At 31.7% G+C, this 61,110-nt stretch overlaps 3 protein-coding genes and 1 long non-coding RNA gene across 4 annotated transcripts in view; 1 reads left to right on the forward strand and 3 right to left on the reverse strand.

Annotated features, from left to right (window-relative positions):
• LOC126748804 (uncharacterized) overlaps positions 1-13,044 on the reverse strand; it is a 15,944-nt gene extending 2,900 nt beyond the window's left edge. The window contains exons 1-3 of the mRNA XM_050458271.1: positions 12,124-13,044; positions 6,354-6,648; positions 1-3,246 (exon numbers count right to left, since the gene is read on the reverse strand). The exon at positions 1-3,246 is cut by the window's left edge and continues 2,900 nt beyond it. Of these exons, the coding sequence (XP_050314228.1) occupies positions 2,953-3,246; positions 6,354-6,648; positions 12,124-12,956 (1,422 nt within the window). The 5' untranslated portion in view covers positions 12,957-13,044 and the 3' untranslated portion in view covers positions 1-2,952. The remainder of the gene's footprint in view (positions 3,247-6,353; positions 6,649-12,123) is intronic.
• Positions 13,045-14,572: 1,528 nt separating this feature from the next.
• On the forward strand, positions 14,573-17,539 carry LOC126749095 (uncharacterized). The gene is made up of 3 exons (XR_007664875.1): positions 14,573-14,687; positions 15,337-15,452; positions 17,093-17,539. It is a non-coding gene; the product is annotated as an uncharacterized LOC126749095 (long non-coding RNA).
• Positions 17,540-30,544: 13,005 nt separating this feature from the next.
• Positions 30,545-35,645, reverse strand: LOC126748427 (protein tipE). Its single transcript, XM_050457671.1, has one exon. The coding sequence runs from the start codon at positions 35,643-35,645 to the stop codon at positions 34,992-34,994; it is 654 nt and encodes a 217-aa protein (XP_050313628.1). The 3' UTR covers positions 30,545-34,991.
• On the reverse strand, positions 35,638-60,570 carry LOC126748425 (uncharacterized). The gene is made up of 2 exons (XM_050457667.1): positions 59,088-60,570; positions 35,638-35,784 (listed from the first exon to the last, which is right to left on the reverse strand). Exon 1 carries the CDS (start codon positions 60,451-60,453, stop codon positions 59,098-59,100), a length of 1,356 nt encoding a protein of 451 aa, XP_050313624.1. The 5' UTR covers positions 60,454-60,570; the 3' UTR covers positions 35,638-35,784; positions 59,088-59,097.
• Positions 60,571-61,110: the final 540 nt, after the last annotated feature.

Here is a 61,110-nt window from a genome sequence, read left to right on the forward strand (position 1 = left end):
AAAGTTGACTTGTGTTATTAAGAAATAAGTTAAACCATTCATGAGGTGTTCCTATGAACCTGTAGTGATGCAACTTATTAATTAAGACATTATAATTTACACAGTCGAAAGCTTTAGCGAAAGCGCAGAAAATGTTTACTGGCGAGTAATCCTTATTTAGATAGAAGTATACTCTAGTAAAAAGAGAAAACATAGAGAGCATCGTTAATGCATTTGCAAGTAAATATCTTATATTTAAACAGAAAGGTAGAAGGCTTTTTTTAACAATCGTTTAAAGTGATCTTGGATAATATGGAAAGGGGTGCATTGGATGATAATTTGAAACCTGATCTCTATCATGTCCTTAATCTAACGGCATAATAATTTCCGTCTTCAGGCAGCTTGGAAAAGCTCCATTTTGGAATGACTTATTAATTAAATCATTTATTGTAATGCAAAGCTCTGCTAATACTATAATAGTAAATGTAAGTGGTAAATGAGCAAGTGGCTTCTTTATAGTTAAGCATACCAAATTCTTTTTTTATTTATATATTATTTGATAGTGTAAACTTTTGCCGACAAAAAAGTTTAAATATAATTAAATATTTAGTTTCTACATAATTCAAAAAACTTAATGAGAGGTTGTTTAAAGCCATTCACATGGCCGTCTACGTCCTACTATGAATAAACGGGTTTTTTCGAGCAATTTAATATATATAATTTAATATTAAACTTTTTTTTCAGATCAACAACCTGCCCTAATACGGAACGATTGCGGTCACATTAGCCTGGCTTATATGGTAACATACAACTGAAAATTACTATTATGAATATTGATAGAAAGTGTAAAAAAAGTTAACCCAGACAGAATTTTGTAAAACCTCAAAGGTATGAGTGACTAATTTGCAGAGATAAATCTTAAATTAAATAAATGAATGCTGATGACCAAAAGGTAAGACGATCAGTGCAGTATCCAACTATAACATACAAAATACTACAATATAAAATGAGCCTAGCACTAGTAAGAAAAATAATAAGCGAATCGGAATGATTGATACCGAGATGTTTTGAATTGATTCGAGCTAATCTAGTTCACAAAAAATTACACAGCAAAAATAATGGTCGAGCGGTAAACTTCTTAGAAAATTGAGCAACAAGCTTTGACAAGCTGTAACTTATGACTTATGGTTCTGTAGTATAGATGTTTTACCGCTCGTCAGTCGTTATTAGGAATGATATTGGGACGTTAATTGTACCTTTAGAGTTGTAACTATTATGGGAGTGTAAGTAACTTAGTATCAATCTTAGTATACCCTTTTATTAAATACTTATCCTATCTATTTCTAGAAAGCCTTTGCTTACATTACTCTAATTCGTTCTCAACTGTCTTGAGACGTATTTGGACCACATTTTGGTTAGTATGTTATATTCCAAAAATATACATTGTTCAATTTACCTCAATACTAAATAAGTCTGGAAATAACTCATATAGATAGATAGTATTTGTAAATCTAATTAAGGCGTGAGCATATACTCAAAACTGCCGAAGCAATAAATAGCGTTTAATGTAGGGTGGACGATTTCCAGTAACGCTAAAGAGGTTCTGGCAGTCTTGGGCTAACCAGTCTCTGTATATTTTTATGTTAAGCCTTTTATAGTAACATTTTTTTAAATTTAACTCAAAATTGTTGTTCTTAGTAATTACTAAGAACAACAATTTTGACTAGATTTCAGAGGTTAAAAAAACTCATTTAATTAATCGTAGTTACTTTTGTCAGTCATAGGCTCAATTATTATGTATTGAAAAAATTATTGATTAAAAAAACAATACGTGAAATGCATAACATGATCACACCTATTGGTGGTAAAGCTCTTTCTATACTTAAAAGGCTTTAATATAATAAAATTAGATGTAGTTCAAAACGGAATTTAAACTGCGTCTCACAAAACCTTAAGCCAGTCACTCACGCTAGGGTAAAATCCTTAAACTTGTCAGTTTCGATGATGATATGAAACCTTAAAATAGTAAAATTCGTCTGGCGATGCTGATTTGCTATTTTCTTATATTACTTTGTAGATCATTTTTTTTACGATGGCATTTTTATCGGGTGTAGGTTTTTGCCTCTCGTTTTCTTCGATCATATTATTCTTTGACCTTAACTCGACGATAAACAGAGCTCAAATTTATAATATTTTATAAACTTGGTACTTATTCTACTTTTTTTCTGTACGTAACGTATTTTATAAAAAAATTATACTTAAAACACGTATTTTCTCTAAGTGGAAAACCACCCCCCCATACCCGGGTCGAAGTATATTTATGAAGAAAATTGACTAAGGTTCGTTTATTCACACAAACGTTGGGGTGTACTTATACACACATGCCTCCATGGGCATACCTCTTAGGTCTACCGGAACATGAGTGGCCGACATTACAAGTTTATTTAATTGTAGCATGTAAATGTTGAAAAAAATTTTAAAATTACCTAGGAAAATAAGTTTAGTTAAATTGACGATTTTGTTTTTAATGTTTACCGTAGTCAAGAGAGTGAATACTAAATAATTATTGCATAATTGCCAAGATTAAAGTCTCTCGTTAGAACTTTTAAAGAAACTGTTGCAAATAGAGATATAGTTTGTTGTACATTGTGAATATAAAGCCGATGAGCATTATAAGCTAAAACTTTTTTTTGGTGTATTATATTTCCTATGAAAATAAAATAAGCTATTATAAGAGAAATATATAAAGGTGACAACGTTGTATAACTTACGTAAATTGACCAATGCCATGCGCAATGAAAGGATCCACGTTTCGTATTTAGGTGATGGTTACTAAATATATTTATTTAGCATATCATTGTAGTTTTGCTACGATTTTTATAAAAAATGCACAATTAAACTTGTAATACCCATAAGAATATTATATGCTGACTGCTCAATATTAAAATAGAGGACAGAAATACCGTTTCTCGGTTATGTGATTTCCTGATGATATCGCCTATGGAAACTAGGCCCGTCAGATTCCGGAGAAGATATCTCGTTTCTACTGATCATCTCAGTCAAATCACAGTTGTTATCTGATCTTGGTCCGCTGAAGCAGTATTTCCACCTCATCTTTGCATCATCGTCAACTCTCACTGATTGCATAATAGCACATAGAGTAATAAAAGATATTATAAATAGAACAGATGGTATTACGATAGCTATTATGAGGTCTCTCCATGTTTTTTTTAGATCATAGCGAGCAATAGCCATGAACGAGTTATTCTGAAAAAAAAACTTTTATACCAACAATAAAAATATATAAAAGTCTGAATTGAGTGAATATCATACAGCGTAGCCCAACAATCCAGTAAGGTTTACGGTTTTAAACGTGATTTTTATTTATGTAATCTCACTTTTGTTTTCAGAAGGACATACAGGGTGATTGATGGTTGATGGTACCTTAGACGTTTACGGAGAACGGAAAATATTTTTTTTTGAAAATTTGGCAACATGGGTTTTAGCTGATGATCTAACAATTAAAAATATCTTTAGCGATGCAGCGTATATTTTTTTATTTTCCGATCCGCTATCACTTTATGATTGGTTTTGTATAAGGTATTCCTATACCTATCTTTAGTCGTTTTCGAGAAATTAATTATTTTCTTTATTTTTTGACCAAAACATAGCTCCAAATAAATTTGTATTACTACGACACTGGAACGCGCAGAACCTTGAAATTATAAACGTAATTTATGGAAGTGTTGTACATTAGTTTTCACTATGAAAATTTGTTCTACGTTATACAGGGTTGCTCAAAATTAGTGATTTTACCGCTAGATACAAAAATGGTAAAAAGTGCATTTTTTTAAATAGAACACCCTGTATATTATAACATCTTCTAAAAGAAAATTAAAATCCCTGTCTAAAGAGGTATTATATTCCTATATCGAAGTAGTTCGGTTTCGGAAATAAAAGCAATTTTCTGTAAAAATCGGAATATTTTGACATATTTGCTTTAGTTGGCCATGAAAGGTCATGATGAAACAATGCTATGCTATTGATGTTTGACAGTGACATTTAGTTCATTAATAGTAAATACGCTTGGGTGTTTTTTTAAAATAGTGACCTAAAAATTCATTAAAATGGAAAGAAATAGTTATTTAAATGAAGTTTTGATGAATCTATTTATTATTCATGGACAATGTGACAAAATTGTAGCAAGAACATGCAGAAAGTTCAATGAAATGTACCCGAATTTACAAAAAATGGATGAAAGAAAATTTGTGCGAATACAAAATAACTTTATACATTATATTTGGTTCACAACTTAAAAATGATACAAGTTTGCACAAGCCTGTAACGCCTGATGAGGACAACATCGTGAATGTTTTAGCCTACTTTCACGCATATCCACAAGCTTCCATCCGGAGTGCAGCAGATGATTTAGGCCTAACTTATTATTCTGTGCAAAGAATTCTGAACGACAATAATATGCATCCCTTTAAATATTCAAAAGTTCATCAGCTGAAACCGGATGATTACCAACATCGCATTCAATATTGTGAGATACTTCTGACACGCACTCAAGAAGATCCAAACTTTCTAAAAAAAATAATATGGACAGACGAAGCAAAGTTTTCTAGAGAAGGTATTTTTAATAGAAGAAATCAACATTTTTGGGCTCATCAAAATCCACACGCGGTTAAGAAAATGAGGTTTTTAAACCCCATTTCCAATTTAAAAGGGGTTTTCCTAAAAAAATTTAGTTTTAATGTTTTTTGTTTACTAAAAGACAATCAAATAGCTTTTTTTTATTTACGACGGGTCATTAAACTCCCATAAATACATTCAGATTTTGCGCTCAGTAGTAGAAGATTTTCTGGAAAATTTAACGCTTGAAGATTATCGCACTTGCTGGTCCCAATTGGATGGGGCACCTGCTCATTGCACTGAGGAGGTGACGCGTGAGTTATTTGAGAAATTCGATGACCGCTGGTTTAGGCGTTTGGGACCATGGGTCTGGCCTGCGAGATCACCTGATCTGACACCACTTGATTTTTACTTTTGGGGTAATTTGAAGCAAATGGTATACAAGACACCGGTAAACAGTAAACAGGAACTACGTCAACGAGTTATCAATTGCATTAGTCAACTAGACCCTTCTAAAATACAAGCAGCGACAACACATGCTGTACAACACAGGATTTTGAATTGCTTAGAAGTCAATGGCAATCATTTTGAAAATTTATTGTAAATTACTTATAATCTTGTATCATTTTTAAGTTGTGAGCCAAATTGTATAAAGTTATTTCGTATTCGCATATCCATTTTTTTGTCACATTGTCCATGAATAATAAATAGATTCATCAAAACTTTATTTGAATAACTATTTCTTTCCATTTTAATGAATTTTTAGGTCACTATTTTAAAAAAACACCCAAGCGTATTTACTATTAATCAACTAAATGTCACTGTCAAACATCAATAGCATAGCATTGTTTCATCATGACCTTTCATGGCCAACTAAAGCAAATATGTCAAAATATTCCGATTTTTACAGAAAATTGCTTTTATTTTTGAAACCGAACTACTTCGATATAGGAACATAACACCTCTTTAGACAGGGATTTTAATTTCCTTTTAGAATATGTTATAATATACAGGGTGTTCCATTTAAAAAAATGCACTTTTAACCATTTTTGTATCTAGCGGTAAAATCACTAATTTTGAGCAGCCCTGTATAACGTAGAACAAATTTTCATAGTGAAAAATAATGTACAATACTTCCATAAATTACGTTTATAATTTCAAGGTTCTGCGCGTTCCAGTGCCGTAGTAATACAAATTTATTTGGATCTATGTTTTCGTCAAAAAATAAAGAAAATAATTAATTTCTCGAAAACCACTAAAGATAGGTATACGAACACCTTATACAGAACCAATCATAAAGTGATAGCGGATCGGAAAATAGAAAAATATACAGGGTATTCCATTTAAAATAACAAAGTTGCTACTACTTTTTGGTATAAGCGGCAACGCTGCATCGCTAAAAATATTTTTAATCGTTAGATCATCAGCTAAAACCCATGTTGCCAAATTTAAAAAAAAAAAATTTCCGTTCTCCGTAAACGTCTAAGGTACCATCAACCATCAATCACCCTGTATATTATTTACACATAAATGTCATAACAGCTATACTTCAATCTCTTGGCGGGGATCCGAGGATTTTTTTAAATTTTCACATTCAAAGCCGAAAGCCATGCTGAACTGTTTTCGACGAGCCACCCTGTATACATTTGGTATACATGTTAAACGGATCGTGGAAAATTTAGGTAAATCTAATAATTTTAAAATTGCTTTCGTTAATATCATTACTTAGCATCTTTTACCTTATTGTAGTAACAAGGGTATCTACTCCGTGCTGTTTTTAGCTTGCCATCTTTTCCATGAGATTGCAAAAATTTCTGACATTCACCTTTTAGAGTATTAACACATCCATCTAAATTTATATATAGTCGAGAGTGATTATAGATCGTCAAAGAAGCCTGGGATGGTACAAATTCATTTTTAGGGTCCACCACATGATTGTATTTTCCTGTTAAATTCCAGAATTGTCTAAAGGTGACAAATGGTTGAGGAATATCATCGCTTCTATAAATTGTACCATTAATGCAGTCTGTTCCACTACAAAATAAATATGTATTATTAGAGTTATAAAAAAAGAAAAAGCGTTTAAAAAATAATGATAGTCCGTTAGTATTTTTTATGTTCATCGCTATTTACAGAAATAATTAAACAATAAAGCAAACAAAACAATGCCACATGTCCACAAACCTTTGGGGTGTTATAAATAAATAATTTTGATTCTATCGCATGGTAGAAAGAATTTCTTTTTTTTTAATACAGTTCCTAATATTAATAATAACAATAAAAATAATAATGGTTAGGATATCTAATTTTTTTATATAATTTCTGCAGGAATAATGGCTCCCTATTTGAGAAAATAATTATTATGCAGTTATTTGTAACCTAAATATTATTAACAAATTAGTGGCCTTATACCATAGCATTCCATACAGTTGGATTTAAAACAAACCCTTTTAATATTTTTATTTCTATATTGCTTAGCCTTAATTTCAAAGTTTTATGAAAAACCTTGATTAAAGCTGTATCTTTCCAATGCTTACTGTTAAGCAGTTAGAATTAAACTACTGTTTGCCATGTATAAATGCAGTATAATTAGCATTTAATTTTGTATTCCATATTTCGAAGTAAGATTCCTGGCGCTAAATGGATGTTTGATTTCTACTATGCCTTTTTCTCTAATAACCTCTGCCAGTTATAGAGCAACCACAATAAGCAGGCCACAGGTGATATATTGTCTATCCTAAGTATCCATTTTTTTTATCTGCCTACCCTAATTGTCTACAATAATATTGTTTATATTTATAATAATTAAATATTTTCGGGTAGAAAAGTTGCTAGACAATCTTCTTAGTATATCCATTACTTCTAAATTTTGTGCAAATGTACTTGAAATTAGATACTGTAAGGGCGTTTTTAACGTTCTTTTCTTGCGTCCCTTGGTACATCAATTATTTTTTAGATAGTTTTCCTCTAAAATTAGTTTTCTTTCTCTTCTAACATCATCTGGTAATAAATCAGGCTTCTTTTGCACCTGGCTATTTTTTTTATTTGCATGTTTTAACTAATCAAACTTTTATGAATATTTTTATTCTATATGTTGGACTCGTGGTAGTCTGAGAAATAATAGACGGTTGGATATTTGCTTAATTCAAATTTTCTTCTTAATAGTTAATGCTTTTTCCGCCTATTAATTGTATTAATCTATTAATCAACTTAAATTGCATAAAAGTATTTTTTTTTTACTTTACTTAAAAATTTGCAAATGTTTTATTTTCAATAGCCAATTGCCAAATATTTATAAATTAATTTTTTATTTCTGATATTTCACACCTCTCTACAATAAATACTTACATTATGCTAAATTTCGATTTTTTAAGAAACTGGTTTTACATCCGAAGTTAGTATTTAGGTATAGGAATATGATATATTATTTGAAGAAGACTTAGATGGTCTTTTAGATTATTCAATAATATTGCTTTGAAAATGTAAATACGATAATTATTTTTATCCTTCGTACTGGTTTGATCTTATTTTGTAGTCTAAGTCTATTTTTATTGGTCTTTAATGGCAAAAAACAATGTACGAAACTTTGAAACTTCTAAGCATTTCTAAATTATTCCATAGGTCTACATAAGTAAACGCATTTCATGGTATTTAAATCAGTTTTGTTGTTTATATTGGAAACAAATTATTGACAGGCAACGCGAGTCAGGTGATTTTGTCAAATAAAAGAAGTGGGTCCCTGATATAAATGTTTTTTTCTAACGTAAGCAGGTTCCAGACAGGAGTATGTTCATATATTCGTATGGAGTTCAGTTGCAATTTGTGTCAGGCTAGAATGGAAACCGAAAAATTAATAAAGCGTGTTATTAAAGAAGTTTGAGTAGCAAAATAAGAAACAAAATGAGCATGCCGTAAGAAGAGAGAGGAACAAGAAAAACGAAACCGTAAACAAGAAGAACGAGAAAAGAAACAGCAAGAAGAATGAGACAAGACCTGATTAAGACTATGAGGAACGACCTGAAGAAAGAAAATAAAGATCGAGATATAAAACATAAAGTCCCGATGAAGGTCATAAAAGAAGAGTTACTGAACCTAAAAGCAGAACTTAAAAAGAAGCAACAAAATGTGATAATAAATACAGAAAAAAAAAACAAGATTCGCAACTTTTATGATTCCATCTATGATCAATAAACTAATCCGATTAAGTCAGCAGTATTGGCATCTTTGTTAGTATGTATATAGACTAGCTTGGTAATTATACCGAATGGAAAAAAACTTTAAATAGAAAAGTTGTAGAGTTTACCTTAAATCGCCAGAAAATGTGCTAAAATATAATATCGCAAAGTTAATAATAAATACAAAGTTTGAAATTTTTTTAATGGACCACCTTGTATTTTGTGTGTTAAATGAAAGACCTTTTTTCTTTTTATTTCAAAAATATATGATATATTAACGTTTGGTTTAGCTGTTCTTCAAATATTTACGCGTTAAAAAAAATAATAAAAAAATATTGTTTTAACTAAATCTACATTACTATGACGTTAATCGTTAATAATAAAGTGAATAAAGTTATTTGTCAAACTGTCACAGTTAATATTTTTTTCTATATCTTTTGAATATGGCTTATACGGAAGAAGAAAAGGTATTACATTCATCTCTCATACAAAGGTATACCTTCATCTCGAAATGAGAATTCCTGATAGGTCCGCCTTTTATTACACTGGGAGGACTATTTGAAACCGAAAAAATCTACAAAGAAAAAAACGCACAATTTTAGCTAACACGGATGAAGAACTATAAGTTTTACTATATTTTCAAGAGAAAAAGTAAATTTATATTTAAGAATCTTATCACGTTTATAATTTATGCTTTAATTTTTTAAGAAAACCCTAATTTATCCACTGTAGATGCTAGTAGATACTTCGAATGTTCTAGACAAAAGATTCAAAGAGTGGTACATAAATATGGATATCATCCTTACAAAATGCTGCCAGTACAAAAATTAACAGATAACCATGAAATAAAAGACTAGCTTATTGCAGTGATATATTAGATCTGAAAAACTGAAATAACAATATATTTCATAAGATGTTGTGGAGCGCCGAAGCCACGTGTTTACTACAGCAGGGATATCACCAGAAAATCCCTACACTTATGTCGAAATAAAAAACCAGGAAGGATGTCATTAAATGTGTGGTGTGGTATCCTTAGAAACCGAATAGTTGGACTTGATTGGAAATTATATTTTAGGGATCCTTGACTGGAAATAGATATCTCCAGTATTTAAAAATGAAATTAAAGGTTTATTAGAGCAAATTTCTTTTACAGAATATGCCAATATTATAAGACATCAAGATTGTGCACCGCCTCATAATCCTATGCCAGTAAGAATTTTTTTAATAATCGTTTTAATGACTGGATTAGAACTCATTAGTTCCATTACCTCGCCACCAAATTTGAGTCAAGCCCTGATCTGACTCTATTAAATAGTTTTCTAGGGGGATATCTAAAAAATTAAGTTTAGGAAAAAAGGCATGCATATTTGAAGCATTTAAGGGAAATAAGTATAAACTACTTAAATGAAAAACGTCCAAAGAATATTTTCAACGATCTATTGAAATTATAAGTCTGTTGAAAATACTGGCAGCCTCATACAACATTTGTCGATTTTTGAAGATAAAAAACGTTTTACCGCAATTAAGTTTTTTTTTAAACGAAAAATTTCAAAAAAGAAAAACCAAATATTAGCATATTATAGATTTTTTCAATCAGAAGAAAAAGGTTGTTCATTTAATATACAAGTATACAAGGTGTTCCATTCAGAAAATACAAACGTTGTATTTTTTAGTAACTTTGCGATGTATTATATTTTATTTTATTACTTTCCACCCCGTATAATAACCGATCAAGGCTTTGTCTAACTAAAAGGAGCAACCCTGTTGACTATTGGTTCCAAGAAAATCTTTTCCTTAGAAATCCCAGAAACCTTTAAAATAAATTTAGTATTAATGTTTGTTGCGACTTAATAGAAAGCCAAATAATAGGACCTGTGTTTTATGATGGCACTTTGACCGGAAGGAGATATGTAGACCTCATAATATCTGGAAGATTATTTGGATAATGTTAACTTGGAGAGACGGCAACAAATCTATTTTCAACAGGATGGAGCACCTCCCCATCAACTAAATGATGTAAGAATATTACTTAATAGACTATTTAACGATAAATTGATAGCGACACGTGGCCCAATTCGTTAGGTCATCAGACCAAACCTCTCTCAACTTTTATTTTTGAGGTTACATTAAAAATGAAATGTATTAAAAAATACAGAACCGTTGATGAACTTCAAGCACATATTAGCCAAATAATTGGATCAATAGATAAAAGATCAATCTTAAAAACTACCACTACTATTATTTTCAAATTAATTCAAGCAAATAGGTTGAGCAATCCAATCAGTGCCGAATATTTATATAAGGGACCAAAGAAATGTGCACCTAAAAAACATTGTCCATCTAAGAATATCTGCGGAACACAGTACAGACGCTCAATTCAAAAATTGAAATCATTTTCGGATTTAACGTTAAGAACTGGTGTAATACGTAAAAATCCCAATCTTTATTTAATTAAAACAAATACACATCCCAACTCATTTACATTTTGTTGAAATACTGCTTAAGAATGTGATCAATAAACATAATATGTTTGACCACAAAGGTATAATATGCCATGTATTCAGTACAGATTATCTAATGTTTTGACGATGAAAATAAGAATGCTCTGTCCTATATCGGAATGATTATCCAGTATTTGAGACACCAATTAAATAGATATTCTTATAATAATCAAACTTGGTTTAAGCTGCTACTTCACATACCAGCAGAGCATCAAAATCCTTCCAATGCATAAAATCCTAGCAAAAATTCTTTTCGAGATATGTTGTTTTCAAATGAAGAGAGTTTTATTATAATAAACTTACGAAAGTCTATCGTATTGTATGAATTATAAATACAGTAATTGTTAAAAAAGAGCCTAATATTATAATATCGTATATAAAAAAATTAGCTAAGAGACGAAGAAATGTGTATTTTATGGTAGTATAGCATCGCGGTGATTAGTGCTTAATTTTCATCTTTAGGTTATCCTATTTTAAACTGTCAAGTGTTATTATGTTTATCTTATTGCCGTTTAGCGAAAATCATAAAAATCAATGTAGTGATTATTTCTTTTAAGCTAATTTCTAAAACTAAAACAAAGTTTATTAAATTATGAGGGGCTACTCTCATTGTTTTTAGTTCCACTACGAAAACCTTTTTAATTCTGGCTACTTTTAATTTTTTGTTGACAATTTTGTTCTTATATTATAATCGTTGATTAAATGCTAACAGCAAATTAAAATATTTTAAGATCATACTTTTTTTGACTGCAATAAATGTTCTTCTTTTCATATGAGTTTAAGCTGATTATCTACTAAAAATAAATTCTTGTAGCAAATAAAAATATACTTACAGTATTGATCCATCAGTTTTATTATGCTGTACGGTTAGACATGAAACCATAATAACTTCGTCGGGCTGCTTGGTCCAAAACTGGGTAGGTGCAATCGCTTCTCCCTCCAGCCTACCTTGAGCTCTGTTTGAAGCCAAAGCTAAGTCGCAATACGCTTGATGTATACTATCTTCTACCGAAATAAAAACATTTCTAAGCTGACTTATAATGTTATCTTTACATATTCTGTCACAAGAAAATACTTTCTTAATTTTAGTGCACTTAGATCCTTTACATTCAAAATAACCATTGAGCTTTGCGTTATCTTTATCACTATCAACAGTAAAACCATCTGCTTTATAGTGACAATCCTGAAAATCATATATTTGTGATAAATTAAGGCAGTGTCCAAGAGAGCAATTAAATATTCCCTTTAAAATTGCACATTCTGTTCCATTATTACAATTATATTTTTTTAAGGACTTATATTCAATTGGTGGACAAATGGACGTAGAAAAAGTTGTACAGTTCACAAACTTTACTGAAGTACCATTTTGTCTTACAGTTGAGTGGATCTGCGGACAAAAGCCTGAAGTTCTTGTAAGGCACCATTCTCCACAGGAAGCCCAACTACAGTTATTTGACATACTTGTATTAGTTGTTTGGCACATAACAGGTTTTTCCTCAAACCCGCTTCTAAAAGCTCTATAGGCAGGCATATAAATAGCAACAGTTAAATATATTAGCGACACACAACTAAGCACTACTACCAACTGGCAAAAGCATATACATCCACAAATTGTTTTGTCTTGTTGAGGTATGATTCGCGGCTTGCATTTATTCTTCCTACCCATTTTAAAACGACTAAAAAAAATATTACTTTCAGTTAAGCCTTTTCACATTTTGGTTTGGTATTTAGCGCGGATATACAACAACTAATAAGGAGAAAATCGACGTAGGCAAACGGCCTTTAACGCAAGCGCTTTATCAAGAATATCGTGGAAATTCCCAGGAAAAGAAAGATTATTGAAGGCCTCTGGCGCCACTTGGGTGAACAAACTGTTGTCGCCGCGGTTTCTCCAGACGAATATATCTAACCTATTTATGAATATCGATAATTTAATTATAGCGAATTTAAATTCAATTTTATTAAAAATACGTTTATAATATTAATGTTCTATTAGTAATATATTGTGATATTGGGTATTTTGTCACTATTTAAATAAATATCAACTTAGAAAATACAATCTCATACGTCCAATTTATGAATAACAGAAGAAAATAGACTTATTCACGTTTACAGTAGACTTATTCATTTAGATGAAATCTTAATCCTTTAATAATTCCTTTCGTTCTATTTAATCTCAACTTTTTAATGCAAAGTCCAATAATTCTTAAATCCAATAATTTACTTTAGGTATGATAGATTTTTTGTATAAACCCAGGAGATAAGGTTTTTACCTATCGAGCTCTGAGTTTATTTCTTCTTTTCAATATCCTACCTAACTTGATTTTTTGATTAAAATAAAAAAAGAGGAAAATCAATTTATTGAATAAAGAATTCTAAATTAAACCAATGTTTCGGTAGGTAAATCTACTACCATTGTCGAGGTAAATTAAATTAAATATATAACTTTTTAACTTACATTTTCTTTATTTCTTTGATTTTTGCAGAAACATTTAATCAAAGATTTTCAAATTGACATTCGTTTGACTTTGTGAACCGTTTCAAAAAAATGTTAGCGTTAGCTTTATGTTATTGTAAAGGCCTCAAGAAACGCATTAAGAATTATCTGCAAAGTTTCTAAAGAGCTATTTTGATGACTTTATGGAAGGCCTGGCGTTCATATAGACTGTGTTTTCAGCCGCCGCTCTTCTGGTTGTATTGCTAGTTGCAATAGGCGATTTACTAATACTCTGGCCAGGACCTTACGACGTAGAGCAATGATATACCACAGTCGTTGGTAAATTGTGTTTTGTACCTTTTTTTTAATTACTTACAATATTGGCATCTCATAGATCAGTGGCAATTCACTAAGCTGAAGTCAGTTCTTGTGCTATTCTAGTGGATATGTCGTCAGCCACTTCATTCAATTGCTTTGCAGTGCTCCTTCTAGCATTGTTTGATAGATGTGTTGTCGTTCAAAAGCAGGGTTTTTTTTTCTAAGATATTAGCATATTAAGATTTTGTGTCGAAGGGCCGTACACAGCTTTAGTCGCGGAAAAAAATCTCTAGAGTTGTTGATTTCAGTCACGTCTTAAAATTCCTGTGCCTTTGCCACACAACATTGAGTTTTTTTGTCAAGCATTGTTAGTTCGCTACTTTGTGTCCATTATATGTTGAATATTTGCATCGTTTTCATCAAACCAGTCTAAAGGCCAATTCCCATCTAAGCAGCATCAAGCGGCGCGGAGCAGAGCAGCACAAAGCAGTGTTTTGAGGTATCTATTCCCACCTAAGCAGCACGAAACAGCATACGCGGCGTATCGCGGCACACAGTGTTGATCTAATAGTCAAGATGTCTCCAATCTTCATCAAGTGATTTTACGTTCCTCGCCGCTATATGCCATGAACTTTTTCTAAGGTAACCAAATGATTAATTTAATGAGTCGAAAGATTTAGTTAACTTGCATTACCCAAGCAGCACGCAAAGTCTACTATAAAACAAAATTATTTTATATTTGTTATATTAAAAGCGTATTGAACAATAAAATATTACTTAACAGCTTTAATTAAAATAATTCTGTCTTATATCCAACCATACATTATTTTATAAGAAAGTTTTATATACTTCATACAAAACAAAAAGCGTTGCACGTCATCGTCCGTCTCGCTGCTTACTTAAGAGCGCGGTTGCCGGATTGTAATAAATTTAGGTATCTAAATTTGATGATAATAGGAAATTATAAGTTTCAATAATTATTAGTAGGTTATAATTTTGTTTGATTTGAATTTGTGATTATCTGTTCTATTAGTCTAAATTCACCTGATCTCACCTACTACCTGATAATCAGGTAAAACACTTTATTTATAAAATATTGTTAAGTTTTAAATTATTAAAGTCTAATAAATATTAACACCCACCTTAATTTAAAGATTAAATGCTTAGTAATTTTGCCTAAATTTTAAGTTTTTTTCCACGTTTTTGGGCAAAGAAACAAAAAAACTATTTAACAAATATAAAATATATTAAAATAATATATAATAATACGAAAATTATATTTTTTATTTAGTAGCTATTACCACTGATCTGATTCTGTCTCGGAACTGCTAGAGGCCTAATCATTACATCCAATATGATTTATAAGAGGAAGAACATCTTGTCGATCCATTAATTTCCTCCCTCTCGGTAAGTTATTATTTATAAATAGTAACTTGCTTCTCTAACAGCGTTCAGTGAAAGCAATGAGCCTTTATTATCCCGTTCTTTCTCCTGTCACCGACTATTTAACTGCTTTGGCATTTTGTCGATAACAATAACACGTTACACTCTGAACTTAAAATAAAGTATACTAAACACGGAAAGAAAAAATCATTCTGAACACAAGAACAAAAGGCAATAAAACTAAAAGACCAAAAGTTAATCAGCCACTATCAAAATCAATATCCCAACCAATATCGATTGCGCAACGTCGGCGTCGCATCTATTGCCAACTTATGAACAGCGATTATTTAATCTTAGTTTTAGGAAATTCTTTTTATTTATCCAAAATCTTTAATATTCCGAAGGCGCATCAAAAATGAGATGCGAATATGCACCTAAAATACCAGTAAAATTCGTTCCGCAAGAAAATATTCGCCCGGAGAACCCTAAAATAATATTTTCCTATATTATAATAATCATTACAGCTAATCAACTAAGCCGCCATCAGAGGCATGGTGTTGTTTTCAATTTCGCCATTTATCTTTTATTTCATAGAGCTTATAAACGTTGTTAATTTTATTAATCTCTATGAGTGTGATAAAATAATCTCAGTCGAATACAAATTGTGTTGATTGAAATATTTATATTATTCTATAATGGTATTTACATAGTCTTATAAGCTACTAATAAAACAATAATCTAACATTAATAAAATAATTTTGTAAATGCTTTATACTGGAATCGATTTCATAATCTTATATAAAACTATTAAACGAGTTTCATGAAATAAAAATATTTTATCGTGGGCCCTTTTTTAATTTATACACGATTTATAAATGATTATAAGAGCAAGTTAAAAAAAAAAGATAAAGATTTTTTATAATGGTATAATACCGTGCTATATGATAATTTCAAGCACATTCGTGCTGCTTGGGTAATACGGGAAATGTAACCGTAGTTTTGCCCATATTAACAAAAAATCTGTTGGTGTGCTATTTCCATTTACTATTGATTTAACTGGATCCCTGATTTACCTTTTTAAGCAGCTACTTTTATCATCAACATATTCTTTCAAAATTTCCGGTATTGACTAAGCATTTGTGACTGTAGGTTTGAACTTCTTAAAACGCTGGACACTTGTAACACGGGATGATGGTCTTGGTTGAGTATTTGCGCTTGAAGAATAAGATAGTGTGCTTGGCAGTGAAATGAAAGACCGAAGATCTAAATTATTTTCGGCATCATAATCTTCACACAACATGTCTTCTCTTTGGCTTTGTGTACTATTTTTCACTTGAGTATCCACCTTATCGTTGCGGTATTTGGCCAACATTTGAATGTGTTCTAAAATAAATAATCGCTAGAAATTCATGAATATGAAAATAATAACGTACTCTCCTCCTTTAAGATGAGGCTGCAGAAACGCTTCTTGTTTCACAGCTTGTCCATTTTTTGTTTGCTTATTTTTTGCTGTCTGAAAAGCGTCTCTTAAAGTCTTCTATCTCTGCTTACAAACCTCGGCTAAAAAATTAATGTAATAATATTTAACTATATGTATACCGCGGAATATTAAGAAAATATATTTTTATATTGAATACATTATTAAGTATGGTGTTGTTTTCCAGGTTTTTGGCAAAAGGCACAGACTACCAGACACTGTCTTTTAACTTCAGAATAGGACACTCCACTATACACAAGTCAATCTTATTTGGGAGATTCTAAGAAACATCGTTATGCTACAACCCATAAGGCAACCAATATCCGTGGAATATGCCACCTATATCTCATTTGACGAAATATATTGCAATATGCCTGGAATATCCCACATTCTTACAGATGTACCATTAGGGATGGGAGCGCCATCTAGCTGAATGTACAAATTGTTTCTATAAGTAACGGCAAATCATGAGCAGCATCCCAAGAATCATTTTTCAAGAAAACTCGCATCGTTAATTAGTATTCTAAATAATTTATAGTTAGAATACTAATAATTAATAGAATAATTAATTAGTTTAATAGTATTCTCTTGGTAGAAAATATCCCTTTATCAGTAAATAAAATTTTGCCAAATAGACTGTGGTATTCGTAAAATTTAGCGTGCATGGTTAAATAATACTCATTTATTCTCTGATTATCATCTGGATGTAACGTGTGCAAAAATCTTGATTTAAACCGCTTATTTTCATTTCTTTTGAAACATCTTAAGAACTGTAACTTGCATCAAAGCTTTTTAAACTCGCTGTTGGATTCTGCTGGAGATGACTAAAAATCCTTGCATTCTGTTGATGATGCAAAATATCGTATATGCAAAACCAATATTCCCGGCAAATATTTAACAGATATGCAGAGAACATTCACTTTTCATTATCTGTCAGAAATTTTAGTGGCATAAGTTTTAAAATAAATAAAACTTTTTCTTAATAAAGTACATATTTCATATTTAAAATTTCTTTTGTGAAGGGTAGTACCTATATTTAATATCTATTTCGTTTATTCAGTTAATATACTATTTTAAAAATTATTATTGTTTAGGTATATTGTTATATCTATATCTATACTTGTTATCTTTTGCTCCAATATACTACTCATTAGTAATTTCAACTCAAATTCGTTTATTTCTTTAAAAAAAAACAAATAACCATATTATATTTTATCAAGCTTTAAATTGTCTAAACAAATGCTATAAAATGTCGCTGTAGCGATTCCGTACTATCGTTCGTTCATTGTCTCTCACTCTCTATAACTCGGTCTTTGTGTTGTTAAAAACGTGCTTAATTTAATTTTGAAGCAATAAAAATGCCCGATACTTAGGAGATTGTGAGTGAAATATGGACAAAATCTATTGAAGGCGGTTTGGTTCTTCATAATCTAAAAACATGTTGGTAAGTTGTATAAGTACCTAATCTTTTTTTATTAACCTACCTCATTTTATTAACCATTTTGTTGTTTATAACAATGAAAAAGTCTTTTATCGGCAAATATAAAACATACCAAACAATTGTTACTATTAGAATATGATACCCTATTACTTAGTGATAAAAAATAAAGATGCTCGAGTTTATTGCCATTTGAGCACAGAAGTCTTGAACAATTTTATTTATATGAAACAATTTTTAATTTTTTTATTAGGTTTACTCTATCTAGAGGAGATTCCTGATTACTTTATTTTTTAGTTCCTAGTAAAGGCAAATTAAACCACCAATAAATTATAAAATATCCTTAACTGCGTATAACTTTTAATAACCAATAAAAGTGGACCAAATAACCAATTACATAATCAATTAGATAAAACGCGGATCGGTCAACAAAACCAATACATCAGGGAAACACCGACCGCAATGACTGACACTCACTCGACAACTCTCGGCGCCGCGCCGCCGCTGACGGTTCCACACTGCTAATAGGGATGGGTTATAAGAATGGGAATGGATGGCGTATTTTTGATAAAGTATTTTTTTCCAACACTCTATGTTAATAATTATCTTAGGGATACCAATTATAAAAATGTATTAGGGTAGTTATTTACCATGGTTAGTTACCAAGCAAAAGTCAAAAGATGCTAATGAATTTGTGAAGGATTTAATGGATTGCATAAACAAAAAGAAGAGCACATTGATAGTTTTTAAAGTAACACCCTGTATAAATAATGAAATATACCTAGGATATATTTTTAAAGACGAAAAAATATTGTAGGGATATGGATTAAATATATTCCCAATATATTAGCATATATTAGATATAGAAAACAAAAAGATATTTCTGGGATATATTTTATGGTGACCTGCGATATCCCGTGAATATGCCAATTGTGATATGAGATGTTCCTGGCATATATGAATATACTAATTAAGTATTCTGGGCATATGCAGGCAGTGTATGTATGTGTATAAGCAGGGCATGTGCTGCCTGGGAACCCACAACAGAATTATTTCAGTATTGTGCAAAAAAAACTGGAAAGTACTTGGACTTGAAAGTACGGCTACGATAAATGGTAGGCCTGTCACTATACAAGCACCGCCCAGAAGTGGATCCTTGTATTTTAAAAATAAAAAATCATTTTTAGTTGTGTTATTGGCTGAGGATGTGGATGCTGGAGCATACGGTAAAAATAGCGATGGTGGAATTTTAATAATTCGAATGCAGGAAAAAGTCTTAAGAATGGAACACTTGGAATTCCTACATATCGACCAATTATTGCAAATGGCGAACCTTTACCACATGTAATAGTGGGAGACGAAGCGTTCCCTTGTAAAAGCTATTTAATAAGATCTTACTTAGGGCGCGGATTGTCACAAGATAAACAAATTTTTAATAATCGTCTTCCCAGAGTTCGTGGAGTCTCTGAAAATGCCTTTGGGATTCATGGTCAAAAGTTTAGAATATTCTTAAATAAAATATAGATTTACCTAAAAAATGTATATGCGAAATGTATATAATATATCTCACTTTGCTATAGGAGGTTCTGATCGAACAACTAGACATTTCACCAGGAGTTAGAAATAATTTGAGGGATGATATACTATATGAAGAAAAAAGTGGAGTTCAGTAAAACCTGGAGTAAAAAGAATAAAATTCTTAAGATCTATATCTGTTGATGTATATTTGATTGGAGCAATCGGTAGGATGTTTCAAAATATTTGGACACAATATTCTTTCAGGCAGCTCAGTAAAATCTGAAGTGTCGATTAAAGTTATTTTCAGGATTTGACTGGGCATAAAAAAACATGGATGATAAATAAAAATAAAAACACAAATTTAGTAATTGCGATCATAATTTGACAAGTTGATAAACCTGAACCTAAATATATAAATCACGGCTTTACGAAATAAAACTTTAAGGTGTTTAAAAGGGCAAAACAATTTTAAGAATCCTTAAGAAGAATATTTGTTGAACATTCCTTTGAACATACCTTTTCACATTCATCAGATTAAGGTATTCTTATTGATATTAATTAATTAGTATAAAATCTTCAAGGCTTATTTGGTAAACTGAGAAATGTATTCGATACAATTTTTGCTGCCAGTGCAGTGAGGATTTATTTTAATTGTGCTTGCAACATAGTCTATATGCAGGGGCACAACATCTTAATCGTGAAACACAGTTACGAGATGTTGGTATGATACAGAGTGGTATAAACGTCCGCGACGTCGCATAAGAAGATTGTAACAGATTTGAGACTCGTGATATAAGAGAAAAACATACCAGCCATTAGGCTGTAACAGAACCAATACATGATAAGTTTATTTGACTTTACGTATTACGGCAATAGGCATTAGGCAAATTCCAATATTACTGCTAACAAGCTAGAAAGTGAGTTTCAAAATCTTCATAGCGTTAGTGTGACTACTCAAACAATAAGGAATGGATTATATAAAAACAATCGAGATCCAGTTCGAGTTCTTGTACTACCCCGTGGAAATTAAGACAAACCGAAGAATATCGAAATTGCAAACTTTTTGGAGGACCACAATGTTTAAGTATTGTCATGGCCTGCGCAATTTCCTGACTTAAATTCTAGCTAGTACTCTTGGGATATGTTAAAATGACGTGTCTTAAATCAAGGAATAGTGTTCCAGATCAGGGAAAAGGTGGTGAACTGTATGTAAGAGAAATGACTACAAATTGAGCAAAAGAACATTGACAATTTAACTAGGAGGACGCCAAACAGATGTCGAGCTTTTTTTAAGAACACAGGTAATCATAGACTTTATTACCAGGGATATTTTTTTCTATTAACTTTTTCAAAATTTTAATTTGAATTTTTGACATTTTACTTTTTTAAATGTCCTTCATTATTAATCACTTGGTAGTTATTCTTTCATTTAATGTCTTTTTTTGATATGTGTAGAAAGTCTGCTAAGAAAAATATTTTTTTAAATTAATTAATTTTGATTATTTGACATTAATAAAATCAGTGGATTAATCTTTATTTATTCACTTAAAGATGTATTTATTAAAATTAGAATAATATAAACTCATAAAATATAAAATAATTAATCCCAAATATAAATTTACCATAGAAATAAATTATGTTAATAAAATCCATAACTACAATCTAAGAAACTGTTTAAACATACATTTAGACACTATTTTAGATTGAATATCTGGTACCATGGTAATAAAATGTTCAAAAATTCTATGTATCATCCCGGGTAGCACAGATAAAAAGGTAATTTAATGTTATGTTGATTTGGGATATTAAACCTTTTGTCCGATGTATTATAACATAGACAGAAACGAGCCCCTCGAGGACCGAATTTCAGCAGCTGCGCTCTAGAAACTTATATTGAAGATAATGGTTATGAGACAGTAATGTTATATTAGACCAAAATTTTGTAGGTATATTACAATAGTACCTGAATATGTAACAATATAACTCTGAGTGACTGAATATTAATAGACGATGTCCTTGTTCTAAAAGGAATCACATCAAAAAATATTTTAGTTATATTAGTGGAAATCTAGTAATTAAGGGATAAACAAATCAAACACACGCGGTTCAGTTAAGCATCATCAAACGACTACTCGATTATTGATATTGACAGTCTGACAAAGAATCTAGAGTGTAGTATAGGCAATACGATGTTTAGATACCTAGTATCAACACTTTCATTTATCTAAATCATATTAATCAAAAACCTAAGCCTATTTCCGTTGTAAATTACAAAACATAATGCTTTTTGTTAGAACATCCGCCAACATCTCATCCGTAGACAAATACTTTAATTCTATAAATCCATTGGCAATTACCTCTCGGACAAAGTGATAGCAAACATCTATATATTTAGAGCGCTTATGATATATAGAGTTAACAGCTAATTTCTGTGCATTTTGGTTATCATTGTGCACACTTACACGCAAAAACTTATCAAAAACTTCTGATAACAAATTCCTAAAATATATAGCTTCCTTACAAGCTTCTGTAATAGCCATATATTCAGCTTCAGTGCTGCTCAATGCCACTATTTTTTGCCTAGTACACTACCATGAAATACCCCCCCAATACAAGATGCACATAAAACATAGAATCTTACTTATAAACAAAAACCCTTTTCTATGGGTGTGCTTATTGGCTTACAATCGCCCATGTTAAACCTTTCTAGAACCTGGTTAATATACCTTAATCTAGCAAAATTTCACTTTTGTTTTCATTTACCCTAACCCTAATGCCTAAACACTGCTTATCTAAATCATTAATTTTGAATTTTTTAGATAAATGCCCCTTAACAGAATCTATTTCCTCTTAAATTAAATTAAAATTAAAGAATAGAAAAAAATCATCGACGTATATTGTAATAATTGTAATAAAACTACCTGCACGTTTTATAAATAAGCATGATTCATAGTTACATTTCTCATAATTTTGACCTATCAAAACAGTTTCAACTTCGTTGTACCATACTCGTGCAGACTGTTTCAAGTCATAAATGGCACGGTTTAATTTCAAGACACTCTGGTTTCTAGATATTTTACTGTCAAAAGACTGGTATTTCCACGAAAACCTCATGTTTGCCTTTAAAAAAAGCTGTGACAACATCTAAATGGATTATATCATAATTAAATTGCACAGACAGTGCTAACAACAACCTTAATGTTGAATACTTTACCACTGGAGAGAAGGTTTCATCGAAATCTATACCCTGCCTTTGACTCAAACCCTTGGCGACTAACCTGGCTATATAGGTAATACAATTGTCATTATTTAATTTGGTTTTAAAAACCCATATACATTTTACCGGTGTATGGCCCTCAGGTAAATCTACTATGGTCCCATGCACAATTTTCACTGAAACTGTCCAATTCATTTGTCATGGCCTGTAACCTCTGGCTACAGGCCATGACAAATACTATACGGTTCCAGTAATGAGATATTTCCTTCTGGAATTTCATAATTACCGAGGTGCATGGCACGACTTTCGGCAACTGTTTGGCATGTAGTTACTAGGTGTTCTGGGGTCTCTTCCTCTTCCCCACAGAATCTGCATTCACCTGTCTGTTCTAGTTTTAGTTTTCGAGAACACCGCAGGAAACTAAAACTAGAACAGACAGGTGAATGCAGATTCTGTGGGGAAGAGGAAGAGACCCCAGAACACCTAGTAACTACATGCGAAACAGTTGCCGAAAGTCGTGCCACCTCGGTAATTATGAAATTCCAGAAGGAAATATCTCATTACTGGAACCGTCACAACTACTAGCCTTTATTAAAGCCATAGGATTGTACGAAGTAATTTGACTTGAGAATAACATCAAGCAGTAATTAGAAAGGGGCACACAATAGATCTTTTAGGTCGCAGTGAAACTTCACCCTTATTTTAATCTAATCTAATCTAACCTCTGGCTACGGTTATAATTGGAAAGAGCCTCTTGTACCGACACTGGATCTCCCAGTACAGCTGACCCGCTGGCCTGTCAGATCTGCAAGTTCTATAGCACCAATATCCTGAGCTGGAGTGTAGCTTGGATCACCCTCATCATATACTTCCTCCTCAGTCTCCCACTCAGACAGCACATGTGTGTCAAATTTAGAGCTAGTCTCTGAGCTACTGTCTACTATTTTATTCAGATTATTCTCAGTTGCCTCTTCTACATAGAGGTCGGTGTCATTCATATCTTTCTCCATGGTATGAACGTCTCTGCTAGTACAGATCTGCCTTGTTTTAAGGTTTTACAACCTATAGCCCTTGGTTGTATCAGAAAATCCAACTAGAATGAGTTTTTCCAATTTTTCTTTTCTTTCTTTGGAAATCTGTGTCATTGGTATACTTCTAAATACTCTGATGTGACTTACATTTGGTTTCTTGTTATAAATCATTTCATAGGATGTTTTTGGTAAATTACTTACCATAGATTTGAGATAGCAGGCTGTGTTGACGACCTCGGCCCAGAAATGCTTGTCTAAATCTGCTTCATAGAGCAAGCATCTTGCCCTTTCAACAAACGTCCGGTTTAGTCGTTCAGAAAGCCCATTCTGCTGTGGTGTATATGGGTTTGTAGTTTGGTGAAGTATTCCCTGCCTTTTGAGATACCTCTCAAATTCTGCACCAATGTGTTCACCCCCATTGGCAGTGCGCAACTGCTTCACCTTCCGGTCTAGCTGCTTCTCGATTAAAGACTGAAATTTCTTGAACTTCTCAAGGATTTTAGCCTTCATTATCCTTTCATCAAGAAATAAACAAAGGAAATTCCTCTGTAATCATTCTGTATAGTTAAGAAATACCTTGAGCCTTCAATGGACGGTGTTTCCATTGGCCCTGCCAAATCACTATGGATAACGTCTAGTTCTCCTGTAGCTCTTGTACCTTTATGATTAAACGATTGTCTAGACTGCTTTCCCTCGGAGCACACCACACAGCCTTTCAATTTTGCCTTTCAATCTCCACCCGACCAGGATAGTCAATTCGATCAACCAGACCATCTCTCATCTTATTTAAATATGTTGAATCGATGTGCCCCAGTTTCCTGTGCCAGAATGTACCGCTTATGGCTTGCCCAACAAAACCAGCGCCTGAAGTTTTAGTAACAATTTTATATACCATTGCTTATAAAAGCCTTTGCCACAAGAATCTTTTAACTGCTGTAAATTCTGCAACAGTTCTGCACAAAGTCAACAGAATTTCCCGTTTCTATTAATTGTCTAACAGAAAGTAAGTTTGCGGTTAAGCCTGGTACATAGTATATCTCTTACCTTAATTTCAAAGGTTTGTTTTTCCACTTTTGTAAGAATGTTTACCTTACCATAACTATGTACTGGGAGCTTGGTACTATTAGTCACAACCATTTCCTTTAGGCCTGACTCTCTTATTCATTACCAAATTTTGTCTTGCACGTTAAATGAATGCTTGCACCCGAATCCAACCTGCACCAGCTCTATTGACTAAAAACCGTATACAGGGTGTCCCAGCGAAAACGAAACAGAGCTATTTTCGGTATGAAAAAAAATTTTTTTTTTCAAAAATCTCGAACACGTCGATTTTATTTTTGAGGGGGACAACTTTTCCTTACCAAGGCACCCTCTTACCAGCAACCCCCTTCGAGGGGGTGGAATCACCCCTAAAATCCTAAATGGAAAGAGGGGTCGTATGATACCTTATTTTAAAGGTCTTTTAATTCTGAATATAACTGCCAAATTTGAAGTGGCTAAAATTATTTCTCTGGATAAAACAGCTTGTCAAAATTGCGGAAACAGCGAAAATGAAAAAGGTATTATGGACTCTTTTTTGGATAATATTTTTAAAAGAACAAAGAAATCCTATTTTCGAAGGGGTCACTTATTAATTAAGAGGCCACCTAATACCTGGAATCCTTTACGAGCGGTTGAAAGCACCCCTTAAATCTTAAACAGAAAGAGGGATCGTGTTATACCTTATGTTGAAAGCGTTTTCACTTTAAATTTAAATGGTGACTTCTGAGTGACTGATGGATTTCTTCTGGATATGAAAGCCAAATAAAATTCTGGAAAAAATGCTTTAAATAAACCTTTATGCCTGAAACCCTTTCTTACAATTTTTTTTATTGGATCATTAAAACATGATTAAAAATTTATTAGTATTGTTAATATTATTGTTATTACACCTTATCAGCATATCATAAATAAAAACAAAATACCAAATAAAATGCAAACACAAGTATCTGAAGAATTTATTTAGCTTGTTGAATATCATTGGTACTTTTTTCATAAAGCAGCATTTATTTAAATAGTTTTAAATTATTACCCAGTCTTTTACGTGTTGAAACACTGTTAGCAATGGTTTATTCTACTGCAGAGAGGGTTGAGATGATAGAGTTTTTCTTTCGGCATAACAATTGTGCCAATAGAACGGTACAAGAATTTAATGAACTTCATCCAGAAAAACGAGTCAACAGAAAATACGTTCTAAAAATAGTTGCTAAATTTAGGGAATCTGGCAGTGTCTTAAATAAAAAGCGTGAGGTTCAAAATGCTGTTGTTGTCAATGAAGCAATGCAAATAACTGTCCTAGGTCAACTTGATGCCGAGCCAGGAATAAGTGTCAGAAAATTGGCGACGAGTACAGGAGTAAGCAAAAGTAGTGTTCATAGGATACTTAAGCATAATAAATTCCATGCTTACAAAAATCATCTGGTGCAAGAACTGAATGAGGACGATTTTGACAGACGAGTGCAATTTTGTGAATCGCTTAGTGATATGATAACTGTTAATCCGCGTCTTATTTACAACATTTGCTTTTCAGATGAATGTACTTTTTTTCTTAATGGCAACGTAAATCGTCTAACTGCCGCTACTGGTCAAATGCAAATCCGGGCCAGTTTCGTGAAGTTCATACCCAGTTCCCTAAGAAGTTAAATGTTTGGGCGGGAATCTTGGACGGCTCCATTGTCGGTCCGTTTTTTCTGCCCGGAAATTTGAATGGAGAAATGTACCGAGATCTCTTGGAAAATGCCGTATATCCAAGAATAGTAGAAATAATGGAAGGCGGAAATCATTCTGATGATGATCAAGTCGTTTTCCAACAAGACGGAGCGCCTCCACATTATGCTGCTGGTGTAAGGCAATATCTTGGTGAGATAGTTCCTGATCGTTGGATTGGAAGGAGAGGACCTTTTATGGAATGGCCAGCTAGGTCACCCGATTTAACCCCATAAGATTTTTTTTTATGGGGGCATTTAAAAACAAAAGTTTACGCTACCCAACCAGACACCCTAGAAGACTTACGCCAGAGAATTATAAATGAGTGTCAGATGATAACACCTGAAATTCTACAAAACTTCAGGCATCGTTTTGAGCAAAACCTGTGTTCCTGCATGGAAGTAGGCGGGGCACAATTTGAACATTTAATAAATTGACGTAATTTAAATAAACTTGTTTTATTTAAAAGACACAAAAGGAAAAGGGTAGGTATTTCTTATCTCTCCGCTTTTACTGGCAGTAAAGATATTTCTTGCTATTTTTATATCCACAAGATATTCATCAGTCACTCAGAAGTCACCATTTAAATTCAGAGTAAAAAGGCCTTCAAAATAAGGAATGACACGACCCCTTTTTCTATTTAAGATTTAAGGGGTGCTTTCAACCCCTCGTAAAGGGTTCCAGGTATTAGGGTGGCCTCTTAATTAATAAGTGACCCCTTTGAAATTAGGACTTCCTTATTCTTTTAAAAATATCCAAAACAGAGTTCAAAATACCTTTTTCATTTTCGCTGTTTCTACAATTTTGACAAGCTGTCATATCCGGATAAAAAATTTTAGCCACTTCAAATTTGGCAGTTATATTCAGAATTAAAAGACCTTTAAAATAAGGTATCACACGACCCCTTTTTTCTATTTAAGATTTTAGGGGTGATCCCACCCCCTCGAAGAGGGTTACTGGTATGAGGGTGCCTTGGTAGGGAAAAGTTGTCCCCCTCGAAAATTAAATCGACGTGTTCGAGATTTTTGTAAAAAAAAATTTTTTTCATACCAAAAATACCTGTTTTGTTTTCGCTGGGACACCCTGTATATTAAAATCAGATACACAATTTTCTAATAAAATATTTATAACTATTATAGCAATTAATTAAACTATACATACTAAATACAATACATTTTTACATTGTGTTTATTTTTATATGTGATTTTCGAGTCAAATTACTAAATCAATTTTAAGTCAAATAAGTGGAAATAAAGTAGGCGCAAGTTAATAATTTATGTAATTACAAGGAAATGTAAACAAACACGACAAAATACAACTTTCTCTCTTAATGAAAATGAAAGGTTATAATCCTCTACATAAGTAAAATGCAAAATAAATTATTGGTGGAGGCAACTATAATAGGAGATTTAAGTGGCTGCTAACTTTTATAGATTAAGTGGCTGCTATATATATATATATATATAATATATATATAATATATATATAATATATAATATATAATATATATATATAATATATATACATATATATATATATATATATATATATATATATATATCGAAATTTTTTGTTACCAGAAAGTTTTGATTATCAATTACTTTAACAGGTTATTGGTCTAGCAGTCCCACGTGTACCTTCTTATAATATGATCATTGATTAATGCTGAACCTTGTACATATGTGGTTAAATGGCATTTGTGGTTTTATTATGAAAATGTATCTCCGTTAGCTTTATAATTTTTTTATTAGTTATGTTTAACTGTTGAATATAGTTTTTATTATAAATTCTGTGCAATTGCATTACTGTTACTATATTCTTAGACTTATTGATTTACATTAACAGAAGCAAATTAACATTTTCCAAGCGCTTCTAAACATTTCACGTGTTTTGAAAATACTTTATTGTTTCAATGCTAGACAGTAAACGCGGCTAAAACGCTCTGTGAACTTGTTGCATTCAACTAATGATATTTTATTCTATTTACTAACCCCAAAATAAATACGCAATATTGGTTCATTCATGTCTGTCTATGTAACCCAATCTGAATGATTATAGTTTTAAGTCAATAGGGTTGCACTTTCCTAATAGGGAAAATTTGCTTATAGTATTAAATGTATTGAGATGTATGGGGTAATTTGAAATAATTTGAGGACAAAATAAATAACAATAAACTTAATAGTGAAGAAATAGTCCATACTTGCAGTGGAGTCATAGGTTAAGGTAAAATGAAAATCCTTCAGTCTCCCTTCACCTATTTATTAAACATTTAGTTAACTTAAAATTCCCTACATGTTTCGGACACAGTGGTGTCCATCATCAGGGGGTAAAAGGTTTAAAATTGGTCACAGGCACACGCCCCAGGGTTTGATTACATATCAAAAACCCTCCATTTATTATTGTTTTTAATTTTTTTGTTATTTTTTTTTGTTTTTATTATATTTGTTTACATTCCATTGACAACAGAATGTAACAGAATGTAAACAAATAAAAATAAAAAATTAAAATTAACAAAAAAATTAAAAACAATAATAATAAATGGAGGGTTTTTGATATGTAATCAAACCCTGGGGCATGTGCCTGTTACCAATTTTAAACCTTTTACCCCCTGATGATGGACACCACTGTGTCCGAAACATGTAGGGAATTTTAAGTTAACTAAATGTTTAATAAATAGGTGGAGGGAGACTGAAGGATTTTCATTTTACCTTAACCTATGACTCCACTGTATTTAGCCAATCTCGTAATATATTGAATGTTCTTGGTGGGTTTATTATAACCGAGCGGATAAATTACCAAAAGCTTATCAAAAGTACAATTTAATTTTATCATAGTGTCATACGACTAAGCCTAAAACTAACACGTTTTAATAGTTAAAATAATTAAAAACAGCAACAATTGAATATGTCTATTTTAATTAACGGTCAAATAAATGTTTGTGATAGCCTTAAGGTATAAAGATGTCTAGAACTAACCTTAAACTAGGTTTAACCCCATATTAGGCTGGAAATTCTATAATATATGTATATGAAATAAAACATATTTTACTTTATTCAAAAGTCTTTATTAAAAGTGGGACACCTGTTTAACAAGTTATTATAACTAAGGTCCTACATAACTGAAGCGTTAAAGTAAAACGTGCGTTTTTTTTTTAAGTTTTTATATAATTTACTGCACAAGAATATTAAAACGCTTCAAATGATGTTTAAACCATACTGGTTTATTTAATATTCTATTTTAACTACATAACTGAAGCGTTAAAGTAAAACGTGCGTTTTTTTTTAAGTTTTTATATAATTTACTGCACAAGAATATTAAAACGCTTCAATTGATGTTTAAACCATACTGGTTTATTTAATATTCTATTTTAACAACAAATTGATTTTTTTAATATTATGAAATGTGGGTTTTAGCTTATAAACTTACCGTCACTAATATACCTCAAAAAACTGCTTGATTGTAAAGGAATATTCTTTAAAAAAAGTTAAAATAATATATATGACAAAAAATTTAGTTAAAATTTGACTGTTTGGTATTCAGCCCTGCTTGATTAAAAAATAAAATTTAGCATATTTTTATTTTTTTAAAATCAAGCATGCCTTGATACGAGCATTTTTTAAATTTTATGAGTAGGTAAAGTAGTATTTTTAGTCAGGATATAAAAAAAGTTTATGAGAAAAAGTTGTTTAGAATGCAAAATTATGCCTGAGTACCAAAAATTTCATAACCATAGGCCTACTTTGATTTTTACATTTGGTGTACCAATACAATTTTTTATTCACATTTAATTATTAGAGAAAAACTAACTAATTTATTTATCTAATAGTTACATCACTGATCTAAGAGTTACAAACCATCCTTAAAAATATGTTTGTAATAAAATATACATAGTACGTCTAATTTAACAAGAAAATTTCATTTTATTATTTATTTTAAATTTATTCAATGTCGAAACATTTTTCAATATCTTTCCTAAACATTTTAAAAGAATTTCCAGTTTCTTCAATGGAAATTGAATTACAAGCATCTCTGATTCTTTGTTTTAGTAATTTTTTGTTTTAATTATTTTTTTAATTTTCTTTGTTTTAATTCCCTGTCATTTGGTAATGGCTCGGAATAAACAATTTGCTTGAACCGACCCCATAATAGGAATCAGAAATGGTTAAATCAGGTGACCGTCGCGGCCACTCAATTGGGCCGCGTCTTCCAATTCATTGATTTCGAAAAGTTCTATTCAACCATTCTGCTACTCAAATAGTGGAGTGCGCTGAAAATACGTTTCTTGATTAAGAGATCCTTCAATAAAGTATGGTCCAATAATACCTAAATGGTACGATATGGCGCACCTAACGTTGAAAATATTGCTTCTTGCCATGGATTACAAATTTTGGCGTTTCATTGGACCAAAATCGACAATTTCGGGATGAAATTACACCATTTGTAATGAAAGTAGATTCGTCCGAGAATATTATTTTTTTATGAAAATCCGTAAAATGTTATCACCTAACCTAGAAGAAAATAATAAACGGCGCGCTTCATCCCCCTTTTCTAAAGTATGTTTTAAAGTACCTTGGTTTAAATGCTTTAATATTGTTGGCATCATAATGCTAAAAGTTCTTTGTAATTCAGATTTGCTTATGTTCAGCACCGCCGATAACTTTACAATAAGATTTAAGTACGTTTTTTGTACAAAACTTTGACAGTGACAATGTTTTATAGTGGTCATTCAGCTGCCTCATTTAACTGAGAATTTTAATATTTTAAAGTGTTCGACAAAAACTCGTAAATGCAGCAAAAAACAACCCAATATAATAAGGGGTATGCATTCCCGAGCAAAAAATTCGTACCGATCCTAAACAGAATTAGAACAAGGGCAATAATTTTCACTATTTTAACTATTAATATTTATTTGGTTTTTATTTAAACCTTTAAAAAAGGGAGAATAAATAATTAAATAATTTAAACGTAAAAATCAAAGTAGGCATATGGTTATGAAATTCGGTATTCGGGCATAATTTTGCATTCTAAATAACTTTTTTTTATAAACTTTTTTATATCTTGCCTAGACATACTACTTTACCTACTCATAAAATTTAAAAAAATGCTCGTATCAAGGCATGCTTTATTTAAAAAAAATAAAAATATGCTAAAATTTATTGTTTAATCTGGATGCCAAACAGTCAAATTTCAACCCCAACATTTTTTGTAATTTTTACGTATAAATTCGCTCATCCTGCGACACAAATGTGTAGTAATCTAACATGTAACTTTTTTCAGGTTCTTACCCATAATATAAGAATAATAAAAATAAATTAATATTATTTTCTTAAGCTTTATATGGCCTTCTCTATAAGATTGTTTCTTTAGCCGATTAAAGGTCCTAAACATAATATAAAATAACTTTTAACCAAGTTTTAAACTATTCTTAATTAAATATTTTCTATACTATTTAATGATGAAAGTAATACAAAATTGATATTTATTAGTGACGTTAATAAACAAATGGCTGGTGGCAAAGCTAACAAGGCTTATTTTATTTATTTATTTTGTATTGATAAAGTAAAGAGATATATACAAGTTTCTTTTCCTTTATTCGGTTGCCTTTAGATTTAATACCAACAACATTTACTTTTAATAAGCTAGAACAAGGTACATCTTTCGATTAGTTTCAGTTTTAAGAAAGAACATATTGCATAATTAGTAACAATATTTTTTCCAAAGTATTCTACTAAAGAAGAAAGAAATCTAATAATATCTAATAAACAAATAGAATTGTTTACATTAAAAAATAAACTACATCGATTTTGTCTTTCCACCAGTCTTATCTTCTAAAGTCTTGTAAGATCTTAACCTTATCTGTTGCACATGCTACATTCTTCACTTACATAACATTTAAAACTATATTATTATAGCGGACAACATCTCTTATGACCTAAAAAAAATTAATTTGAAAGAAAGTAAGACTAGCCTCTTCAATTGGGACTTTGATTTGGGAATTATTGTATCATTTGCCTCTTCTTATCACTTCCTATTAGTTAAAATATTAATCGTGTGATGAAATTTCTAACGGACATTTAACAACTTTACTACCATGTGATTTTCTTGTATCTAAACTAATTTTATACACAAAAATACATGAATAAAAGGAATATATAAGTCTGAAATAATACAGAATAAAGTTACTTTAAATACGGCCAACAAAAAGTGATAGTGCCTGTAAAGAAACAAATTAATATGCTCATCGAAAACAATCCAGCAAGGCTTACTGCTTTTAACGTTAAAAGTTAAAAAATCCTCGGATCCGTATCATTTTGTGTTTAAGGAGGACAATAAAAATACATGTTATTTCCAGACAAATCGTAGCTCAAAATTATAAAGCGAAGCGATATTTTAAATAAACTTTAATGTTCTTTCAAATTATGTATCACATAAACCCCTTCCCATTTAAAAAAATAAAAGTGAATACCGCCCCCGCTAAGGGGTTGAGGTTATAGTATGTATGTATAATTATGCCTCTCTGAAAAAAACAGAAACCCAAGAACCACTAACATCTATTTGTGGTTCTTTTAAGTGCCTCTCAAGATGGTAAGGTAAAAAAGTATAGTTACTTTAGTCATGTGTGCTATAGGAAGGATTTGAATCACAAAAATAATAAAATAATAGCTGTGAGGTGAAGGAATGAAAGAATAAAGAATAAATATGATGAAAATTTATATTTGACTACAGATTTTGATGTCTCTATATACTACTGCTTTCTAGTTAAGTTAATGAGTCACTGTTAGTGGTTTTGATCATGGAATACAGGACTCCTAATTAAACATGACCAATATTTTATTGCTTTTTGCAAACTTTTTGACTGCGTGCCTCCGTACAAGAAACCTACAAACTTGTCTCCTCTACTTTACCCTCGCTAGGTATCCTACGTTTTATTAAACTCTATTAAAACCTCTTGGACAAAACTCGGAAAGTTTAGCAAAAAATGCTTTTCATATGGGTAGGTTACTTTCTTCTATATCTGTGCCTAAAACTTATATACAGGATGACTTATAAGTTATATTCCATTCTGATGGAACTGATTATTTTGATGACTTTAACAAAAAATCCTGTTTTTGTCACATACAAAATATCCTAAATACAAAAATCCCTTAAGTAGTGGGATTATTGATTTTTCATTTGGAGAACCCAGGGAACTAATTTCTAAAAGTTAGGAATAATTTAAAAGAATCTACTATATATATTGTATTTGTATCTCAAGACAACACAGTGAAAAAATGTACCTAAAATGTAAGAATTAAAATTCTATTTTATAAATCTATTTAAATGTCTATAATTATAACATGAATATTCGAGGACGGCGGGGAATTGGACTTCATATTATAATATGAATTTTTTGATCAGAATAGCCTTTAGCAACTTATATAGTTTACATCATAACTAATAAGAAAACCTCTGTATATAGGGTGGCCAAACAGTCTTCCTGCTTAGAGTAATGAATGGAACTTTTACATCAGTAACACGCATAAGTTTATCACGGATTTCGAATGCATCGGCCCAACATAACATTGGTTATTAACCACTCATAGTTTTTGTCATAAGTTTTAAGATGTCCGGTTATTATATTTGTAAATTTTTTGAGTTTCGTTCTATTATTTTGTAATTTAGCCATTTTGGTTAAATTTGGTTGCAAAGTTGTCATGGAGTCCACCAAATAAAATAACTTTTCCGATTAAAAAAAATATTTACACGTACTTATTTATTACAGAAAACAGTTTAAACAATTTCTATCAGTTAAAGCTTTTAGACAGTTAGACCTATCTCTAAAGATAATGGAAATGCTTATTTATGATTGCTTTACAATAGCTTGTCAATCCATGGAAATTTTATCTAAATATAATTTTTTGTTTATTATTCGAATTTTATGTTTGTTAGATAATATTATCTAGCAAAAATGATCGTATTATAATCTAATTATTAGGTTTGTTTGTTCTTAATAATTTACTTAGATACTATGCTAAAAGAACCATTATTAATAAATCATTTTTAACCACAACATAACTGGCAATAAACTACCATTAAAATTTTGTACATAAGAAAACATTAATTTAATCTATGCTGTATCATTTTCCTTTACAGGAACTTACTTATCAGGAAAATGGTGCATATACTTTTGACATGACCGCCCACAGCCGGGACAATACCAGTAACTTAATAACCCAACAGAGGCGATAAAAAGCAAGTTAGGAATTGCTAGAGACAGCACGAGGTTTCTTAACGTGTCATCCCAAGAGTAACGAGAAACTACAAATTCTGGATACATTCTGCTATAATAACAAGGAAATGGAGTACCGGCCGTATTATATCCATACTGCTTAGCAAATTGAGAGCAATTTACTGAAGGAGGATACCCACAACCTTCGGTATTAATCAAAAAGCGCGTGTTAGTCACTTCCCAGTGGACAATTTTGTCTTTATTATATTTACGAAAGGGTACTCTGGAGTAATTGACGTGAATTTGATGGCATCTAGTTGCTTCTCTGGTGCAACCTTCTCGGCATGAAGCCCAGCTACAGTTAGATATTCCTTCAGCATAAACATGGTTAGTTGCTACACACGTCACTGGTTCAGTATCATAATCTGCCATTAAACTTGTAATAGATGGGTCTACTACGAATGGTATGAGGAAGAGAAATGCAAATACTGATACAAAGGCAGTGGTACCCAGGCATAGTGAAGTATAAAATTTTGCGGTTTCGGCTAAGCTGAGAAGCGTAAAAGATGGCTTGCTGGTCATGTCGGTCAATTCTTAATTTGAGGAAATGTGAAAAATGTGACTTTAAAATCCAAAACTGACGCCTTCCCCGTCCAGATGGAGGCAACTATTTGGTCCAACTACCGACTTCATCAGTCTCGATCCAACAAGAGGGGAACGCCTAAAACAAAATTACTTATCAAGAAATTATGTTAAATTAAATCAACAAAGAATAGTGCACTCTTTCATATATAGTTATTATAAATAATACTCTATGATCTTAAAAATTATTTTTTTTTAAGTTTTTAAGTTTATTTTATATTAACTAGTAGTAGGCTTATTTTACTCTCGGACTACTTAATAACAGGTGTTACCGGTTTGAAAAATCGTTATACCATCGTTTTCATCTAAGAAAACCATGTGATTCCTCTCGCAATTAGTTTTTAAGTCAGAATTCGCAAATAAAGTATTTTTAACATGAATTTGAAATTATATGTAAACCTTATATTTCTGTGTTAATATTTTAAATTTAAGTTAGCCAGGTATGACTAATTTCTTATTCAGAAAAATGTGACATATAATTTTATTTTCTCCTAATTTAATATTTGCTATATCTCTAGTAGATTATAAAATTCCAAGTTTTTATATTGCACTTTTATACCTTTTTTTATAAAATTCTTTGTGTTGTTGTGTTCGTTGTTTAAGTTATTTTCATATTAATACAAGTATTAAGAGACATAAAATATAGATTAAAAAAAACATAAAATGAAAATAATGATAAGTTTCAAAGCTGAGCAAGTATTAATAGAAGAGCTAAGAAGTTAGATCTTTCAACCGTTTTTGTATTTGTGTTTCTAATGCTAATGCCGTTGAATTTGTCGCCTGTTTTATGGCCCTGAAACTCAATATTTACTCAGTAGTAGATGTTTGTAATGTGATTTGTCCAAATACCCAAAAAAAACACTCATCAGAATCAGGTGAAAATTGGTCAAAGTATTTCTTATTTATTTCCGCTCAAACCTTCTATTTTGTTTGTCGATCCAGTACCTACAATTAACATTTTGTGGTTTGTTAATATTGGCTTCCCTCGTGAGCTGTTCAGGCTGTCTTCCATCTTGAATCGGTTTTACCGGTGGTAACTATTTACAGTTTTATTAAATTTAAAGTTAACCAGATTGAACATCGAAAAACAAAATAGGAGGTGTGAGCGCAAAATATGCGAGAATCTGAATGCCAAATTTCAGGAAAATCTGATATAAGGTAATATTGTATTTTTTTACAAAAAGGAACAAATAAATGTGTTATAAATGTCATTTTGCTTTAACCCTACTTTTGTCTTGCTATGTTTTAACCTATTTTGTTTTCAAAATATACTCTACTAGCTTGAAATTAATATTAAAAACAGTCTTTTAATAACTTTATGTTTCCCGTGGATTTTTCTATGCTCCATTTGAAATAGCTCATAAAATATGTTTATGAAATGGACGAGTGAAATTGAAAACTATATTTTTTATATCTCATGATAAACACAAACTCGGTCCGTTTGCGAACTGTTCTGGAAAATTGTGTTTTTTTTTAAATGTTTTCAGAACTTTGTAGTCCGCGAATAGAGTTTTTACCAACACAAACAGTGTCTTAGCAAGGGTCGGTAACTTCAAAGGGTCCGCGTGTTCTAGAAATGTTTGTCTGCTCAGTGTAGACGTCTTGAGATAGTTTGATTTTAATTTCGTTGTTGTAATTAAGTGGTTTAATCTAATTTTAATGCATAAAGAGAAAGCGTTGCAATGTCTATTGTAAGTACTTTATTTATATCAAAATATTGACACGGTATATGTACTTTTCGCATACTTCTAAAAAAGTGTGGACAGTGGAGGAAACCGCCAATTTAATTGAAGGCTACAAAAATGTTAGAAGCTTATGGGATGCTAAACATTCAGAGTATAAAAACAGAAATTAAAAAAAAAATTTCTTGATGGAGCTAGAAAAAATATGTAACGTGTCCACAGCCGAAGTTGAGCGAAAGTTGGCTAACATTATTGATTGTTATCAGAGGTCTCTGTAGTTGGTGTTGCTCTTGCTAATGATAGGGCCAATTAAACAAAATAAATTTTCAAAATCTGTGCTTGACATTCTTAAAAAGTTCTTAAGATTTGATCGCAGTTCACCTCCTATACTTATATCATCTTCTCTTAGATCTTGCAATAGTTTAGAAGTCACATTTTCTCCTTTTTTCCTCAAAGATGGTCTAACCCAAAATCGACGTTAATTTTTGTTCTTTTTATTCATAATAAAATATGAAGCTCCTAGAAAAAATCAATCCTCGTTATCTTGTCTTAACATATTTGCTGCGCGCCACATTTTCACAAAGTGGTTCCGGTGTCTCGATGTAAACTACATAAAACTTAAACAGGACATAAACTGACTAACGAACTAAAATCAATACAAACTATTGATTTCAGTTCGTTACTGGTGTAGACAGAAAGTGCGTTGGGGACACAACAGTTTTGAAACAATTTCAAAACAAAACTGTTCAAATTTTTCTGTTTAAACGGATAGTTCGTGTTTTGTTTTTGGCCAGTCCGCTTAGTGGAAACCCGACATTATACAGTACATCCGTAAAGTACCGGATAAATTCAATAAAAATGAAATGGACCGTTTTTGAAAAGAATGCTCGAATCCGTCGATTTTAATATTTGGTTTAGGGTGCGTGGAAATTAGATATACAGGGTGACTTAAAAAAAGATATGACGTCATCAATATGTTTTTCAAATAGAAACCACAATTTTTTAATGCAGAATCAGAAAGAACGCATTTTTTTTACAAAGGATATGGTACAAATGAATAGTGGTTACATAAGCATTTTTGAACGAAAAATGAAGATAAAATGTAAAATTAAAGAAATGCCTATCTAAATTACATGTTAGTATTTTGGTTTTTTAGTTGTTGTTGTCAGTGTCAGAAAGTGAATGTATTTTGGTGCAACTATTTGAAGTATTTTTAAAGATATTTATAAGTGGTGTTTATTCTTTTTGAGAGGCAGTGCTATCCTGCGTTTTATTATTAACTACACTTTATTACCTACTGTTGAAATATGAGAAAATTAACCGAACGTGAAAGGATCGAAATCTTGTGTATGATTGGTTTTGGTTCGGAGATGTCGCGTACTCAAAAGGAGGTGGTTCAGTTGTTTAATGCAACTCATCCTGATCGGTCGCCTATTAGCCAAAGCATGGTAAGCAGAATTCAAGCAAAGTTTTGTGAATTCGGGCATGTCATGACACTCAAAAAGCTGAAAAGAAACAGGTAGTAGGACTGACGTTGTCTTTGTTTTTGGTACAACACGACGTTTCGATCGGTAAATATCTCCGACCGTTATCAAGTGTAAACTAAAGCAATTTCCTATTCTGCAGGCTTATATATGATTAATGGCATCAATGAGGCGTGAATTCTGATGATGCGTAAAGAGAGCGTCTGCTAGAAGAGGTCTCCGTATGTTGGGAACATCCACACTGGGTTGGCTGAAGATGCCCTGGTTTTGCGTTATGTAGGCAGCTTCCAGAAATTTCCTTTTTCGCCAGTGTGATTCCTTCCTTAGAATTTTTGTTTTAGACCAGTGAATGTTATGGCCATTTGTCCAAGCATGTTCAGCTATGCCTGATCTGGCTACTTCTCCAGTGGTCGTCCATTTGCGATGTTCCTTGGTCCTAACTGCCAAAGGACTTTTGGTTTCGTAAACATATGAGTCGCCACACTCACAAGGATCTGGTAGATGCAGTTTTTGCTTCTGTAGATTCTAGCTTTGTTTTGGAAACAGAACTTCTTATTGTATTGCCAGATCTAAACGCGGTTTTTAGAATAAACTTCTTAGCAATTCGTCGGATTTTCTCGGATATACCTTTTATATAGGGGATTGCGAGAAGCCTAGTTGATTCATCCTCTTGCTTGGTTCTGGTCTCCTTCGCCATCGACCTCTGGATAGTTTTCTGGATAGGTTTTTTGGAATAACCACTCTGCTGCAGATCTTTAGTAAGAAGTGCTACTTCCGCCTTAAAGTCTGCGTCGTTATTGCAGATGGTTATAGCTCGGTTGTACAGAGACCTGATGATTCCAACTGATGACAACAACAACTGAAGTCGAACCAGAGTGATTGGAATCAAAGTGTAGGTATTGTCCAGTATGTGTGGGTTTTCGATACATAGACGTTCTTATAATGCCATTTGTATTCTTGATTGTAAGAATGGCAGCATCGAATTTTTCTCCGTCTCCATGGTGAATTTGATACTTGGCACCATGTTGTTCAGGTGGTGTAAGAAGCCCTGAAGTTTGTCTTCCCCTTTATCCCAGTTGATAAATGTGTCATCAACGTATCGCAGACACATCTTTGGCTTTTGTCGTGAGGTGCTGATTGCCTGTTCCTCAAACCATTCCATATATATGTTGGCTACCACCGGAGACAGCGAAAACACTCAAAAAGCTGGTCGGGGTTCAATAACTGAAGAAGATGAGCTTAACAATTAAATATATACACAGGTTAAAAATAAATCTATTATCTTTTAGCATAGAAAAAACAGTGTCTGTTCTATTCGCTATTTATGTTAGCGGCCTCCCAACTAATACCCAAATTACTATTTTCTTGAATTTAGGAATGGGTTTAGAAAAAATACGTAATAAAACGCTTACGTAATAAAACGTAATATATATACACGTTTGGCGAGATGAATCTTACGGATTGAGTTTTAATGTATTAGACCTAATAGATAGAGAGTAGACAGAGAACGACTGCATCGGTAACCTCCCACCGATAGCGACGCCGATTCTCCGTACCGCTCGCAATGTGAATTTAATTTCGTCCGGCTTGCTCGCAGTGATGTTTAGCAAGCGCTTGGAGATGGGTAGGTTAGCCGCCTCGAATCACCGAACATAAACTAGAATAGAAGGATCACTCTAAGCGCCGCCCAAAATGTTGCCTTTCTCACTCGCTTTCTGATGCTACTCTTTTTTGCTGCCCGGTGGCGACTGCGTTATACAGGGGCGTCTTCAATATTAGAACTATAATAGCGTTGTGCGGAAATTTTGTACTTTATAAATGCCGGCGATATGTTGCGTAGATGGCTACAGGAGTAAAAGAGGATATACATTTTAAAAAAAATAAAAATGGATTAGTTCACAGAAAAAAATACACGCTTTTCTTCAGTATTTCTTAAATATCTCGGAAAATTGAGATCCTACAAAAAAATCTAATAAACAAAAGTTTAAAAACAAAAGATTGACTTTTGTTTGATTTATCTAGGTGCTATAGGCGCTAAGATACAACTGTGTGAACATAACCCTTTTTTTTAGATAACAAAATATAATGACGTAAAATTATAACTATTTCACGTTATTAAAAAAAAAAACGTTTTTTAGACAAATATCTAGCACATTTTTTCAAGTATGTAGTATCAAAAACTTTAAAAATAAACTTGATTGTAAGTCATTAGCATAAAAATTAAAAAAGTTAGGAATAAAATAAAAATAATTGCAGTTTTAAAAAAATTGATCAAAAAAAATTATGTATTTATTTCAAAAATTAAAGCGTAGCCTTCTACAATGGACTATATATAGGTACCAATAATATGTTCAAAAAGTATCAGCGATTTAGAGTACATATTTTTTTTTAATCGTGATTTTAATCTAAAAAAATGCAAAATTTTTGGTAATATTCTGTTATTAGTGGTGGTTTTTAATAGTGAAAGCTATCCGATTTATTATTAGTTGCATTGCAATCATTTGAATGATATAAATTTTAGCCACTTATACCATCTAACCATACTTAAAACTGCATTTTTTTTGTCATTAAGGGTGGTTTTTAAGGGTTTAAGTTTCAAAATATTGATTTGTACTATAATCCCCAATGTAAAACTATATTTATCTTGCATATTCATATGAATTCTAGGTTGTAAAACACCTATTTTCGTTTTATTTTAATTTTAGTGGTTTGTTCTTTCATCCCCTATTTTAAAAGCAAATAATTAGGCATTTAATAAGTTTTTTTTATTTAACTGCCTTTTTATATTTCACTGTTACCGAGTTCCATATTCTGAGTGTTGTTATCACATTATTATGTAAATTTTATTAAATATTTAAAAAATGGCTATATTAACGAATTTATTATTAATTAAGTGTATGTAATATTAGGTAGGTAGTATTACACGCTGCCCGTCGCGATGTACGAAAATATTCCTTATTAAAAATGTTTCAAACACCCCCCGTATCGTAAAGGATTGCCGCCGAAACTAAATAATGATTTACGACCGGGTAAAAAAAGTTGGCACTGTTTAGAAGTCCCTACTTCAAACGGCCGCGAGAGAGTGAACCTACTGTCTTGTTCTTTATACTGTGCTCGAATCAAGTATTGGAATTTTACGCGCACACGAAAGATAAAAATGTATGTTGTTTTTTAACGTGCTCATAATCGCAAGTCAAAAAAACAACTTTAATATCCTCAAATCTTAAAAACCTTTGGTGAAAACTAAATACAATATTCTAAAATAAAATGAAAAATAACTCTTAAACAAAATAGTAATTCTAATTAAATGGATTATTTAATAAGGTGTTCAAATACACCTCCTGTTGGGCTTCACAGTATTCCAACCTGTCGTAAAATTCTCTAAGTACATTGGCTAATATTTCAGGTGTAATGGACCTAGAAATATTAATAATTCTTAGTCGCAATTCGTCGAAATTAACGGCTCTTTCATGTCGGTGTTGGTAAAGAATTTCCGTCAAATAGCCCCATAAGAAGTAGTCGCAAGGCGTCAGATCTGGAGATCGCGGAGGCCATGGTATGGTACTTCTTGTGGAAATAAGCTGTTCAGGAAAAGTGTTTGTTAAATAGTCCTGCACTTGTCTAGCATTGTGAGGGGGACATCCGTCTTGTTGAAACCAAATTTCCTCAAAATTAACATCCAAGTTTCGTACAGCGGGTATAATATTTTGTTGCAATAAAAGTAAGTATCTGTCAGAGTTTAAGGTACCATCAATAAAAAAAGGCCCTACAATGTGATTGGCTAAAATACCAGCCCAAACATTTACCTTTTGCGGGTATTGACTTCGTAATGGTACACTCAAATGTAGATTTTCCCGAGACCAATATCTCACGACTGAAGAATTATGTCGACCTAGAAGAGAAAAAGATGACTCGTCTGTAAATAAAATATTACTTGTGAAGTCGTCATTTTGATCAATTTTTTCTCTTAAGGTTTCACAAAACTCCAAGCGTTTTATTTGATCTTCTGGAAAAATTTCTTAAGGGTTTTTAATTTTATCGGCTTTGTACTTATTTCTTTTCAAAATATCACGCACTGTACGACTTGGAATATCAAGTTTTTCAGAAATTTGGGAGCTAGAACAAGGTTCACTTACTTCCACAAAAGCACACACCTTGACCTCCTTTTCAATCCTAGCGTCAGGTGTTCGATGAGGTTCCTGATCGCCACTAGAACATTTTGCACACCGATTTACACATCCCGACTGCTCAAACTTATGCCAGATATTATACATTGTTTTAGCAGTAGGGACTTGCTGATCAGGATATACAAATATAAAACGGCCGACAACTTCTTCTGCACTATCCGCATGACAATACCATGTAATGATATTAATCTTTTGATCAACAGTGAAAACCATTTTTATTTTATTACTGTATCCGTCTTCGTACCAAAGGTTGAAATAAATTGTAAACATGATCAGCTAACACGTACATAGGTATGCGAGGAATTGCAACCGAACTTTAACCGGACTGATAAGCGCAACGACGACGCGATAGCCGCCCAGGGTGGAGCCAAGTTTGTTAGTTTGTTCTCGCTCTACTCCGTCTCCTTCTTACACATTACGCAAAAATCATATTCGAAATTTTTCATTCGCCGAATATATATATATATATATATATATATATATATGTTAGATGAGAATATACCATGAAACCCGATACTAAGGCCAACCCACATGTTTACCGTCTCAACCAGTTCCGTAGGCGTTTCCAGGAATAAGCAAACGTAGCACCTTTTATGCTTAGCTGTTGTTTGTTTAAAAAGACTGTGGACAGAACCTTATCATATTGTTCTCATGATAGTCAGCATTTTCTGTTTATATAAAAAGCCATTGCTTGTTAGCTCTAAGATCATTATTATTAAGTATTTTGTATAAGATATAAGATTTTATTTATTCTTATATTTTATATAAGATATAAAAACCTATGTCGGTTTTTTTTGTAATTTTGAAATAAAACTTTTTTTTTTTATGTTATTTTTGGAATCTAGAATTTAACATTGGCGCACTCGGAACAGATAGTTATACGCCGCGAAAACAGGTTGATCCAAATTCGCGAGTGATATTAGCTACAGTAAGAACCACTAGCACCCTAAATCCAGCGTCCTCACTCAGCAACAAGGGTACGAAAGGAACACCTGGTGAAGCCCCTGGTATCCAACAAGCAGAGAACAAGACAATGGTTAAGAAGATTCTTTTGTAAGTTAAAGCATTGAATCATTCGTTTATATTTTTGTTTTTGTGTATTTTAATATTTTATACACATTTTATTTTACTATTTTTATACTGTTCGATTTTCTAATTTCGTATTTCGAAAAAAGTATTTAAAATATTATAATGTCTACCACAAACGAAACTAAACAAACTGAACAACATAATCGACAAGCTCATAGAATACGTCAGCTCACGATATTCACCTTGAAAATTATAAACTATCTAAATTTTTTTCTCTAATTCCTGAATTTGATGGTGATGCAATATTTTTAGGCTCATTTTTACATGCGTGCGATTGTGCTTACAACATGGCAGTCGGTGAACAACGCGATCTTTTAGTTATTCACATAAAAAATAAATTAAAAGGAAAAGCCGCACAACTTGTCAATTCTAGAAATGTATTATCATATTTAGAAGTTAAGCAATTATTAAGTTTACATTTTGGTGATAGTCGGGACCTCTCTTCTTTAATCCAAGATTTGCAGAGATTAAAACAATTACCAAATGAATCCCCGTTAATATTCTTTAATAGGCTTTAAACTCTTAACTCTAAAATGCACTCTGCCGTGCAAAAACAAAATTTTACCGCACCTCAAAAAATAGCACAAACGAATTTAATAGACTCGATGTCTCTAAACACACTATTAACCGGTTTAGACCCACATATTGGTCACATAGTACGCGCAAGTAATCCCAACAATTTACTTGAAGCTCAAGCTAGAATTAGGCGAGAATTGCAATTGTCCTATTTTGAAAACCAAAAACAAAATAGACCCATACAACCACATCCATCATCCAGACCAAACACTACTTTAAGACGCCCGCAAAATCCTAGTATAAAATGTTTTAAATGCGGAAGAATTGGCCATACTTCAATTGAATATAGAGTACAGTCAAGCCCCAGACCTAATAATTTTGAAAACCCAGCACCAAATTTAAATAGTAATCCAAATAATTTTCAAAGGCCATATTCACAAAATCAACCTTCATTTCAAAACCCTTCTAACCCCCAACCACGACCAAATTTTGGACAAAGTAGCCAAAACAAGTATCGTCCCAGTGTCATTCAAAGAAACCCAAACTATCAAAGAACCTATCATATGAACTTTAATGACGGTTCACAATATAACTATTTTGACGAAAATAACTATTTTGATGAGAATAGTTATTCTGATAACTACCTCGAGCAGTACAACTATTATTCCGATAATAGTCAAACCTATTATTACGATCAAAATGTCGAAGATTTTTCTAACCAAATTGATTATAATTTATTTGAACAGCCAATAGGAAATCAACACGAACCTAATAATAACTTGGCAACACAACAAAATCCTTTAGTAACGTCAAATCGAACTTTTCCATTAATATCGAACCAAAACCACCCACCAGATCAGAAACAAACAGACCAGACAATGTCGCAAATTGCAACACAAATCCAAACATTGCGGATCAACGACCCGAAACAAAATCCAGAACAAAGCTTTCTTTAAATAATTTACACACCGTAAGCTCAAAAAACCTTTACTACATTTACGATGCTTCCAAAACATATAAATTACTTATAGATACAGGCGCGGGAATTTCAGTTTTTAAGGATCATGTTGCAGACGGTTTTAAGCAACGCTTTGCGGAAAATATTGTCGTACAAGTATCACTGATCAAAAAATATTGATCCAAGAATCCACCTTGATTTCTTTTAATGTAGATAATCCTTGTAAAGTTTATATTTGTAACTTAGATATCGAATTCGATGGTATTTTAGAACTCGATTTTCTACAGCACTATGAACACATTCATCGACTTAAAATCAAAAATACTTAAGACAAATTTTAAAGATATTCCTATGTATAAATTTACACCAGAGGATGAAAAACCTGTAGTAAAATCAAACTTAGCTAAAGAAGCTCTTCTTGCCTACCTCAAATTCTAACCCCAACAGTTGATACCGAAACTAATCAGCATTTTCAAAATAACGCAATAAAAAATAAAAATTTAATATCAATAGAACCCCGTACTGAAAAAGTCTTAATGCAAATTAAACTAAAATGCAATTTAAAAAACACCGATGTAATTTTATTAGGTGAAGAAAAAGAAAAAGTTAAAGTCCCAAATGCTATTATTCACGTAAACAAACAAGGCGAATTTTTAACAACCATTATTAACCCTAACGCAATTGATAAAATAATCGATTTCTCGAGTTTGTCTTTTGAACCTCTACCTGATCTACAATCGATAAATAATTTTAATTATTATGAGTCAGCCGAACCTGTTGATAGACGGCAACTAATAAAAGAATAATTGAGAATTGACCACCTTAACGAAGAAGAACGTGAGAAAATTACTAAACTTTGTTTAGAATTTTCCGATATTTTCTATATCGAAGGTGATCAACTTACGTTTACCAACGAAATTAAACCCTCGATTGATACTAATAACGCCAAACCCATTTATACAAAATCGTATAGATATCCTCACATTCATAAAGAGGAAGTTAAAAAAAAAATTTCTAAGATGCTCGACGAAAATATTATAAGACCATCCACATCTCCCTGGTCAGCCCCGGTTTGGGTAGTCCCTAAAAAACTTGACGCTTCAGGCAAGCAAAAGTGGCGAGTAGTTATCGACTATCGTAAACTAAACGAAGTTACGGTTAACGATAAATACCCATTACCTAATATTTCAGACCTCCTCGACCAACTTGGTAAATGCCAATATTTCACTACTTTAGACCTAGCATCAGGGTTCCATCAAATAGAGATAGACCCGAAAGATATTTCTAAAACCGCGTTTTCCGTAGAAAATGGGCACTACGAATTCGTTCGAATGCCATTTGGCCTGAAAAACGCTCCATCAACTTTTCAGAGGGTTATGGATAATATTCTTATGGGAATTTTAAACGAAAGATGCCTCGTCTACATGGACAACATCATAATCTATTCTCCTACTATCCACGAGCACATTAACCGCCTACAAGAAGTCTTTAAACGCCTAAGAAAATCCAATCTAAAAATACAACCAGATAAGTACGAATTCTTACGCAAAGAAGTAGCCTATCTCGGACATTTAATAACAGAAAACGGTGAAAAACCTAATCCGGCAAAAGTCGAATGTATTTTAAATTTTCCAGAACGAAAAAATCAAAAAGACATAAAATCTTTCCTCGGATTAGCAGGTTATTACAGACGGTTTATTTCAAATTTTGCTAAAATCTCAAAGCCCCCAACCACCCTTCTTCAAAAAGATACCCCTTTTATTTTTAGTAAAGAATATCAAGAGTCTTTTAATACATTAAAAACTGCATTAACCACTGACACACTTTTAATTTATCCGAATTTTGAGGAACCGTTTATCTTAACTACTGACGCAAGTGCTTTTGCAATCGGAGCCGTTTTATCTCAAGGACCGATCGGGAATGATATGCCCATCGCTTACGCATCGAGAACCTTATGTGCCGCGGAAACTAAATACTTCACTATAGAACGTGAGTTATTAGCTATAGTTTGGGCCGTAAAACATTTTCGACCGTACTTATTCGGCAGACAATTCACGCTTATTACTGACCATCGTCCAATTACATGGTTATGGTCCATTCAAGATCCCGGAAGCAGGTTAACGCGTTGGCGCCTCAAACTCGAGGAATATTCATTTAGAATCGAATTTAAACCCGGTGAATATAATAAAAATACTGACGCACTTTCTCGTATTAAAATAAATCACCTTAAGGAATGCGTAGATTTTTATAAAAAAGTAAACATTTTTGCGTTAGACAAAGACACTGCTATCCCTGAACCGAGCCCTCAACCCTCATTTACCGAAGAAGACGATCGAAACATAACCGAGGAATACAATCGATTTGTTGATAATTATAAAACTAGATCTTTAATCGATTATTCTCAAATAGAGGTTACAAATGACCAACTACTAGATAAATCAAATAAAAATATCATTACATTCTTTAGCCAAAACAAAATGGAAGATTTACATTTTAAAACTGTTGACGACATTCTTGAAGAATATTTAGATTTCCAAGAATTAAAGATTAATGTTGCTAATAGTAAATCAGTTAAAAACCGGAAGTATTTAATAATCCCTTTACCATTTGACAATAATTCTTGTAGCCAACACTTGTTTTATTGTTTATTTAAATATCAAGACTTATTTGAATTAAATGAAGTTTATTGCATTGAAAATAATTTAGATCTACCTTCTTTAGAAATGATGCCATTTAATTTTGCCGACAAAGAAATCAAATTAAAAATTTGTAAAAATATTGTTACCACACCTGATGAAGACCAAATACCTATTATCATATAACAATATCACCTTGGCAAAAACAATTTACACCGCGAAATTAACGAAACTTGTCGAAGAATTAGACAAAAATACAATTGGCGCGGTATGAATAAGAACATCGAAGACTTAAAAAGGTGCGAAATTTGCCAAAAAGTCAAATTTGTTAGGAAAAACTTAAGTAGACCTCTAGTAATTACGGAAACCCCCCGAACACCATTCGAAAGAATAAACATTGACATTTTTGAATACCCAACTCGTAACTACGCTTTAACCATTAACGATGAACTCACGAAATTCGTTCAAGCTTATCCTTTACGGGACAAAAAAGCTTCTACCATTGTAAATACACTCTTAGTTTACTTCCAATACTTTGGTACGCCCCTAAGAATTCATTGCGATTCTGGCAAAGAATTTGATAACACACTTCTAAAAGACCTATGTCAACTTTTTGATACGAAAATAACATTTTCAAGTGTAGGTCATCCCGAATCGAATGGCTCTTTAGAACGTTTCCACGCGACCCTAGGCGAAATGATAAATCTGGCCAAACATCCCGAAGACCAACCCTTCTCGATTTTACCTTATGCTGTTATTTGTTACAATAACACTAAAAACAGAACACACGGCTTTACTCCGTATGAGCTTGTATTTGGCCATACATCAAATAGACCCCCAAAAACACTTTACAATCAAGAAGCCCTTATTTCAAAATACATCCGCGATCTAAATAATAGAATGAGCTATTTTTATAAAGTTGCTAGGCAAAGAACAGAACATGCTAAACAAAAGTCAAAAGAAAGATTTGATCAACGTATATCGGAAAAACAACCCGAATTCTCCGTTGGTGATAAGGTTTACGTCCGAGAATCACAAATAAAATCCAAATCAGAAAACAAATTTAACGGTCCGTATATCATAACTGAAATCCTTTTAAATTCAGCCAATTTATTAAACCCCGAAACGAATAAAACAACCAAAGTTAATTTCGATAGAATGAAACCATATTTTGAATAGGTTTTATCTCCTTATCATTTCCTTGCAGGTTACTGGGATTGACTTCGATCGCCAGCAGCCAATACCGAATAACGCCCATTAACAATACAGTTGGACTCTTTTTCAATGAAGAAATTAACATTAAAATTTCAAACGACAAATGGACACTTTTAGTATATCAAGATTTACTTCCCTTTAAACAACCAATTGAGCATAATGATAACATCCTGAACGGTTTATTAGAAAGCCTGTCAATCGAAAAATCTAATCGAATGATAGCAGCTTTTGTTGAAATACAAACTCACACTAGTCTTCTTAAGCAAATTTCGAAATACGTAAACGTTAAATATCAAGAATTAATCATCAGTACTAAAGATATTAATTTAAGAGAAAAACGAGGAATATTCGACGGTATCGGAACTGTTTGGAAAGCAATAACTGGAAACTTCATTCAGATGCATCAGATAGACAATACTTTAATGACTGTATTGACAAAATCAATAGTAATGAGGCAAATATCGAACGGCTTATGCAACAACAAATTTCAGTTACAACTTCTGTGATAAAGAGTTTCAATTCTACCATACAAAAACTTAAAATCGATGAAGAAACCTTTAATCAGAATATTTGCGAAATAGAAACTTTAATTGCTTCACTTTCAGATGTTCTAGCTTTTTATCGTGCACAATTTAAAATCTTAGACTTAGGTGAATCGCTAATGGAAAGCTATACACTCATTAAAGACACTATAAATGACGCATTAAATGCAGTCACCTTTACACGCTTAAAGATATTACATGGCTCTATAATAAAACCATCAGATTTAGAGGATTCACTTGGGGAAATCTCTCACTCTCTACAAAAATACAACTTACCTTTGCCAATTTCAACTTCAACTATTGCTCAATACTTAGATTTAATCGAATTATTATATATATATATATATATATATATATATAAATATATATAATATATATTATATATTATATAGACTTATAAACGGTCATTGTATAGCCCAAATTTGATATACTTACGTACGTTATTAAGCCCAGTTGAACGTTGCTTAGCCCGCTCCTGGGCTCTATAACGTTTCGTGTGTATTTCATTGACATTACGCATATTATGATGTTTTAGAACATTTACCAAAATTTTAGCAGGGCGATTGAACGACCGAGTCATAACGAATTATATACGGAATAGTGCTGTTAAGTTCTCAATAGGTAGCGCAGTCATCGGGTGTATTTGGTTTTAATCGCTATAGCTGTACTACGATCGTTAATAAGCCCTATAATTTTACTAAATAAATACCTCGCGTATTTTATCATCCCATAAACCACAAAGCGATAAGATATAATATACAATGATGTCTTTTTACTTGTTAATATTTGGGAAAATTTGATTTTTATTTACAGAACAAAAAATATAAGTTATAATACCAGATTCTTTATCTTTTTCTAAACATATTTTTTTGAAAAAAAAGATGCCACTTTTTCTTTATTAGCCGTCGCAAGTGTGTCAAGTTTTTCTTCATGGCGCGTTTCTTTTGTTGTTTCGTGCTTAGGTAAATCAAGCAAATTCTTGTTTGTACTTATGACCATGGATAACATTTTTTTAGCCCTTTCGTATTCATTCTAAATTTAAACATTATAAATTATTATGTATATAAAAAAGTCCATGTGTTTAAGTTTATATAGAATATTTACAAAGAAGTCGAACTAATTAAGAGAAAATTGATCAAATCCACTTTATCATTTGATTAAATTATAATAATTTTAAATTATTCGAAATTTTATTTAATTTTGCATATGTTCAATTTATTGTTTAAAACAACAAATACGTATTTTTTCACCAACGTAATCAACCTTAAATTAAATCAACCTTATTGACTTAAAATCAAATCAACTTTACATACCCAGAATCACATTTCTTGTCCCTCCCCTGCTTACCTGTAAAATTAATAGTTGTGCTGGGCACCATCTTAAAAAAAAAATTATAGAAAAGGAGGATCATGAGAGTGACCTCATTTTAAATGTATTGATGAGTACTTTATAACCCCAACAATGAGGCTCTTCTTAACTCGTTTTTTACAAATGGCAGCCATTATGTAAATGTGATTTTTCATTTTTAAATGATTTTTTAATTTTAAACTAGATGCACGAAAATCCCTATTTGATTATTTCTTCTCTTTCTTCGTCTCCTCTGAGTGCCCTCAGGAGAAGTTATGCTCTAAGCTGCTAGGGCTATTCGAACCACGTTCTATGCCCTCGTCTCTAGTATATGTATACTGAGCGAGGGGTTCTTTTTCAATAAATTTTACGCACGCCTCACCACGAGGTTAGGGGTTCTCAGTTTCGGGGCATGGTAATTTACTTCTTCCACAATGCATCCGGCCTGCTTACCGGCGTAAATAGGATCGGGTGTTTACCGATCCGGCATGGGAAGAGGTGTGGTAACGGGCTTGGGAAGAAAGCAAAGGTCCACGAATAACCACAAGTTGACTGAGCGAAAGTCTGTCTACTTTATTTAAAGGTTAAAATGATAGTTGTAAATGTCAGGTTTACAGGTAAGCGCCATCCTGAAAAAAAAGTAATTATGGAAAGTCTTGTGTTTAAATGAGTATTTTTCATTAAATTATACGAAAGGTCTCTATTTTAATTCGTCTCAAAGTGGCAGGCTAAACAATTCAACTTTTTTACAAAAAACAATTTTACGAAAAACAATTATTTATCTAAAAAAATAATAAAAATAATAAGATTTAATTTAAAAGATGTTAAAAATGATTACTTTGTATCTTTTAGCAATAATAATAAAAATCTTTTAGCAAAAAAAACTATCTTGACACATAAATTCGCCATCTGAAAAATAATTCTATAAAATAAAGTTGTATTTTTAAACTTTCCCTTTCAGACGAGTTTAAATAGAAACCTCCTGTATTCAAAGTATACTAGCTCATTAAGACCTTCAAATTGAGGTATTACAAGACCCCTTTTTCAATTTTTTTTCCAGGTGGCGCTTAGCTGTCAACTTGACATTAACTACTGTAATTTTTATCTTAAAATTAAACAATTAAGCAGTCTTCTTTTTTAAATAAAAAAAAACATTTTAAATAAAAAATCATTATTAACGGGCGGCCATGTTAAAACGGGTTAAGATATGACCATCATATTTTGTCACCAATTAACTCATGCCAAGTTTTAAATTTTCTTTTGAACCATTCAAAAAAAAGAGGTCATCCCCATCCATTTATTTATTCAATATTGAAATTTACTGATATTAAAAATATTTGTAGGAGCAAATTCTTTATGTCAATGCAAAATTGAGAAGGAAGAGACTTTATTCCCAAAACATCTTTAGGTGCGCCATCGCCCACCTTCTTTTAAGGGAATTTAATTTAATTTCAAATAAAAAATACTTACCTGAGTTCTTAAAGTAGTTTCGGGTTAGTCAATTAACAATACAAAATTGATATAGCGAATAATAGGAATTTAGTAAAGACCGGGCTGTATAACATACATAACAACTATAGCGAGAGTGTATTAAAACGCAATTATGCTTCTATTTTGGACAAAATATCTTAACGAATTTTTCTAAACATGCTGTATAATAAATCAAAAATAATCAAAAGAAAAACAAGGCATTTAATCTCCCGCCAAACGAATTATTATTATCAACTCGGTAGGGCTACACAGTGAACAAGCAATATATATTAAACATTTTATACAACACAACGTCCGTGTAATATGCCGGGCCTAACAACGATACATTTATAAGTATATATTTATATATACAGGGTGGTCCGGTTTCGATGGCGGAAAATTAAATGGCCGACGGAGAACGAAAAAATAATAAGTTTGCTATTATAAATAATATTCGAAAAATGATTCGTTAAAAAATTACAGGGTGTCAAAATTCTAATTAAAAAAAATCAATTTTTTTTATTTTTCTTAAACCACTTTAGATATTTTAATGAAATTTGGCACGTTAGACAGTTAATCAAGACGCATCTTTTTGTGCAAAAATTATTAATTTTATTTACCAGTGGCGTGTGTGCGGGCCGATCTTCATACAATTTTAATAAATTTTAGTTAAAAAAATGATGCGCCACTGTTTTTTTTTTAATTTCTTTTTTTTTATGAAATCCTTGTTTAATTTAAAATAAAAAAACATCTCTTTACTTTTTGTCGTACGACACACCGTTTGCGAGTAAAAATGCTGATTTATAAAAACACATAAGAAGATAACACATTTAATTCGTTTAAAAACAATAACAAAATAAAAACAATTAATAATTAAAGAAGTTGTTCAAAATGCAGCCCACCGACCTCAATACTTTTTCTACACCGAGTTATTAAGGAGTTTATTGCAGCCAGTACCACAAAATTGTGATTTTGCATGTCATTACATGCTTCCTGAATTCTTAAGATTAATTCCTCTCTGTTAAATACGGGATTAGCGTAAACTTTATCCTTAATGTTTCCCCAAACGTAAAAATCTAGTGGATTAAGATCCGGTGACCTGGGTGGCCAGGGTATTGCTCCAATACCATTTTCATCATTAATATCATTCCTCCCTAGCCGGCCAATCCACCTTCGAGGGTAATTATTATTAAGCCAGTTTCTTACACCTATTCCAAAATGTGGGGGGGCTCCACCTAGTTGTATCCAACTTTCATGTCTCAAATTAATGGGTAAATCCTCAATGTAGTCCGGCAGACTATTATTTAAAAACTCCAGAAATAGTTGTGAGTTTAGCTTTGGAGGTAGGAAATGCGGACCACAAACATTATCACGAATAACGCCCAACCAAACATTAACGGAAAATTCATTTTGAAACGATCTTGGCCGAATTGCATGAGGATTCTGTTGTGCCCAAACATGAATGTTATGAAAATTTATCACTCCGCGTCTTGTAAAACAAGACTCATCCGTCCAAAGTATCTTGTGTAAAAAGTCGGGATTTTCCTCTGTTGAGTTTAAAAGCCACTGACAAAATCTTACTCTCTTTTCAGCATCACCAGGGTGTAAACCCTGAACAGGCTGTAGGTGATATGCATGCCTGTGGTCAGCGTGTAAGGTTCGCAATATTTGAGATTTAGGAATTTGTAGTTGTTGAGCTGCCTTGCGAGAGCTCAGCCTTGGATTATTATCAAAAGTGCGCAGTACACGATTTTCATTATTATTTCTCTGGTTTCGGTATTGTTCATTATTACCACGTAGACCAAAGTTCCTAAAATTTTGATGTGTTCTAATGAACACGCGAGCATCTGGAATTCTTCTATTTGGATACCGTCTTCGATATTCACGAACTGCCGCTTCCGCATTTCCATCACAAAATCCATAACAAAAATGAATATCAGCGTATTCATTACTTGAAAAACGCATTTTTCACAATACTTTTATATTATAACTTTTATAACAACACTGTTAACAATAGCAAAATTAATAAGTTAACCAACGCAATTATTTGACTTACTTAAATAATTAACTGTCATAATAAAATACAAACAAACCGTCTTTTGTTTTATGCATGCATTGCCTTCTTGCCGGCATTATTATATTCATTATTTATTTGAATTTCGGAATCCAGATTCTTGTGTCTTTTTTAGAACCCAACAGAATAATTTAGTCTTTAATTAAATTTATTATTTTCATATTTTTTGTTTAATTAAAAAAAAAAATCAGCATTTATAAAAATTAATTTTTTTACTCGCAAACAGTGTGTCGTACCACAAAAAGTAAAGAGATGTTTTTTATTTTAAATTAAACAAGGATATCATAAAAAAAAGAAATTTAAAAAAAAACAGTGGCGCATCATTTTTTTAATTAAAATTGTATGAAGGTCGGCCCGCACACACGCCACTGGTGAATAAAATTAATAATTTTTGCACAAAAAGATGCGTCTTGATTACCTGTCTAACCGTGCCAAATTTCATTAAAATATCTAAAGTGGTTTAAGAAAAATAAAAAAAAATGATTTTTTTAATTAGAATTTTGACACCCTGTAATTTTTTAACGAATCATTTTTCGAATATTATTTATAATAGCAAACTTATTATTTTTTCGTTCTCCGTCGGCCATTTAATTTTCCGCAATAGAAACCGGACCACCCTGTATATATATATATATATATATATATATTTACTCTTTTATCTATTATTTACTATTTATATATATGAAGTATAAAAGAAATAATTTTAAGATTTAAAAAAAATTACACACTGCAAATATCTGAATTTATTGAAAAAAGTAATATTAAAATTAAATGAGAAAAAATCTAAAATAAAAATAATTAATATGATATAGCGGATGGATAATAGAGTTTAATTGTTTCATTTATTTCTTTTTAGAAAATAATATTAGATACTTTTTTTACTTAGGTTTGTATTACATATTAATATAATTAGGCACTTAATATGTTTCCTTAAAAAAGCTGTAAACTACAGAGAAGTTTTTATTATTGCTTCATTAAAATAGTAATGTGACATTTATTATAAGAAAAAAAATCTCTTCGCTATTTTATTCATACTTATAGACCATAATCTATCAATAAAATGTAAATATTAATACTATGAACATATATATAATTAAATTATAATTTTTAAATATTTCTGGTTTTAAGTTTGTGGATGATGCACTGATATTGCGTAATTTACAAAAAATTTACTAAAAATTATTTATCACGATTTACCGATTTAAGAGATAAAACTGTAAGCAAACTGTTTTTACTTTTTTTACTCAATATTTAAAGTTAAAGATCAGGTTAATATAACTGTATTCCTCTTTTTTATGAGTCAATTCGATTTTATCGTTGTATTTAAGATCTTTTTTAATGGTTTTTTAAAGTCATCTTGCAATAAAATACAGTATTTATATAAAACAGACTTCATTATGGTAAGTCGTAATCTCCGTATTTGTCTAAAATATGACAGTTTTACATGATACTCTAAAGAAGTATCAAAATAATCAGCGAATTGCCAGCATTTACGAGTAGTGACTAGAATTATTCTTATGATATAAATGGTTTTAGTTCATTTAATATTTTAAAAAAATTTCATTAAGTCAATTTGATTTTCAGTAAATTAAGTAACACCATCCAAACAAAAGCCGTGTTTTATTCGGATTGTCTCTTGTTTGAAATTTAAAAAAAAAATTGGTAGATCTGCTACTCGGAAAGCTTGTCTTAAATTCTTAAAGATAAAAACATTGTTAGTAACTTGTGTTGTGTTTTGACAAAATAATATTTAATTTAAGTCAGTGTGGCAACATCCAAATCCTACGTGGCGCTCGAATCATGAATTGCTAAAAATTGATAGGTCAATTGTCATCTCTCTCTATCGAGGAACAAATGGTTTTGTAAAGAGGTGCCTTGTTTATCGGTGAATATAGGTTTGGTTTTTAGCCTAAGTAAGGTGTTTTAATAACAAAAAAGTGTAAACAACAAATAACTGAAGCTTAGGAAACTCTCCTAACAAGCATTAAAGTCCAATTAATAATAAACATTCATTTACTTAGCATCAATGCTGATATTAGAAAATATTATCATTATTAGAAAATATTCCAACCAGGTTAGTTGAATAATTGACGTTAAACTCAAACATTTAAAGAATTTGGCAATAACTGAAAAGATATTTTAAAAAATATATAAGTATTATTGAGAATATAGTTAATGAATTATACACATATTTGTGGGAAAGATAAGTTGCATTAAAATATTGCATTTTATAATAAATAAATTCTTAAAGTATGGTTGTAAATATCTCATTAATCCTGATAATATAATGATGTAGTACTTTTAATATTTCGGAAAAATATCAATTAATGATTGTTTGTGAATAGTAATAATCCTTTTGGAAAATTTAAAAGACATGAAAGACTTATTTTTCCATCTCATGTTAGAGATAGGTGGCGAAAGCAGCCCGTTATATATTTTAAATGGATATCCTTTTCCCTCTCGTGCGAGAAAGATACCTTATTTCAAAGGTTATTTAAATACCTTTACAAAAATAGCTTGCACTTGCCTATTTTGAATAAAAAAGGTTTACTCGTTAAGGTATAAAGACTTTGGTTATTCAATCATTTGATTTTACCATTCAGTAGTGACTATCAGGATTTTCTAACATCTTCTTAACGCAAAAAAACCCTGGAAAATAATAACCACGCAAAAATTCAGCCGCGAATACAAACATTAAATTTGAACAATATGGATCACATCCGATTGGGATTTCAGTCCCACAATGAAATTTAGAAATACACAGTCTGGAACGCACCTATGCTAGGAATATTTTCTTATATAAGAACATACACTTTTTTATTTTTAACGTCAAATTACAAGTAAAATAGATTAATGTGAAAAAACGCCACGAAACCTGGTTCCTTTTAAAGACCTGTGAAATAATTTAAAAATGCTTGGAACATTTTATATTATTTTAGTTTGGTAGACCAATAAGTTCAAGATAACAATGGCAGTCACAAGCAGCTACTACATAGAATCAGAAAAGTCGAAACTAAAGGAAAAGTAGAGCCTTTAATCAAGATAAACTACTAAAACCTAGACCATTTAGGTGAAACTAATTAACAAAACGTAAGTAGAACCCTAAATAAACTCAACTAGTGACCCTAAACTATAAAATAAGAGCAAAATAGTATAACAACAAAAAAAACAGTTTTTAAATTTTTATAACAACATTTTCTTTAAGTCCCTATACATATTGAATTCTAGAAATGTCAACTACATTAATGATGCAACAGACTTAAACTCTCCATCGTCAAAGGAGCAGGTATTTTCATTTTTGAAAACAATCTCACACAGAGAAGATTTTCATATAAACATTTAATTTATCTAACATAGATCCTATACTTTTTACTGAAGAAAAGCTTAGAATACGAAATGTTGTTAGTCAATAGTTGACCGAACTTGGTGAATTAATAACAATTAGTCTCGAAAAGGAGTTATTTTTGTGAGTAAATAATCGACCAATCAAGGGGTGGTATTACTTTCCCTAATTAGTATACCCGAAAAAGTTGATTGAATATGGTAAATCTACTGCAAGTAGCACTTTAACTTTTAATTTGTTTATATTTTTCTTAACAGCATGGACTTTCGGGACATTGCGATTTTTTATATAAATAAAAAACTAATTTACGGTTAAACTAAATTCAAAATCGTCCCCAATAAATTCAGTGTAAACGTAGGGCAATATAAGTTTGATTAAGTTTAATCCGAAAATATTTTATACTATAATATTTTAGTTCAAATTTATATTAAATTTGAATGGCAAATATGCGGTCTTTTAAATATATGCTAAGATAAGTAAAATAAGGCTGGCTTAATCAATAATATTATTTGCATTTGGACAAGAGGCACCATCTTCTAAGGAAAAGAAATATCACGACCAAATTGGTAGTAAAAATAATAATTCTTCTAAACAACAAATTAAAGGATACCCAGTTTCAAATTGTAGATGGCACCTATAGAATAATAGCAAATTTTAGTATGAAAACATATGTATGAAATTAATTAAAATTTAAGTTAATTTACCAAATATTTATATTACTATTTAAATTATAATTAACGTGTAAAGTTATAGTACTAATATTTTGAATATTTATGATACTTAACCAGACATAAAGAAATGAAACCAGTAAATGTAAATGCATTATATAATATACTTACGTTGCTGATCTCAAAGCGCCATTATAGAATTTCCTCCTCCTCTATCGTTTATATTGTTAGCAGATAATGACTTTTCCACGCCAGATTCCGCTTCAGGCTTAGTACATCCCTGAAAACGCATTTTTGCATCATCTCCAACAACTACAGTTCGCTGACAAAATATTAAGGTAAGACAGGATACTACAAATAGTGTAGATGGTAAGAGAGAGGCTATTATAAACTGTTGGGTCGTTGTAGCAAGGTCAAATCTAGCTACCACGATTTCTGTATTGTCAGTAGAATAAAAACAAGGAAACCTAGCTCTTGCATTATGGTCAGTACCATCTTTGCCATACACTTTTAAAAAATCCTTACATTCATCTCGCAGGGTATTAACACATCCTTCTAAATTAATTAAAAGCTTGCTATCATTGGCTATTAAAAGATCCGGCTCTGGTGGTGCCACTTTCCGTTCTTTATCCAAAATTACTGTATTAAATATGCTTAAGTAGCTAAGATAAGTAAAGTTAGCCATATCAGATAACACATTGGTAGCTAGTAAACTTCCATTTATACAGTCAGTGGCCTCCAAACCTCTACTTGTATTTGTGACACTAAGACACGAAGCCATCACAATATTTTCTTCGGATTCATTCCATACCTCCTTTCCAGAATCAAGGTCAATACAGCTATGGCATTGGGATAAGTAGACTTCATCTCCACTCATCATAATCACATTTTTATTCCTAGTTGGAATATCACCACATTGCCTATCGCAATTATATGGCGAGCGTATTCTTTCGCAAGTTCCCCTATTGCAATTATAGAGACCGTGTAGATCTATGCAAGTTATTTTACCTCTTCGCCCGGAGCACTTAAGGGGTGGGTCTGTATCTTTGTAAACACATTCAAATGAGTCCGTTATATCTATACATGTCCCAGTGGTACAATTAAAAGTTCCCGTCAGATTCTTGCATTCATCTGCGATGCATCGGTTCTTCTTAGCTACTTCCTGGTCTTTTCCGTAACAAAATTTTTGGGCAATGTTAGTGCAGTTAGCTAACAGTAAATTTGAACCATTCCTTCTAAGATTTACATAAATCTGGATGCAAGAACCTGATGTTTTGCTAAGACACCATTCGCCGCAGGATCCCCAATCGCACGTTTCCACTGTCACAGCTCGAACGGTGGTGCACATAACTGGGTGTTCCGATATTCCTGATTGAAATGCTCGGGTTGATGGCACATATATAGCCACTGTAAGATACACTATTGCTACACTGCTTAATACAAGGGTCATTTGACAAAGGCATATTGTACCACATATTCGATTATCTTGAGGAGGTATCAAAAGATCTTCAACGGGAGTAGGCTTTTTTTTCGGCATCACGGATTTATTTAATTTTCAGTAAACCATTCTGAGCTTGATAGTCAACACGAATCTCACTGCGGACTTTCCCCAGTTTTCAAATACAGCGCCGTCAGCAGTTGCCTTGCTAGCCAGCGACGCGCCAACCTTAGTTCCTGTGTTGCCAGATTATCCAGAGAAGCTGTGTTACATACTCACTAATTTTTTTGTTCATAATTTCTGAGAGTAATACAGGCATCTATACATTATTTTCTGTATAGAATAAATGATGTAGTAATATAAAATGAATATTACAGAGTTAAAATGAATATTACAAAAAAATATACTTTAGATTTAAAACTCAAAATTTCATAAAAGATTTTTTTGCAATGTATCTGAAATTAGTTTGTAGAAGTTTACCTAAATAAAATAAAATCAAAATCTACTTACCAACGTATTAGTCAAAATGTATTAAAATTGACCCATTAAAGGTATAAAAAAGTAGAAAAGAAAAAATTGGATCGGCAATACTGTTACATTTTTTGCTCTCATACCTATAAAATTTATTCAGTTTTTGAAATTATTTTATTTTTTTTTTAAATAAGGAAAATGAATCATAAAAACTTCTTATTTTGCCCTAAGTTTTAAAATATGTTGTAATTAAAAAAAATACATTTATTTTCATACATTATATTT

The sequence above is a fragment of the Anthonomus grandis genome, chromosome 22 (genome assembly GCF_022605725.1).
Source record: "Anthonomus grandis grandis chromosome 22, icAntGran1.3, whole genome shotgun sequence".
Taxonomy (NCBI): Eukaryota; Metazoa; Arthropoda; class Insecta; order Coleoptera; family Curculionidae; genus Anthonomus; species Anthonomus grandis.

What these genes read in the sequence shown, in the direction of transcription:
- LOC126748427 (XM_050457671.1), bottom strand. Translation starts at nt 35,645, where the DNA reads ATGACCAGCAAGCCATCTTTTACGCTTCTCAGCTTAGCCGAAACCGCA.
- LOC126748425 (XM_050457667.1), bottom strand. Translation starts at nt 60,453, where the DNA reads ATGCCGAAAAAAAAGCCTACTCCCGTTGAAGATCTTTTGATACCTCCT.